We start from the raw sequence: 72,089 nt of genomic DNA, 5'->3' as shown, positions 1-72,089 counted from the left end.
ACCAATGCACGGTCAGTCAGTTCTAATAGACAGTACTTCCCAGTGCTATAAATGTACCCGCGTTCACGCACCCACATTTATTCTCAAACATGCCGAGCCGTACGGGGCTCGCACCGCACGCTCTCTCGTTCAGCTGAGAGAGCTGAGAGCGCGCGCGGGCTGCCCGCTCGATTAAGCGCGCCCCCGCATCACGCTGCAATGGCGCCCATGTTACAGCACACGACTGCTCTCGTGTCGCCGCCATTTCGCGACCAGAGCCCGGTTTTTCAACCCGTGCAAGCACAGCCCTGAACAACACAGGGTCTGCACACATAAAATCGGCTCATGCCGATTGTGTTTTACATGTAGTGAGCGTGACCCACTGCCAAGTGCCCACAACCACTACACACTGCACGTTCCGCGGTTTTCTGTAAAAACGAAACTAACGAACGGTCAGTCAGTACACAAACACAGTGTCCCCGGTGTTATAAATGTGCCCGCCACCAAGCGCCCACGTTTATTCACAAGCATAACGAGCCCTACGGGACTCGTCCCGCGCGCTCTCTCTCGACACAGAGAGCCGAGCGCGCGCGGGATGCATACTGTGTTAAACATGCCCCCCGCCTCACACGCCACGGCGTCCATGTCACAGCACACGGTTGCTCTCGTGTCGCCGCCATTTCGCGACCAGGGCCCAGATTACATTCAACCCCTAGTCACACGTGCAGATGCATGGGAAAGACTTCCCGGGGTCTCAGAATGGGTGCTAGAGACTATAAAAAGAGGCTATTCGCTACAGTTTCATCGACGCCCTCCCCGTTTCACGGAGAAAGTCGAAACCACGGTGAAAACAGAAGTAGCACATCTACTTCGAGCCGAAATAGCGAAGCTATTGAGCAAAGGGGCCATAGAGCCTTTATCTCAGAGCGAAGGGGGTCTGTACAGCAGATATTTCCTGGTACCGAAAAAAGACGGGGGTCTCAGACCCATTTTAGATCTAAGGCGTCTGAACAAAACGCTAACAAAGCGGAAGTTCAGAATGCTCACGACCAGAAGTTTCCTCGCGCAAATCCGCCGAGGAGACTGGTTTATGGTGATAGATCTGAAAGACGCGTATTTTCACATACAAATTGCGTCACGTCACAGGCGATTTTGAGATTCGCCTTCGAGGGCCGGGCATATCAGTACACAGTCCTGCCATTCGGCCTGTCTCTAGCACCTCGTACATTTACAGTGTGCATGGACGCGGCGCTGGCACCCCTGAGACTCCGAGGCGTTCGAATTCTGAACTAATTGGACGATTGGCTGATTCTAGCTCAGTCGCCGTCAGAACTCGCTCACCACAAGACACTAATACTCGATCACCTCGAGTGCTTAGGTCTGAGAGTCAATTGGGAGAAAAGTTCACGGTTTCCCAGTCAAAGGATCTCCTTTTTAGGACTGGATCTGAACTCACTGTCTATGACAGCACGCCTGTCATCACAGCGCAGGCGAAATACCCTGCAAATGGCGAAATCCTTCCGCAGCGGCCACATAGTGCCGCTCAGGAGATTTCAGAAAATGCTGGGCCTCATGGCCTCAGCCTCTACAGTGCTGCAGTTGGGCCTGCTGCGCATGCGCCCACTACAGTTCTGGTTGAGAACGCGCGTACCGCGCCGAGCATGGTTACACGGTCGTTATCGCCTCAAGGTCACTCAGGAATGCATTTCAGCCCTGACACCATGGAGAGCGTCAGACTGGTACCGGTCAGGTGTAAGCCTGGGGACTTCCTCGAGCCTGAAGGTGGTGTCCACGGACGCGTCCACCTCAGGTTGGGGAGCACTGCTCGACGGCAGACCGCTCTTTAGCCAATGGGCAGAGCGAGCCAAACTACCGCACATGAACTGCCTGGAAATGATGGCGGTGGACTTTGCGCTGAGGCGCTTCTGTCCCCGGATAAAAGGACACCACGTCCTGGTCCGCTCGGACAACGTGTCGGTAGTAGCCTACATAAACCACCAGGGTGGCCTGAGGTCCCGAAACCTATTCAGGTTAGCGGAACGCATACTGGTGTGGGCCCAGCACAACCTGCGCTCGTTAAGAGCAATACACGTGCCAGGCCACTTGAACGTAGGCCCGGACAGACTCTCACGGAACAATGTTCCTACGGGAGAGTGGTCCCTACACACACAGACAGTGCGTCTGCTGTGGAAAACGTTCGGCAGAGCGGAAATAGACCTGCTTGCAAACCAGGAAAACGCTCACTGCCCAGAATTCTTTTCGAAGAGCACGAACGCGCTGGCCAGAGTCTGGCCCCGCCGTCCGCTCTATGCTTTTCCTCCTGTCTCACTCCTGCCTCAAGTGCTGGAGCGTATCAAGGAGAGCGGATGCTCAGTACTACTGGTTGCTCCATACTGGACGAATCAGACCTGGTTCCCAGCTTTGATGCGACTGAAAAGTACTGCCCCGTGGCCGATTCCAGTGAGGAGAGACCTCCTCTCACAGGCCAAGGGCTCGATTCTGCATCCTCACCCCGAGCTTTGGTCCCTACACGTATGGGCCATAAACGGGTACCCGCTAACCTCCCAAGAGGAGTGTTAGACACGATCGAGCAAGCTAGGGCTCCGTCTACTAGACGGCTCTACGCTTCCAAATGGTCGGTGTTCTCTGGATGGTGTTCAGATCAAGGTCTGTCACCACTTCAGTGTGGAGAACCGGAGATTCTCTCCTTCTTGCAAGAGCTATTGGATAAGGGAAGAACCCCATCCACGCTCAAAGTATTATTAGGTTCTATAACCTAGAGGTTCCTGCGTTGCAGGCTAAACTGCTCTCGGTCTAGAAGACTATGTATTAGTGTCCTGCCCCGCGCTGCGGCCCAGGTCACTTCAATGTTAATATGTATAAGTGTTCCTGCCCCGCGATGCGGCCCAGGTCACTTCAATGTTTAATGTGTATAAGTGTTCCTGCCCCGCGCTGCGGCCCAGGTCACTTCAATGTTTAAGCATCACTCACTGACAATGTGTCCCTTGAGCATGCTATTACCCCTCATATATATCTATATTTACATATATATGCTGTTATGCCTTAAGAGGCACTACTATAAGGGATGATGCTAATTTAGCCGCTCTCCCTATACTTCTTGGGGTAGGCACTTGTATACCAGGGCGCGCGCGCCCTTAGGTGTCTGTGTCGGTCCAAGAGCACGCACGGCGTTTTACATGGGGTTCCCGTAGCGTTCTTCGACGCAGTACGAGAGAACTCTACGTAAGAGAACGTACTCGGTTACTAACGTAACCTCGGTTCTCTCTAGAAGAGGGAACGAGTACTGCGTCTCATGGCCGTGCGTGTCCGCGCTGCGTCGCTTCATTGACGAAAATCGGCGTGTTAGACAGCTATGCTCGTATTTATAGGCCTAGGCCACGCCTGTTTGGGCGGGAGGTGACGCAGAAGGGCGCGAAGCGCCCTCATTGGTCAGCGTCCTGGCCTCGCATAGGCTGTGCTTTTCTGGCAGAGCAGCCAATGGGTGAGCTGTATTGCTCCGCCTAGGTTGTATGCTTCAGAAAAGCGTTTTACATTATTACAAAATTAAGGATTAATTTTAGGCTTCAATCTCGACAAAGAAATATCTTTCCCGTAGCGTTCTTCGACGCAGTACTCGTTCCCTCTTCTAGAGAGAACCGAGGTTACGTTAGTAACCGAGTACGTTTTCAATTGTGACAAGTCTGATGGAAATTATAGATAAAGAGCTGATGGGAAATGTGTTTTCAAGAGTCAGCTGAGACCATCGAGCTGATTGTCATTATTTGTTGGGGAGACAGTAACAAAACTTATTAATTTATATCAGGAACATGATGGTTGCCTTATGGGCAAGGAAAATTAAAGAAGTTGATTTTGAACTTATATGTCTATAAGATGGTTTTAACTCCTGAAGGTTAGACATGGTGCTGACTATAGATTAAGACAGTTTTTGTAGAGTATTCAAACTAAAGATAATCTTAGGAATGCTCATAGCATAATGTATTTTAGATTATTGTAATGGTTCTAATTTGAGTTAAACATTTGTATATTAACATTTGTGAACTATTAAGGGTTCTAGACTATGATTAATTAAGTTTCAGTCTTAGGAGGCTGTGTGAAAAGATTATTTGTGTAAGAGAGACTGCTGAGTGGAGGAAGGGATTTGGTACTCTGTCTGTCTTTCTGTTATCAGGCCTGGTAAGGCAAGCTTAAACAAAATAATGATAATAAACCAAAACAACCCAGTTGACTTTTCTAAAGAAAAATGAATAATGAACAGATAGAACATTTGAAACGGTTTTAGAGGCCAAATTTCAAAGATGTAAAATTATATAAAAGCTACAGAAAAATGTGAAGTTTAAATCTTATTTAAACCTTAAATATTATACTTTTAGAGTTAATATAAAAAGGCGAACATTGGAAATGAGCAGTTAACATGCTGTATGTGTGTCTAGCATGAGTGTGTGTGATGGTGACAGCACTTTATGTCTTGTAGGTGTTAAGTGTAGGGCAGCTATTCCGCCTGAATAGTGTGTATATTGTGTCTTTAACTTCTGGATCAGTTTAGGTATTTATGTAAATTGGAATTGTGGAGTTGTACAGTATATCGTCGTCTATCGTGGGTTATAGATTTGACGGCAACAACAAAGTGAGACATTGGCTAAGTCAATATCAAATTATGCAGAGTAGGGCTGGGCGATAAAACGATAACGATAATTATCGCGATATAATTTTTCTCGATAAAACGATATCAAGAGCTCGATAAATGTGCGATAATGTTTTTGCGCCAAAAGCGGAACGAATCTCATTTGAACCGCGCGCCACACGGACCGTTTATCCGCTCGGCTCAAAGTCCAAACGGCAGCGCGAGCTCACTCGAGCAGACGCGTTAACTCTGATCGGCCTCGGTCACGAGATCCAGTGAGAAGCGCTTGTATTCAGCGAGGAACACAAATGTCTCAGTGATTTACACCAGTTTAAAGGCAGATGAGACCGCGCTGACGAACAGGAGAAGCACTGCGCGCAACGATACAGTCAGAAGCTTCTCCGTCTACACGTTCCCATCATTTACCACGGATTTAACGTTACTGTAACGTTAGCCTAGTAATATTAACTGCACAATGAAATGTGGGATATATATATATTGAATTGTAAAATATTATTAATGTAGACAATGTATTAAAGGACTAATGGAATATAATTACAGTTTTTAATAATGTATTTAGGCTACTGGTTTTCATAAATACCATATAAACCATAAAGTTACATTTTATCTGTGGTTATCATGATCTAAATGCATGATGCTGGATGACCAATAGTTAATTTTAATAAAACTAAAGAATATTACATTTTACCAAATAAAAATAATGTTGTTACTTTTTTTAACAGATGTTACTGTTTTTGTTAATGAACATAAATTGTATAAAGTAAATCTGCATCCTAACTCAAGCTAATACTACTGAAATAAAGATATTTATTTTGTTAAGGAAAAATGTCAAATGTTTGAATGTTCTACCTCGGATTTGTGAAATTTTCACCTGTTTGGCAAGTGTTTGTCATGATATGTTCTGACAATAAAGAGTAGTTTAAAAACACAACGCTCTGGTTTCTACAGCTTTCACTTAGGAGTACAAATCTGTCTTTAAACTTGAAATAAATAAAGATTTGACATTTATCGATAATTATCGATATCGACTGATATAAAAAAAAATATCGTGATTTTTTTTTTGGGCCATATCGCCCAGCCCTAATGCAGAGCCATTTATGATTATTGTAAACAGGAGGAGAATGTTTTTTTTGACTGACATTGTCCAAGTCTGTACAGCACGACCTGACGAGATGAAACTACTGATGACTTTTAAAAATGGTTGCAAGACAAAACAACAGGCCTGAAAAGCAGGATACGCGGTTAGACTGAGGGCCGTTGCCCTTCAAATACTTCGATAAGGAAATGAAATTGTGGCTTTAAGTGAAGAATGTAATATTTTTTTTTGTTTCAGAGGGTGATGTTTTCAGAGAAAGATGTCTGGAGGAAAATTTGTCTGAAGGACAATGGTTGAGTTAGTGTTGAGGGTAAACTTTATCGAAAACACTGGCCGTTTCTCAATACCAAGTACGCAAACTTCGGACTTGCGTCCTTGGTAGTTCAGACTTGCCAAGTTCGACTTAGGAGAACGAACTTCCGAGGACGAGAGGACGCAAGTCCGGTTATTCTGCAAATGGGACAGCGGCGTTCTTGATCGCGTCACTCAGCACGCTCTGGCTACTCCGGTAATCTCTTTATGTATATTTTAGCCAACAATAAAACGAAATATGGTATAAAACAACACTCTGCCTTTTTTCATTTAAAAAAAATCTTAAACACATTATGGCCACACAAATGTGGTTCAGGCAACGTGTGATTATCTTCACTGCATAACAGCACGAAATAAAACACAACCCTGCTTTTTTTTGCTTTCATTTTAAAAATATTAAACATTATTGAACATTAAAACTGACATTTAATAAACAGACGGGGTTGTCATTTTATTTTATTATACATGTACAGTGAAGAGAATGTATAATAAAATAAATATAAAAAATATTATATATATTTTAAAATATATAGCCTAAAATAAAATTACACAACCCTGACTCTTTTTGTTAGATGTCAGTTTTAATGATCTGATATCCAGTATAAAAGTATAAGTAAATAAAAATAAATAAAGCAAACAATTCAGTCAAACATAAGTCAGCTTAAAATAGCCTATAGCTCAAGTTAAATAGCCTAAATATATAAAATTATGAAACTTCACTTTGCCCTCAGCCAAAACGATTTGCCATGGAACAAATGATAGATTAATGAGACCAAAGATCGCCCGTTAGATATACACAAGACAAGAATTATATCTCATGTTTAACCACTAGACTAGAGACACCAGAGCCAGCGGCAGACATCAGCACTAGCCGAGGAAAAGCTGGTCCAGTCGGGGTAATTGAGCGCTGAGCGCCCGGTTATCGCCTGGATCTCACAACTCCGAAAACGTCAGATACATTTTTTAAATAGGCGCTATCTTTATAAATAAACCACAGATTTCAGCTTTAAACAACTACATTCTCGACTGAAACACTCTTAGAATTACATTTCGTGACACGATAACAGTAGTATTTTGATATTACGCGGGTTTTCTCCTCTGCCATTGACGCTTGCTGGTGGGACGAGATGCATTCTGGGATACCTGTCTGTCTCAAGTTTGCACAAGTCACCTCTACATGCATCCTCGGTAAAAGGGCGGATCAAGAACACATCCGGGGATTTGAACTGGACTTGGCTAGATGTGAACTTTTGAATTGGGACAGTACTTGGGCAGCAACTGATGACGTTTCACAAGTCCACAAGAACACAAGTACAGACAAGAACACATATTGAGAAACGGCCACTATGTTAAATGTTATGTTAAATTGATGATCGAGTTGTGTCGACCATCAAAAGGGGGATGCTTTATGTTTTATTAGGAATAAATGTTGGAAGAACACTAAGGGTAATTGGGTAAAAGCCCTGAAAGAAGCCATTCTTCTGCCTAACAAAATTGCTGTCTGGATTGTTTCAACAGGAAACGCCAGGGCATCGAAGGACACAGCAGCACAGTAGACAAAAGAAACTACGTACTTTACTATCTGACAATAACCTCGAAATTTGTTTTTCTTTACAGAGAACATGCAGGTTTGGGAGACAGGGCAAAATGAATTTTGCTAACTGTCCTGGTCTGGGTTATTATTGTGGCAGAAAGCTACACCTTGTACAGCATAACTTTAAAATGTTCCTTTTGCAGAATGTCAGGATGGATTGCATCAAGCTGAACTGATTCTGTTTTCCAAATGTATGAATATTGACTTGTGAACGATATGTGTTTTTCAGGGGAAAGGGACTCTGACTCTAATAAGCAAGAAATGTCTAATGATAATATGTTTGAGTTTGTAAACAGATGGTGAAAATTCCACAGGTCACACCAAAAGGGACGAGGGAAAGACAAGCGGTCACTAACAAAATACTTAAGGTCTCCATTCACAGGTGACAGCAAGCAGGAAATGGTTCATTCCGGTGGGGGTGCGGTTGTGATCTCAGGAGATCAGTGTGACACCTGGGTCCAAGCCGCTCACCTACACCAACAGGCCGAGGAGGATGTGGACCAACTAATGGTTTAAGAATGTGGTTTTGTGATGATTTTGAGGATTTTATCTGATTATATTGAAATAGGCCTTAGTATTGATATTGGTAAATGACAAATGATTTGATTGGTTACTGATTCATTAGAAAATATTTAAGGCAAATGTTTTCAGGAAGAGAAGATCCATTAATTAATTTAAATTATAGGCATTATTGTTGAAGCTTATTACGTAGAACCACTGCCTGAGTAAATTAAAAGTAAAATAACAAAATATGGTTAGGGAAATGGATATGGGGAAAATGTTGAATGTGTAGGAGTTATGATTGTATGTGTTATTCTGATAATTGTGTTATTCAGGGGTGAAAATGAGAAAACTGGAATGTCTGTTCAATTGAAAATGACAGTCTATCCGAATGATGATGGGGATGAACAAAATTATGCAGATGATTCAAGTAGAGATTACAGTTAAATGTGTTGATGTTTTCTTTTTCTTTCTGAGAACGATTGATATGTAAAGAGGGTTAAAAGCAGCAGTCATCCGTGTTACGAGATGGCGTACAAGGACAGGGTTTTGAAACTGAGGGATTTTTATTACACTTTTATGATTTGAATCTTATATGTTTGTTTTTCCTACTGTTTATAACTATTTTTTTACTTACTAGTGTGACTGTGGTCGAGCCCGGCATTAGTAAACATGTTTACTTGCTTGCTAAATAAGTATGGGTCTTACCCCAACAAAAACAGCCTTATGCTTTCTTCATCCTAAACTCTTTTTCTTCACAGGTTCAAGGAGACTGATTTTTATGATGTGTGATGTAATGACTTGAACTTGCATTTATTATTATTGTTATTATTATTATTATGTTTGATTAATAATGATAAAAAGTGAGGAGTTGTAGTGGCGATTTTATGATATTCATTCATCTTTAGTAAAATATAGATGATTCAAAGAATGTCACATGTGTGACTCTCACTTGTAGTGACAGAAGATTCTTTTTATGTACCTGGGAAGGCAGAAGGGAGAGACACTCCAGAGAACAGACGAACAAGGACCTCTGACCTAGATGTCAGAAGGCCATTTGGTGAAGGAGGGCTTAGTCTATGGAAAACTACTGGTAGGAAGGCTCTGGCAGAAGAAGGCCTTGGGAACGGAGATAAAAGCTGGTTCAGTCTGTCTGGGGGGTGTGTCACTCTTCTGCACAGGGTAACAACTGTGTGTTAGACTGCTCCTATTCTTGCAAGAATAAATACTTCTAATTTTTATAATTTGACTCTGAGTCTCCCTTACGCAGTGATGTTTGTTTGATGAATTTTTGCCACAACAGGTTACAGATACATTTTTTTGTGTGTGTGTGATCAACAACTCACATATGTGTTCTCTTAGTATCATGTGTTATTCGGTACAAATATAGAATGATTTAAGTAAAAATTTACTTTGATCGGTAGTTGTGCTTTGTTTCAATCATCCCGCCTGAGCGGGACGGTTGCAACACAGGGGTGGGACGGATGAAACAACAGTTTAAACGGAAACTATTTATCTAATGCTTGTTTTTATGAACAATACCTGACAAGTAACATATGTACATATTGTTACTAACATATTTTGTAATTTATTTAAGTTTAAAGGCTCATTTTAACCATTTTGTTCTATCACCCATTAAACATAGGCGATAAGCCTATGCGCATTTTGTGTAATCTTTCTAATAGGCTATTTTGACGAAGACAGACAAATCCGTTTACAATTAATTATCTTACACTTCTTCCTTGAGTCATATCGAGTGTTTACTAGTTGAATAGCCTTAAGAACGGTTTTCCTATGACCAGATTTAACTGGCAGGAGGCGTTGTTTCAACCGTCCCGACAGCGCATCCCGTCAGTTAAACCACTAAAAAACTTTGATATTGCACACTTAAGGGTGTGTTACAGTACTAATACACCTGCCGTATTATCATTACAATGGCACATGAAACAATAAATACAACTTGTCAGTCAAAAAAAAGTACCGCACGAAAGAATTAACTTATTGCACTCAAAAACAGCTTTCCGGCTTTAAATCCAAAACGGCATGACGTAAAGAAGAAATGTTTTCGCGGGTCTGGTAGGCATTGTGTGTTATACGTGCTGAGGAAATTTGACGTACATGACGTGAGTGGTTTTCAAGGAAATCTCAATGATTCATCCGTCCCGCGTTTCAATCGTCCCGGCTCTCCCCTACTCCTGCCCTGAGAGCAGCGCGTAATACACTCAAATAACAGCGATCTGAATCTATTGAGTACTCCTGCCCTGAGAACAGCGCGTAATACACTAAAATAACAGCGATCTGAATCTATTGAGTACTCCTGCCCTGAGAGCAGCGCGTAATACACTAAAATAACAGCGATCTGAATCTTTTGAGTACTCCTGCCCTGAGAGCAGCGCGTAATGCACTAAAATAACAGCGATCTGAATCTATTGAGTTACTCCTGCCCTGAGAGCAGCGCGTAATGCACTAAAATAACAGCATTCTGAATCTATTGAGTATTCCTGCCCTGAGAGCAGTGCGTAATGCACTAAAATAACAACAATCTGAATCTATTGAGTACTCCTGCCCTGAGAGCAGCGCATAATACACTAAAATAACAGCGATCTGAATCTATTGAGTTACTCCTGCCCTGAGAGCAGTGCATAATACACTAAAATAACAGCGATCTGAATATATTGAGTACTCCTGCCCTGAGAGCAGCGCATAATACACTAAAATAACAGCAATCTGAATCTATTGAGTTACTCCTGCCCTGAGAGCAGCGCGTAATGCACTAAAATAACAACAATCTGAATCTATTGAGTACTCCTGCCCTGAGAGCAGCGCATAATACACTAAAATAACAGCGATCTGAATCTATTGAGTTACTCCTGCCCTGAGAGCAGTGCATAATACACTAAAATAACAGCGATCTGAATCTATTGAGTACTCCTGCCCTGAGAGCAGCGCATAATACACTAAAATAACAGCAATCTGAATCTATTGAGTTACTCCTGCCCTGAGAGCAGCGCGTAATGCACTAAAATAACAACAATCTGAATCTATTGAGTACTCCTGCCCTGAGAGCAGCGCATAATACACTAAAATAACAGCGATCTGCGATCTGAATCTATTGAGTTACTCCTGGCCTGAGAGCAGCGCGTAATGCACTCAAATAACAGCGATCTGAATCTATTGAGTACTCCTGCCCTGAGAGCAGCGCGTAATGCACTCAAATAACAGCAATCTGAATCTATTGAGTACTCCTGTCCTGAGAGCAGCGCGTAATACACTCAAATAACATCGATCTGAATCTATTGAGTACTCCTGCCCTGAGAGCAGCGCATAATGCACTCAAATAACAGCGATCTGAATCTATTGAGTACTCCTGCCCTGAGAGCAGCGCGTAATACACTCAAATAACAGCGGTCTGAATCTATTGAGTACTCCTGCCCTGAAAGCAGCACGTAATGCACTAAAATAACAGCGATCTGAATCTATTAAGTACTCCTGCCCTGAGAGCAGCGCGTAATGCACTAAAATAACAACAATCTGAATCTATTGAGTACTCCTGCCCTGAGAGCAGCGCGTAATACACTCAAATACCAGCGATCTGAATCTATTGAGTACTCCTGCCCTGAGAGCAGCGCGTAATGCACTGAAATAACAGCGATCTGAATCTATTGAGTACTCCTGCCCTGAGAGCAGCGCATAATACACTAAAATAACAGCGATCTGAATCTATTGAGTACTCCTGCCCTGAGAGCAACGCGTAATGCACTCAAATAACAGCGATCTGAATCTATTGAGTACTCCTGCCCTGAGAGCACCGCGTAATACACTCAAATACCAGCGATCTGAATCTATTGAGTACTCCTGCCCTGAGAGCAGCGCGTAATGCACTAAAATACCAGCGATCTGAATCTATTGAGTACTCCTGCCCTGAGAGCAGCGCATAATACACTAAAATAACAGCGATCTGAATCTATTGAGTACTCCTGCCCTGAGAGCAGCGCGTAATGCACTCAAATAACAGCGATCTGAATCTATTGAGTACTCCTGCCCTGAGAGCACCGCGTAATACACTCAAATACCAGCGATCTGAATCTATTGAGTACTCCTGCCCTGAGAGCAGCGCGTAATGCACTAAAATAACAGCGATCTGAATCTATTGAGTACTCCTGCCCTGAGAGCAGCGCATAATACACTAAAATAACAGCGATCTGCGATCTGAATCTATTGAGTTACTCCTGGCCTGAGAGCAGCGCGTAATGCACTCAAATAACAGCGATCTGAATCTATTGAGTACTCCTGCCCTGAGAGCAGCGCGTAATACACTTAAATAACAGCGATCTGAATCTATTGAGTACTCCTGCCCTGAGAGCAGCGTGTAATGCACTCAAATAACAGCAAACTGAATCTATTGAGTACTCCTGCCCTGAGAGCAGCGCGTAATACACTCAAATAACAGCGATCTGAATCTATTGAGTACTCCTGCCCTGAGAACAGCGCGTAATGCACTCAAATAACAGCGATCTGAATCTATTTAGTATTCATGGCCTGAGAGCAGCGCGTAATACACTAAAATAACAGTGATCTGAATCTATTGAGTACTCCTGCCCTGAGAGCAGCGCGTAATGCACTAAAATAACAGCGATCTGAATCTATTAAGTATTCCTGCCCTGAGAGCAGCGCGTAATGCACTAAAATAACAACAATCTGAATCTATTGAGTACTCCTGCCCTGAGAGCAGCGCGTAATGCACTAAAATAACAACAATCTGAATCTATTGAGTAGGGGAGAGGCAGGACAGTTGAAACACTTTTCAGATAAACGTCATTTTCTACGATAAGGTTACAGATAGATTTTTTTGTGTGTGTGTGATCAACAACTCACATATGTGTTCTCTTAGTATCATGTGTTATTCGGTACAAATATAGAATGATTTAAGTAAAAATTTACTTTGATCGGTAGTTGTGCTTTGTTTCAATCATCCCGCCTGAGCGGGACGGTTGCAACACAGGGTGGGACGGATGAAACATAACAGTTTAAACGGAAACTATTTATCTAATGCTTGTTTTTATGAACAATACCTGACAAGTAACATATGTACATATTGTTACTAACATATTTTGTAATTTATTTTAATTTAAAGGCTCATTTTAACCATTTTGTTCTATCACCCATTAAACATAGGCGATAAGCCTATGTGCATTTTGTGTAATCTTTCTAATAGGCTATTTTGACGAAGACAGACAAATCCGTTTACAATTAATTATCTTACACTTCTTCCTTGAGTCATATCGAGTGTTTACTAGTTGAATAGCCTTAAGAACGGTTTTCCTATGACCAGATTTAACTGGCAGGAGGCGTTGTTTCAACCGTCCCGACAGCGCATCCCGACAGTTAAACCTGTTTTTCCCTTAAACTAAACAACGTTGATATTGCACACTTAAGGGTGTGTTACAGTACTAATACACCTGCCGTATTATCATTACAATGGCACATGAAACAATAAATACAACTTGTCAGTCAAAAAAAAGTACCGCCCGAAAGAATTCACTTATTGCACTCAAAAACAGCTTTCTGGCTTTAAATCCAAAACGGCATGACGTAAAGAAGAAATGTTTTCGCGGGTCTGGTAGGCATTGCGTGTTATAAGTGCTGAGGAAATTTGACGTACATGACGTGAGTGGTTTTCAAGGAAATCTCAATGATTCATCCGTCCCGCGTTTCAATCGTCCCGGCTCTCCCCTACTCCTGCCCTGAGAGCAGCGCGTAATACACTAAAATAACAGCGATCTGAATCTATTGAGTACTCCTGCCCTGAGAGCAGCGCGTAATGCACTAAAATAACAGCGATCTGAATCTATTGAGTTACTCCTGCCCTGAGAGCAGCGCGTAATGCACTAAAATAACAGCGATCTGAATCTATTGAGTATTCCTGCCCTGAGAGCAGCGCATAATACACTAAAATAACAGCGATCTGAATCTATTAAGTATTCCTGCCCTGAGAGCAGCGCGTAATGCACTAAAATAACAACAATCTGAATCTATTGAGTACTCCTGCCCTGAGAGCAGCGCGTAATGCACTAAAATAACAACAATCTGAATCTATTGAGTACTCCTGCCCTGAGAGCAGCGCATAATACACTAAAATAACAGCGATCTGAATCTATTGAGTACTCCTGCCCTGAGAGCAGCGCGTAATACACTAAAATAACAGCGATCTGAATCTATTGAGTTATTCCTGCCCTGAAAGCATATCTGAATCTATTGAGTACTCCTGCCCTGAGAGCAGCGCGTAATGCACTCAAATAACAGCGATCTGAATCTATTGAGTAATCCTGCCCTGAGAGCAGCGCATAATACACTAAAATAACAGCGATCTGAATCTATTGAGTACTCCTGCCCTGAGAGCAGCGCGTAATGCACTCAAATAACAGCGATCTGCGATCTGAATCTATTGAGTTACTCCTGGCCTGAGAGCAGCGCGTAATGCACTCAAATAACAGCGATCTGAATCTATTGAGTACTCCTGCCCTGAGAGCAGCGCGTAATACACTTAAATAACAGCGATCTGAATCTATTGAGTACTCCTGCCCTGAGAGCAGCGCGTAATGCACTCAAATAACAGCGATCTGAATCTATTGAGTTACTCCTGCCCTGAGAGCAGCGCATAATACACTAAAATAACAGCGATCTGAATCTATTGAGTACTCCTGCCCTGAGAGCAGCGCATAATACACTAAAATAACAGCGATCTGCGATCTGAATCTATTGAGTTACTCCTGGCCTGAGAGCAGCGCGTAATGCATTCAAATAACAGCGATCTGAATCTATTGAGTACTCCTGCCCTGAGAGCACCGCGTAATACACTCAAATACCAGTGATCTGAATCTATTGAGTTACTCCTGGCCTGAGAGCAGCGCGTAATGCACTCAAATAACAGCGATCTGAATCTATTGAGTACTCCTGCCCTGAGAGCAGCGCGTAATACACTTAAATAACAGCGATCTGAATCTATTGAGTACTCCTGCCCTGAGAGCAGCGCGTAATGCACTCAAATAACAGCGATCTGAATCTATTGAGTTACTCCTGCCCTGAGAGCAGCGCATAATACACTAAAATAACAGCGATCTGAATCTATTGAGTACTCCTGCCCTGAGAGCAGCGCATAATACACTAAAATAACAACAATCTGAATCTATTGAGTACTCCTGCCCTGAGAGCAGCGCATAATACACTAAAATAACAGCGATCTGAATCTAGTGAGTACTCCTGCCCTGAGAGCAGCGCGTAATACACTAAAATAACAGCGATCTGAATCTATTGAGTACTCCTGCCCTGAGAGCAGCGCATAATACACTAAAATAACAGCAATCTGAATCTATTGAGTTACTCCTGCCCTGAGAGCAGCGCGTAATGCACTAAAATAACAACAATCTGAATCTATTGAGTACTCCTGCCCTGAGAGCAGCGCATAATACACTAAAATAACAGCGATCTGAATCTATTGAGTACTCCTGCCCTGAGAGCAGCGCGTAATACACTAAAATAACAGCGATCTGAATCTATTGAGTTACTCCTGCCCTGAGAGCAGCGCAAAATACACTAAAATAACAGCGATCTGAATCTATTGAGTACTCCTGCCCTGAGAGCAGCGCGTAATGCACTAAAATAACAGCGATCTGAATCTATTGAGTAATCCTGCCCTGAGAGCAGCGCGTAATACACTAAAATGAAAGCAATCTGAATCTATTGAGTACTCCTGCCCTGAGAGCAGCGCGTAATGCACTAAAATAACAGCGATCTGAATCTATTGAGTTACTCCTGCCCTGAGAGCAGTGCGTAATGCACTAAAATAACAGCGATCTGAATCTATTGAGTATTCCTGCCCTGAAAGCAGCGCATAATACACTAAAATAACAGCGATCTGAATCTATTAAGTATTCCTGCCCTGAGAGCAGAGCGTAATGCACTAAAATAACAACAATCTGAATCTATTGAGTACTCCTGCCCTGAGAGCAGCGCGTAATGCACTAAAATAACAACAATCTGAATCTATTGAGTACTCCTGCCCTGAGAGCAGCGCATAATACACTAAAATAACAGCGATCTGAATCTATTGAGTTACTCCTGCCCTGAGAGCAGCGCGTAATGCACTAAAATAACAACAATCTGAATCTATTGAGTACTCCTGCCCTGAGAGCAGCGCATAATACACTAAAATAACAGCGATCTGAATCTATTGAGTACTCCTGCCCTGAGAGCAGCGCATAATACACTAAAATAACAGCGATCTGAATCTATTGAGTACTCCTGCCCTGAGAGCAGCGCGTAATGCACTAAAATAACAACAATCTGAATATATTGAGTACTCCTGCCCTGAGAGCAGCGCATAATACACTAAAATAACAGCGATCTGAATCTATTGAGTACTCCTGCCCTGAGAGCAGCGCGTAATGCACTCAAATAACAGCGATCTGAATCTATTGAGTACTCCTGCCCTGAGAGCACCGCGTAATACACTCAAATACCAGCGATCTGAATCTATTGAGTACTCCTGCCCTGAGAGCAGCGCGTAATGCACTAAAATAACAGCGATCTGAATCTATTGAGTACTCCTGCCCTGAAAGCAGCGCATAATACACTAAAATAACAGCGATCTGCGATCTGAATCTATTGAGTTACTCCTGGCCTGAGAGCAGCGCGTAATGCACTCAAATAACAGCGATCTGAATCTATTGAGTACTCCTGCCCTGAGAGCACCGCGTAATACACTCAAATACCAGCGATCTGAATCTATTGAGTACTCCTGCCCTGAGAGCAGCGCGTAATGCACTAAAATAACAGCGATCTGAATCTATTGAGTACTCCTGCCCTGAGAGCAGCGCATAATACACTAAAATAACAGCGATCTGCGATCTGAATCTATTGAGTTACTCCTGGCCTGAGAGCAGCGCATAATACACTAAAATAACAGCGATCTGCGATCTGAATCTATTGAGTTACTCCTGGCCTGAGAGCAGCGCGTAATGCACTCAAATAACAGCGATCTGAATCTATTGAGTACTCCTGCCCTGAGAGCAGCGCGTAATACACTTAAATAACAGCGATCTGAATCTATTGAGTACTCCTGCCCTGAGAGCAGCGCGTAATGCACTCAAATAACAGCGATCTGAATCTATTGAGTACTCCTGCCCTGAGAGCAGCGCATAATACACTAAAATAACAGCGATCTGAATCTATTGAGTACTCCTGCCCTGAGAGCAGCGCATAATACACTAAAATAACAGCGATCTGAATCTATTGAGTACTCCTGCCCTGAGAGCAGCGCGTAATGCACTAAAATAACAACAATCTGAATATATTGAGTACTCCTGCCCTGAGAGCAGCGCATAATACACTAAAATAACAGCGATCTGAATCTATTGAGTACTCCTGCCCTGAGAGCAGCGCGTAATGCACTCAAATAACAGCGATCTGAATCTATTGAGTACTCCTGCCCTGAGAGCACCGCGTAATACACTCAAATACCAGCGATCTGAATCTATTGAGTACTCCTGCCCTGAGAGCAGCGCGTAATGCACTAAAATAACAGCGATCTGAATCTATTGAGTACTCCTGCCCTGAAAGCAGCGCATAATACACTAAAATAACAGCAATCTGCGATCTGAATCTATTGAGTTACTCCTGGCCTGAGAGCAGCGCGTAATGCACTCAAATAACAGCGATCTGAATCTATTGAGTACTCCTGCCCTGAGAGCACCGCGTAATACACTCAAATACCAGCGATCTGAATCTATTGAGTACTCCTGCCCTGAGAGCAGCGCGTAATGCACTAAAATAACAGCGATCTGAATCTATTGAGTACTCCTGCCCTGAGAGCAGCGCATAATACACTAAAATAACAGCGATCTGCGATCTGAATCTATTGAGTTACTCCTGGCCTGAGAGCAGCGCGTAATGCACTCAAATAACAGCGATCTGAATCTATTGAGTACTCCTGCCCTGAGAGCAGCGCGTAATACACTTAAATAACAGCGATCTGAATCTATTGAGTACTCCTGCCCTGAGAGCAGCGCGTAATGCACTCAAATAACAGCGATCTGAATCTATTGAGTTACTCCTGCCCTGAGAGCAGCGCATAATACACTAAAATAACAACAATCTGAATCTATTGAGTACTCCTGCCCTGAGAGCAGCGCATAATACACTAAAATAACAGCGATCTGAATCTATTGAGTTACTCCTGCCCTGAGAGCAGCGCATAATACACTAAAATAACAGCGATCTGAATCTATTGAGTACTCCTGCCCTGAGAGCAGCGCATAATACACTAAAATAACAGCAATCTGAATCTATTGAGTACTCCTGCCCTGAGAGCAGCGCATAATACACTAAAATAACAGCGATCTGAATCTATTGAGTACTCCTGCCCTGAGAGCAGCGCGTAATGCACTCAAATAACAGCGATCTGAATCTATTGAGTACTCCTGCCCTGAGAGCACCGCGTAATACACTCAAATACCAGCGATCTGAATCTATTGAGTACTCCTGCCCTGAGAGCAGCGCGTAATGCACTAAAATAACAGCGATCTGAATCTATTGAGTACTCCTGCCCTGAGAGCAGCGCATAATACACTAAAATAACAGCGATCTGCGATCTGAATCTATTGAGTTACTCCTGGCCTGAGAGCAGCGCGTAATGCACTCAAATAACAGCGATCTGAATCTATTGAGTACTCCTGCCCTGAGAGCACCGCGTAATACACTCAAATACCAGCGATCTGAATCTATTGAGTACTCCTGCCCTGAGAGCAGCGCATAATACACTAAAATAACAGCAATCTGAATCTATTGAGTTACTCCTGCCCTGAGAGCAGCGCGTAATTTACTAAAATAACAGCGATCTGAATCTATTGAGTACTCCTGCCCTGAGAGCAGCGCATAATACACTAAAATAACAGCGATCTGAATCTATTGAGTACTCCTGCCCTGAGAGCAGCGCGTAATACACTAAAATAACAGCGATCTGAATCTATTGAGTTACTCCTGCCCTGAGAGCAGCGCATAATACACTAAAATAACAGCGATCTGAATCTATTGAGTACTCCTGCCCTGAGAGCAGCGCGTAATTTACTAAAATAACAGCGATCTGAATCTATTGAGTAATCCTGCCCTGAGAGCAGCGCGTAATACACTAAAATAACAGCGATCTGAATCTATTGAGTACTCCTGCCCTGAGAGCAGCGCGTAATTTACTAAAATAACAGCGATCTGAATCTATTGAGTTACTCCTGCCCTGAGAGCAGCGCATAATACACTAAAATAACAGCGATCTGAATCTATTGAGTACTCCTGCCCTGAGAGCAGCGCGTAATGCACTAAAATAACAGCAATCTGAATCTATTGAGTACTCCTGACCTGAGAGCAGCGCGTAATGCACTAAAATAACAACAATCTGAATCTATTGAGTACTCCTGCCCTGAGAGCAGCGCATAATACACTAAAATAACAGCGAGCTGAATCTATTGAGTTACTCCTGCCCTGAGAGCAGCGCATAATACACTAAAATAACAGCGATCTGAATCTATTGAGTACTCCTGCCCTGAGAGCAGCGCATAATACACTAAAATAACAGCAATCTGAATCTATTGAGTTACTCCTGCCCTGAGAGCAGCGCGTAATGCACTAAAATAACAACAATCTGAATCTATTGAGTACTCCTGCCCTGAGAGCAGCGCATAATACACTAAAATAACAGCGATCTGAATCTATTGAGTACTCCTGCCCTGAGAGCAGCGCATAATACACTAAAATAACAGCGATCTGAATCTATTGAGTACTCATGCCCTGAGAGCAGCGCATAATACACTAAAATAACAGCAATCTGAATCTATTGAGTTACTCCTGCCCTGAGAGCAGCGCGTAATGCACTAAAATAACAACAATCTGAATCTATTGAGTACTCCTGCCCTGAGAGCAGCGCATAATACACTAAAATAACAGCGATCTGAATCTATTGAGTACTCCTGCCCTGAGAGCAGCGCGTAATACACTAAAATAACAGCGATCTGAATCTATTGAGTTACTCCTGCCCTGAGAGCAGCGCATAATACACTAAAATAACAGCGATCTGAATCTATTGAGTACTCCTGCCCTGAGAGCAGCGCGTAATGCACTAAAATAACAGCGATCTGAATCTATTGAGTAATCCTGCCCTGAGAGCAGCGCGCAATGCACTAAAATAACAGCGATCTGAATCTATTGAGTAATCCTGCCCTGAGAGCAGCGCGTAATACACTAAAATAACAGCGATCTGAATCTATTGAGTACTCCTGCCCTGAGAGCAGCGCGTGATGCACTAAAATAACAGCGATCTGAATCTATTGAGTTACTCCTGCCCTGAGAGCAGTGCATAATACACTAAAATAACAACAATCTGAATCTATTGAGTACTCCTGCCCTGAGAGCAGCGCGTAATACACTAAAATAACAGCGATCTGAATCTATTGAGTACTCCTGCCCTGAGAGCAGCGCGTAATACACTAAAATAACAGCGATCTGAATCTATTGAGTACTCCTGCCCTGAGAGCAGCACGTAATACACTAAAATAACAGCGATCTGAATCTATTGAGTACTCCTGCCCTGAGAGCAGCGCGTAATACACTCAAATTCCAGCGATCTGAATCTATTGAGTACTCCTGCCCTGAGAGCAGCGCATAATGCACTCAAATAACAGCGATCTGAATCTATTGAGTACTCCTGCCCTGAGAGCAGCGCATAATACACTAAAATAACAGCGATCTGAATCTATTGAGTACTCCTGCCCTGAGAGCAGCGCGTAATGCACTCAAATAACAGCGATCTGAATCTATTGAGTACTCCTGCCCTGAGAGCACCGTGTAATACACTCAAATACCAGCGATCTGAATCTATTGAGTACTCCTGCCCTGAGAGCAGCGCATAATACACTAAAATAACAGCGATCTGCGATCTGAATCTATTGAGTTACTCCTGGCCTGAGAGCAGCGCGTAATGCACTCAAATAACAGCGATCTGAATCTATTGAGTACTCCTGCCCTGAGAGCAGCGCGTAATACACTTAAATAACAGCGATCTGAATCTATTGAGTACTCCTGCCCTGAGAGCAGCGCGTAATGCACTCAAATAACAGCGATCTGAATCTATTTAGTATTCCTGCCCTGAGAGCAGCGCGTCATACACTCAAATAACAGCGATATGAATCTATTGAGTACTCCTGCCCTGAGAGCAGCGCATAATACACTAAAATAACAGCGATCTGAATCTATTTAGTATTCCTGCCCTGAGAGCAGCGCGTAATACACTAAAATAACAGCGATCTGAATCTATTGAGTACTCCTGACCTGAGAGCAGCGCGTAATGCACTAAAATAACAACAATCTGAATCTATTGAGTACTCCTGCCCTGAGAGCAGCGCATAATACACTAAAATAACAGCGAGCTGAATCTATTGAGTTACTCCTGCCCTGAGAGCAGCGCATAATACACTAAAATAACAGCGATCTGAATCTATTGAGTACTCCTGCCCTGAGAGCAGCGCATAATACACTAAAATAACAGCAATCTGAATCTATTGAGTTACTCCTGCCCTGAGAGCAGCGCGTAATGCACTAAAATAACAACAATCTGAATCTATTGAGTACTCCTGCCCTGAGAGCAGCGCATAATACACTAAAATAACAGCGATCTGAATCTATTGAGTACTCCTGCCCTGAGAGCAGCGCATAATACACTAAAATAACAGCGATCTGAATCTATTGAGTACTCCTGCCCTGAGAGCAGCGCATAATACACTAAAATAACAGCAATCTGAATCTATTGAGTTACTCCTGCCCTGAGAGCAGCGCGTAATGCACTAAAATAACAACAATCTGAATCTATTGAGTACTCCTGCCCTGAGAGCAGCGCATAATACACTAAAATAACAGCGATCTGAATCTATTGAGTACTCCTGCCCTGAGAGCAGCTCGTAATACACTAAAATAACAGCGATCTGAATCTATTGAGTACTCCTGCCCTGAGAGCAGCGCATAATACACTAAAATAACAGCAATCTGAATCTATTGAGTTACTCCTGCCCTGAGAGCAGCGCGTAATGCACTAAAATAACAACAATCTGAATCTATTGAGTACTCCTGCCCTGAGAGCAGCGCACAATACACTAAAATAACAGCGATCTGAATCTATTGAGTACTCCTGCCCTGAGAGCAGCGCATAATACACTAAAATAACAGCGATCTGAATCTATTGAGTTACTCCTGCCCTGAGAGCAGCGCATAATACACTAAAATAACAGCGATCTGAATCTATTGAGTACTCCTGCCCTGAGAGCAGCGCGTAATGCACTAAAATAACAGCGATCTGAATCTATTGAGTAATCCTGCCCTGAGAGCAGCGCGCAATGCACTAAAATAACAGCGATCTGAATCTATTGAGTAATCCTGCCCTGAGAGCAGCGCGTAATACACTAAAATAACAGCGATCTGAATCTATTGAGTACTCCTGCCCTGAGAGCAGCGCGTAATGCACTAAAATAACAGCGATCTGAATCTATTGAGTTACTCCTGCCCTGAGAGCAGTGCATAATACACTAAAATAACAACAATCTGAATCTATTGAGTACTCCTGCCCTGAGAGCAGCGCGTAATACACTAAAATAACAGCGATCTGAATCTATTGAGTACTCCTGCCCTGAGAGCAGCGCGTAATACACTAAAATAACAGCGATCTGAATCTATTGAGTACTCCTGCCCTGAGAGCAGCGCGTAATACACTAAAATAACAGCGATCTGAATCTATTGAGTACTCCTGCCCTGAGAGCAGCGCGTAATACACTCAAATTCCAGCGATCAGAATCTATTGAGTACTCCTGCCCTGAGAGCAGCGCGTAATGCACTCAAATAACAGCGATCTGAATCTATTGAGTACTCCTGCCCTGAGAGCACCGCGTAATACACTCAAATACCAGCGATCTGAATCTATTGAGTACTCCTGCCCTGAGAGCAGCGCATAATACACTAAAATAACAGCGATCTGCGATCTGAATCTATTGAGTTACTCCTGGCCTGAGAGCAGCGCGTAATGCACTCAAATAACAGCGATCTGAATCTATTGAGTACTCCTGCCCTGAGAGCAGCGCGTAATACACTTAAATAACAGCGATCTGAATCTATTGAGTACTCCTGCCCTGAGAGCAGCGCGTAATGCACTCAAATAACAGCGATCTGAATCTATTTAGTATTCCTGCCCTAATAGCAGCGCGTCATACACTCAAATAACAGCGATCTGAATCTATTGAGTACTCCTGCCCTGAGAGCAGCGCATAATACACTAAAATAACAGCGATCTGAATCTATTTAGTATTCCTGCCCTGGGAGCAGCGCGTAATACACTAAAATAACAGCGATCTGAATCTATTGAGTACTCCTGCCCTGAGAGCAGCGCGTAATGCACTAAAATAACAGCGATCTGAATCTATTGAGTTACTCCTGCCCTGAGAGCAGTGCATAATACACTAAAATAACAGCGATCTGAATCTATTGAGTACTCCTGCCCTGAGAGCAGCGCATAATACACTAAAATAACAGCAATCTGAATCTATTGAGTTACTCCTGCCCTGAGAGCAGCGCGTAATGCACTAAAATAACAACAATCTGAATCTATTGAGTACTCCTGCCCTGAGAGCAGCGCGTAATACACTAAAATAACAGCGATCTGAATCTATTGAGTACTCCTGCCCTGAGAGCAGCGCGTAATGCACTCAAATAACAGCAATCTGAATCTATTGAGTACTCCTGCCCTGAGAGCAGCGCGTAATACACTCAAATAACAGCGATCTGAATCTATTGAGTACTCCTGCCCTGAGAGCAGCACGTAATGCACTAAAATAACAGCGATCTGAATCTATTAAGTACTCCTGCCCTGAGAGCAGCGCGTAATGCACTAAAATAACAACAATCTGAATCTATTGAGTACTCCTGCCCTGAGAGCAGCGCGTAATACACTCAAATACCAGCGATCTGAATCTATTGAGTACTCCTGCCCTGAGAGCAGCGCGTAATGCACTGAAATAACAGCGATCTGAATCTATTGAGTACTCCTGCCCTGAGAGCAGCGCATAATACACTAAAATAACAGCGATCTGAATCTATTGAGTACTCCTGCCCTGAGAGCAGCGCGTAATACACTAAAATAACAGCGATCTGAATCTATTGAGTACTCCTGCCCTGAGAGCAGCGCGTAATACACTAAAATAACAGCGATCTGAATCTATTGAGTACTCCTGCCCTGAGAGCAGCGCGTAATACACTCAAATTCCAGCGATCAGAATCTATTGAGTACTCCTGCCCTGAGAGCAGCGCGTAATGCACTCAAATAACAGCGATCTGAATCTATTGAGTACTCCTGCCCTGAGAGCACCGCGTAATACACTCAAATACCAGCGATCTGAATCTATTGAGTACTCCTGCCCTGAGAGCAGCGCATAATACACTAAAATAACAGCGATCTGCGATCTGAATCTATTGAGTTACTCCTGGCCTGAGAGCAGCGCGTAATGCACTCAAATAACAGCGATCTGAATCTATTGAGTACTCCTGCCCTGAGAGCAGCGCGTAATACACTTAAATAACAGCGATCTGAATCTATTGAGTACTCCTGCCCTGAGAGCAGCGCGTAATGCACTCAAATAACAGCGATCTGAATCTATTTAGTATTCCTGCCCTAATAGCAGCGCGTCATACACTCAAATAACAGCGATCTGAATCTATTGAGTACTCCTGCCCTGAGAGCAGCGCATAATACACTAAAATAACAGCGATCTGAATCTATTTAGTATTCCTGCCCTGGGAGCAGCGCGTAATACACTAAAATAACAGCGATCTGAATCTATTGAGTACTCCTGCCCTGAGAGCAGCGCGTAATGCACTAAAATAACAGCGATCTGAATCTATTGAGTTACTCCTGCCCTGAGAGCAGTGCATAATACACTAAAATAACAGCGATCTGAATCTATTGAGTACTCCTGCCCTGAGAGCAGCGCATAATACACTAAAATAACAGCAATCTGAATCTATTGAGTTACTCCTGCCCTGAGAGCAGCGCGTAATGCACTAAAATAACAACAATCTGAATCTATTGAGTACTCCTGCCCTGAGAGCAGCGCGTAATACACTAAAATAACAGCGATCTGAATCTATTGAGTACTCCTGCCCTGAGAGCAGCGCGTAATGCACTCAAATAACAGCAATCTGAATCTATTGAGTACTCCTGTCCTGAGAGCAGCGCGTAATACACTCAAATAACATCGATCTGAATCTATTGAGTACTCCTGCCCTGAGAGCAGCGCATAATGCACTCAAATAACAGCGATCTGAATCTATTGAGTACTCCTGCCCTGAGAGCAGCGCGTAATGCACTAAAATAACAGCGATCTGAATCTATTGAGTACTCCTGCCCTGAGAGCAGCGCGTAATACACTCAAATAACAGCGATCTGAATCTATTGAGTACTCCTGCCCTGAGAGCAGCACGTAATGCACTAAAATAACAGCGATCTGAATCTATTAAGTACTCCTGCCCTGAGAGCAGCGCGTAATGCACTAAAATAACAACAATCTGAATCTATTGAGTACTCCTGCCCTGAGAGCAGCGCGTAATACACTCAAATACCAGCGATCTGAATCTATTGAGTACTCCTGCCCTGAGAGCAGCGCGTAATGCACTGAAATAACAGCGATCTGAATCTATTGAGTACTCCTGCCCTGAGAGCAGCGCATAATACACTAAAATAACAGCGATCTGAATCTATTGAGTACTCCTGCCCTGAGAGCAACGCGTAATGCACTCAAATAACAGCGATCTGAATCTATTGAGTACTCCTGCCCTGAGAGCACCGCGTAATACACTCAAATACCAGCGATCTGAATCTATTGAGTACTCCTGCCCTGAGAGCAGCGCGTAATGCACTAAAATACCAGCGATCTGAATCTATTGAGTACTCCTGCCCTGAGAGCAGCGCGTAATGCACTCAAATAACAGCAAACTGAATCTATTGAGTACTCCTGCCCTGAGAGCAGCGCGTAATACACTCAAATAACAGCGATCTGAATCTATTGAGTACTCCTGCCCTGAGAACAGCGCGTAATGCACTCAAATAACAGCGATCTGAATCTATTTAGTATTCATGGCCTGAGAGCAGCGCGTAATACACTAAAATAACAGTGATCTGAATCTATTGAGTACTCCTGCCCTGAGAGCAGCGCGTAATGCACTAAAATAACAGCGATCTGAATCTATTAAGTATTCCTGCCCTGAGAGCAGCGCGTAATGCACTAAAATAACAACAATCTGAATCTATTGAGTACTCCTGCCCTGAGAGCAGCGCGTAATGCACTAAAATAACAACAATCTGAATCTATTGAGTAGGGGAGAGGCAGGACAGTTGAAACACTTTTCAGATAAACGTCATTTTCTACGATAAGGTTACAGATAGATTTTTTTTGTGTGTGTGTGATCAACAACTCACATATGTGTTCTCTTAGTATCATGTGTTATTCGGTACAAATATAGAATGATTTAAGTAAAAATTTACTTTGATCGGTAGTTGTGCTTTGTTTCAATCATCCCGCCTGAGCGGGACGGTTGCAACACAGGGGTGGGACGGATGAAACATAACAGTTTAAACGGAAACTATTTATCTAATGCTTGTTTTTATGAACGATACCTGACAAGTAACATATGTACATATTGTTACTAACATATTTTGTAATTTATTTTAATTTAAAGGCTCATTTTAACCATTTTGTTCTATCACCCATTAAACATAGGCGATAAGCCTATGTGCATTTTGTGTAATCTTTCTAATAGGCTATTTTGACGAAGACAGACAAATCCGTTTACAATTAATTATCTTACACTTCTTCCTTGAGTCATATCAAGTGTTTACTAGTTGAATAGCCTTAAGAACGGTTTTCCTATGACCAGATTTAACTGGCAGGAGGCGTTGTTTCAACCGTCCCGACAGCGCATCCCGACAGTTAAACCTGTTTTTCCCTTAAACTAAAAAACTTTGATATTGCACACTTAAGGGTGTGTTACAGTACTAATACACCTGCCGTATTATCATTACAATGGCACATGAAACAATAAATACAACTTGTCAGTCAAAAAAAAGTACCGCCCGAAAGAATTCACTTATTGCACTCAAAAACAGCTTTCTGGCTTTAAATCCAAAACGGCATGACGTAAAGAAGAAATGTTTTCGCGGGTCTGGTAGGCATTGCGTGTTATAAGTGCTGAGGAAATTTGACGTACATGACGTGAGTGGTTTTCAAGGAAATCTCAATGATTCATCCGTCCCGCGTTTCAATCGTCCCGGCTCTCCCCTACTCCTGCCCTGAGAGCAGCGCGTAATACACTAAAATAACAGCGATCTGAATCTATTGAGTACTCCTGCCCTGAGAGCAGCGCGTAATGCACTAAAATAACAGCGATCTGAATCTATTGAGTTACTCCTGCCCTGAGAGCAGCGCGTAATGCACTAAAATAACAGCGATCTGAATCTATTGAGTATTCCTGCCCTGAGAGCAGCGCATAATACACTAAAATAACAGCGATCTGAATCTATTAAGTATTCCTGCCCTGAGAGCAGCGCGTAATGCACTAAAATAACAACAATCTGAATCTATTGAGTACTCCTGCCCTGAGAGCAGCGCGTAATGCACTAAAATAACAACAATCTGAATCTATTGAGTTATTCCTGCCCTGAAAGCATATCTGAATCTATTGAGTACTCCTGCCCTGAGAGCAGCGCGTAATGCACTCAAATAACAGCGATCTGAATCTATTGAGTAATCCTGCCCTGAGAGCAGCGCATAATACACTAAAATAACAGCGATCTGAATCTATTGAGTACTCCTGCCCTGAGAGCAGCGCGTAATGCACTCAAATAACAGCGATCTGCGATCTGAATCTATTGAGTTACTCCTGGCCTGAGAGCAGCGCGTAATGCACTCAAATAACAGCGATCTGAATCTATTGAGTACTCCTGCCCTGAGAGCAGCGCATAATACACTAAAATAACAGCGAGCTGAATCTATTGAGTTACTCCTGCCCTGAGAGCAGCGCATAATACACTAAAATAACAGCGATCTGAATCTATTGAGTACTCCTGCCCTGAGAGCAGCGCGTAATGCACTCAAATAACAGCGATCTGCGATCTGAATCTATTGAGTTACTCCTGGCCTGAGAGCAGCGCGTAATGCACTCAAATAACAGCGATCTGAATCTATTGAGTACTCCTGCCCTGAGAGCAGCGCGTAATACACTTAAATAACAGCGATCTGAATCTATTGAGTACTCCTGCCCTGAGAGCAGCGCGTAATGCACTCAAATAACAGCGATCTGAATCTATTGAGTTACTCCTGCCCTGAGAGCAGCGCATAATACACTAAAATAACAGCGATCTGAATCTATTGAGTACTCCTGCCCTGAGAGCAGCGCATAATACACTAAAATAACAGCGATCTGCGATCTAAATCTATTGAGTTACTCCTGGCCTGAGAGCAGCGCGTAATGCATTCAAATAACAGCGATCTGAATCTATTGAGTACTCCTGCCCTGAGAGCACCGCGTAATACACTCAAATACCAGTGATCTGAATCTATTGAGTTACTCCTGGCCTGAGAGCAGCGCGTAATGCACTCAAATAACAGCGATCTGAATCTATTGAGTACTCCTGCCCTGAGAGCAGCGCGTAATACACTTAAATAACAGCGATCTGAATCTATTGAGTACTCCTGCCCTGAGAGCAGCGCGTAATGCACTCAAATAACAGCGATCTGAATCTATTGAGTTACTCCTGCCCTGAGAGCAGCGCATAATACACTAAAATAACAGCGATCTGAATCTATTGAGTACTCCTGCCCCTAGAGCAGCGCATAATACACTAAAATAACAACAATCTGAATCTATTGAGTACTCCTGCCCTGAGAGCAGCGCATAATACACTAAAATAACAGCGATCTGAATCTAGTGAGTACTCCTGCCCTGAGAGCAGCGCGTAATACACTAAAATAACAGCGATCTGAATCTATTGAGTACTCCTGCCCTGAGAGCAGCGCATAATACACTAAAATAACAGCAATCTGAATCTATTGAGTTACTCCTGCCCTGAGAGCAGCGCGTAATGCACTAAAATAACAACAATCTGAATCTATTGAGTACTCCTGCCCTGAGAGCAGCGCATAATACACTAAAATAACAGCGATCTGAATCGATTGAGTACTCCTGCCCTGAGAGCAGCGCGTAATACACTAAAATAACAGCGATCTGAATCTATTGAGTTACTCCTGCCCTGAGAGCAGCGCATAATACACTAAAATAACAGCGATCTGAATCTATTAAGTATTCCTGCCCTGAGAGCAGCGCGTAATGCACTAAAATAACAACAATCTGAATCTATTGAGTACTCCTGCCCTGAGAGCAGCGCGTAATGCACTAAAATAACAACAATCTGAATCTATTGAGTACTCCTGCCCTGAGAGCAGCGCATAATACACTAAAATAACAGCGATCTGAATCTATTGAGTTACTCCTGCCCTGAGAGCAGCGCGTAATGCACTAAAATAACAACAATCTGAATCTATTGAGTACTCCTGCCCTGAGAGCAGCGCATAATACACTAAAATAACAGCGATCTGAATCTATTGAGTACTCCTGCCCTGAGAGCAGCGCATAATACACTAAAATAACAGCGATCTGAATCTATTGAGTACTCCTGCCCTGAGAGCAGCGCGTAATGCACTAAAATAACAACAATCTGAATATATTGAGTACTCCTGCCCTGAGAGCAGCGCATAATACACTAAAATAACAGCGATCTGAATCTATTGAGTACTCCTGCCCTGAGAGCAGCGCGTAATGCACTCAAATAACAGCGATCTGAATCTATTGAGTACTCCTGCCCTGAGAGCACCGCATAATACACTCAAATACCAGCGATCTGAATCTATTGAGTACTCCTGCCCTGAGAGCAGCGCGTAATGCACTAAAATAACAGCGATCTGAATCTATTGAGTACTCCTGCCCTGAGAGCAGCGCATAATACACTAAAATAACAGCGATCTGCGATCTGAATCTATTGAGTTACTCCTGGCCTGAGAGCAGCGCGTAATGCACTCAAATAACAGCGATCTGAATCTATTGAGTACTCCTGCCCCGAGAGCACCGCGTAATACACTCAAATACCAGCGATCTGAATCTATTGAGTACTCCTGCCCTGAGAGCAGCGCATAATACACTAAAATAACAGCAATCTGAATCTATTGAGTTACTCCTGCCCTGAGAGCAGCGCGTAATTTACTAAAATAACAGCGATCTGAATCTATTGAGTACTCCTGTCCTGAGAGCAGCGCATAATACACTAAAATAACAGCGATCTGAATCTATTGAGTACTCCTGCCCTGAGAGCAGCGCGTAATACACTAAAATAACAGCGATCTGAATCTATTGAGTTACTCCTGCCCTGAGAGCAGCGCATAATACACTAAAATAACAGCGATCTGAATCTATTGAGTACTCCTGCCCTGAGAGCAGCGCGTAATTTACTAAAATAACAGCGATCTGAATCTATTGAGTAATCCTGCCCTGAGAGCAGCGCGTAATACACTAAAATAACAGCGATCTGAATCTATTGAGTACTCCTGCCCTGAGAGCAGCGCGTAATGCACTAAAATAACAGCGATCTGAATCTATTGAGTTACTCCTGCCCTGAGAGCAGCGCATAATACACTAAAATAACAGCGATCTGAATCTATTGAGTACTCCTGCCCTGAGAGCAGCGCGTAATGCACTAAACTAACAGCAATCTGAATCTATTGAGTACTCCTGACCTGAGAGCAGCGCGTAATGCACTAAAATAACAACAATCTGAATCTATTGAGTACTCCTGCCCTGAGAGCAGCGCATAATACACTAAAATAACAGCGAGCTGAATCTATTGAGTTACTCCTGCCCTGAGAGCAGCGCATAATACACTAAAATAACAGCGATCTGAATCTATTGAGTACTCCTGCCCTGAGAGCAGCGCATAATACACTAAAATAACAGCAATCTGAATCTATTGAGTTACTCCTGCCCTAAGAGCAGCGCGTAATGCACTAAAATAACAACAATCTGAATCTATTGAGTACTCCTGCCCTGAGAGCAGCGCACAATACACTAAAATAACAACAATCTGAATCTATTGAGTACTCCTGCCCTGAGAGCAGCGCGTAATGCACTAAAATAACAACAATCTGAATCTATTGAGTTATTCCTGCCCTGAAAGCATATCTGAATCTATTGAGTACTCCTGCCCTGAGAGCAGCGCGTAATGCACTCAAATAACAGCGATCTGAATCTATTGAGTAATCCTGCCCTGAGAGCAGCGCATAATACACTAAAATAACAGCGATCTGAATCTATTGAGTACTCCTGCCCTGAGAGCAGCGCGTAATGCACTCAAATAACAGCGATCTGCGATCTGAATCTATTGAGTTACTCCTGGCCTGAGAGCAGCGCGTAATGCACTCAAATAACAGCGATCTGAATCTATTGAGTACTCCTGCCCTGAGAGCAGCGCATAATACACTAAAATAACAGCGAGCTGAATCTATTGAGTTACTCCTGCCCTGAGAGCAGCGCATAATACACTAAAATAACAGCGATCTGAATCTATTGAGTACTCCTGCCCTGAGAGCAGCGCGTAATGCACTCAAATAACAGCGATCTGCGATCTGAATCTATTGAGTTACTCCTGGCCTGAGAGCAGCGCGTAATGCACTCAAATAACAGCGATCTGAATCTATTGAGTACTCCTGCCCTGAGAGCAGCGCGTAATACACTTAAATAACAGCGATCTGAATCTATTGAGTACTCCTGCCCTGAGAGCAGCGCGTAATGCACTCAAATAACAGCGATCTGAATCTATTGAGTTACTCCTGCCCTGAGAGCAGCGCATAATACACTAAAATAACAGCGATCTGAATCTATTGAGTACTCCTGCCCTGAGAGCAGCGCATAATACACTAAAATAACAGCGATCTGCGATCTAAATCTATTGAGTTACTCCTGGCCTGAGAGCAGCGCGTAATGCATTCAAATAACAGCGATCTGAATCTATTGAGTACTCCTGCCCTGAGAGCACCGCGTAATACACTCAAATACCAGTGATCTGAATCTATTGAGTTACTCCTGGCCTGAGAGCAGCGCGTAATGCACTCAAATAACAGCGATCTGAATCTATTGAGTACTCCTGCCCTGAGAGCAGCGCGTAATACACTTAAATAACAGCGATCTGAATCTATTGAGTACTCCTGCCCTGAGAGCAGCGCGTAATGCACTCAAATAACAGCGATCTGAATCTATTGAGTTACTCCTGCCCTGAGAGCAGCGCATAATACACTAAAATAACAGCGATCTGAATCTATTGAGTACTCCTGCCCTGAGAGCAGCGCATAATACACTAAAATAACAACAATCTGAATCTATTGAGTACTCCTGCCCTGAGAGCAGCGCATAATACACTAAAATAACAGCGATCTGAATCTAGTGAGTACTCCTGCCCTGAGAGCAGCGCGTAATACACTAAAATAACAGCGATCTGAATCTATTGAGTACTCCTGCCCTGAGAGCAGCGCATAATACACTAAAATAACAGCAATCTGAATCTATTGAGTTACTCCTGCCCTGAGAGCAGCGCGTAATGCACTAAAATAACAACAATCTGAATCTATTGAGTACTCCTGCCCTGAGAGCAGCGCATAATACACTAAAATAACAGCGATCTGAATCGATTGAGTACTCCTGCCCTGAGAGCAGCGCGTAATACACTAAAATAACAGCGATCTGAATCTATTGAGTTACTCCTGCCCTGAGAGCAGCGCATAATACACTAAAATAACAGCGATCTGAATCTATTAAGTATTCCTGCCCTGAGAGCAGCGCGTAATGCACTAAAATAACAACAATCTGAATCTATTGAGTACTCCTGCCCTGAGAGCAGCGCGTAATGCACTAAAATAACAACAATCTGAATCTATTGAGTACTCCTGCCCTGAGAGCAGCGCATAATACACTAAAATAACAGCGATCTGAATCTATTGAGTTACTCCTGCCCTGAGAGCAGCGCGTAATGCACTAAAATAACAACAATCTGAATCTATTGAGTACTCCTGCCCTGAGAGCAGCGCATAATACACTAAAATAACAGCGATCTGAATCTATTGAGTACTCCTGCCCTGAGAGCAGCGCATAATACACTAAAATAACAGCGATCTGAATCTATTGAGTACTCCTGCCCTGAGAGCAGCGCGTAATGCACTAAAATAACAACAATCTGAATATATTGAGTACTCCTGCCCTGAGAGCAGCGCATAATACACTAAAATAACAGCGATCTGAATCTATTGAGTACTCCTGCCCTGAGAGCAGCGCGTAATGCACTCAAATAACAGCGATCTGAATCTATTGAGTACTCCTGCCCTGAGAGCACCGCATAATACACTCAAATACCAGCGATCTGAATCTATTGAGTACTCCTGCCCTGAGAGCAGCGCGTAATGCACTAAAATAACAGCGATCTGAATCTATTGAGTACTCCTGCCCTGAGAGCAGCGCATAATACACTAAAATAACAGCGATCTGCGATCTGAATCTATTGAGTTACTCCTGGCCTGAGAGCAGCGCGTAATGCACTCAAATAACAGCGATCTGAATCTATTGAGTACTCCTGCCCCGAGAGCACCGCGTAATACACTCAAATACCAGCGATCTGAATCTATTGAGTACTCCTGCCCTGAGAGCAGCGCATAATACACTAAAATAACAGCAATCTGAATCTATTGAGTTACTCCTGCCCTGAGAGCAGCGCGTAATTTACTAAAATAACAGCGATCTGAATCTATTGAGTACTCCTGTCCTGAGAGCAGCGCATAATACACTAAAATAACAGCGATCTGAATCTATTGAGTACTCCTGCCCTGAGAGCAGCGCGTAATACACTAAAATAACAGCGATCTGAATCTATTGAGTTACTCCTGCCCTGAGAGCAGCGCATAATACACTAAAATAACAGCGATCTGAATCTATTGAGTACTCCTGCCCTGAGAGCAGCGCGTAATTTACTAAAATAACAGCGATCTGAATCTATTGAGTAATCCTGCCCTGAGAGCAGCGCGTAATACACTAAAATAACAGCGATCTGAATCTATTGAGTACTCCTGCCCTGAGAGCAGCGCGTAATGCACTAAAATAACAGCGATCTGAATCTATTGAGTTACTCCTGCCCTGAGAGCAGCGCATAATACACTAAAATAACAGCGATCTGAATCTATTGAGTACTCCTGCCCTGAGAGCAGCGCGTAATGCACTAAACTAACAGCAATCTGAATCTATTGAGTACTCCTGACCTGAGAGCAGCGCGTAATGCACTAAAATAACAACAATCTGAATCTATTGAGTACTCCTGCCCTGAGAGCAGCGCATAATACACTAAAATAACAGCGAGCTGAATCTATTGAGTTACTCCTGCCCTGAGAGCAGCGCATAATACACTAAAATAACAGCGATCTGAATCTATTGAGTACTCCTGCCCTGAGAGCAGCGCATAATACACTAAAATAACAGCAATCTGAATCTATTGAGTTACTCCTGCCCTAAGAGCAGCGCGTAATGCACTAAAATAACAACAATCTGAATCTATTGAGTACTCCTGCCCTGAGAGCAGCGCACAATACACTAAAATAACAGCGATCTGAATCTATTGAGTACTCCTGCCCTGAGAGCAGCGCGTAATACACTAAAATAACAGCGATCTGAATCTATTGAGTTACTCCTGCCCTGAGAGCAGCGCATAATACACTAAAATAACAGCGATCTGAATCTATTGAGTACTCCTGCCCTGAGAGCAGCGCATAATACACTAAAATAACAACAATCTGAATCTATTGAGTACTCCTGCCCTGAGAGCAGCGCATAATACACTAAAATAACAGCGATCTGAATCTAGTGAGTACTCCTGCCCTGAGAGCAGCGCGTAATACACTAAAATAACAGCGATCTGAATCTATTGAGTACTCCTGCCCTGAGAGCAGCGCATAATACACTAAAATAACAGCAATCTGAATCTATTGAGTTACTCCTGCCCTGAGAGCAGCGCGTAATGCACTAAAATAACAACAATCTTAATCTATTGAGTACTCCTGCCCTGAGAGCAGCGCATAATACACTAAAATAACAGCGATCTGAATCTATTGAGTACTCCTGCCCTGAGAGCAGCGCGTAATACACTAAAATAACAGCGATCTGAATCTATTGAGTTACTCCTGCCCTGAGAGCAGCGCATAATACACTAAAATAACAGCGATCTGAATCTATTGAGTACTCCTGCCCTGAGAGCAGCGCGTAATGCACTAAAATAACAGCGATCTGAATCTATTGAGTAATCCTGCCCTGAGAGCAGCGCGTAATACACTAAAATAAAAGCAATCTGAATCTATTGAGTACTCCTGCCCTGAGAGCAGCGCGTAATGCACTAAAATAACAGCGATCTGAATCTATTGAGTTACTCCTGCCCTGAGAGCAGCGCGTAATGCACTAAAATAACAGCGATCTGAATCTATTGAGTATTTTTGCCCTGAGAGCAGCGCATAATACACTAAAATAACAGCGATCTGAATCTATTAAGTATTCCTGCCCTGAGAGCAGCGCGTAATGCACTAAAATAACAACAATCTGAATCTATTGAGTACTCCTGCCCTGAGAGCAGCGCGTAATGCACTAAAATAACAACAATCTGAATCTATTGAGTACTCCTGCCCTGAGAGCAGCGCATAATACACTAAAATAACAGCGATCTGAATCTATTGAGTTACTCCTGCCCTGAGAGCAGCGCGTAATGCACTAAAATAACAACAATCTGAATCTATTGAGTACTCCTGCCCTGAGAGCAGCGCATAATACACTAAAATAACAGCGATCTGAATCTATTGAGTACTCCTGCCCTGAGAGCAGCGCATAATACACTAAAATAACAGCGATCTGAATCTATTGAGTACTCCTGCCCTGAGAGCAGCGCGTAATGCACTAAAATAACAACAATCTGAATATATTGAGTACTCCTGCCCTGAGAGCAGCGCATAATACACTAAAATAACAGCGATCTGAATCTATTGAGTACTCCTGCCCTGAGAGCAGCGCGTAATGCACTCAAATAACAGCGATCTGAATCTATTGAGTACTCCTGCCCTGAGAGCACCGCATAATACACTCAAATACCAGCGATCTGAATCTATTGAGTACTCCTGCCCTGAGAGCAGCGCGTAATGCACTAAAATAACAGCGATCTGAATCTATTGAGTACTCCTGCCCTGAGAGCAGCGCATAATACACTAAAATAACAGCGATCTGCGATCTGAATCTATTGAGTTACTCCTGGCCTGAGAGCAGCGCGTAATGCACTCAAATAACAGCGATCTGAATCTATTGAGTACTCCTGCCCTGAGAGCACCGCGTAATACACTCAAATACCAGCGATCTGAATCTATTGAGTACTCCTGCCCTGAGAGCAGCGCATAATACACTAAAATAACAGCAATCTGAATCTATTGAGTTACTCCTGCCCTGAGAGCAGCGCGTAATTTACTAAAATAACAGCGATCTGAATCTATTGAGTACTCCTGCCCTGAGAGCAGCGCATAATACACTAAAATAACAGCGATCTGAATCTATTGAGTACTCCTGCCCTGAGAGCAGCGCGTAATACACTAAAATAACAGCGATCTGAATCTATTGAGTTACTCCTGCCCTGAGAGCAGCGCATAATACACTAAAATAACAGCGATCTGAATCTATTGAGTACTCCTGCCCTGAGAGCAGCGCGTAATTTACTAAAATAACAGCGATCTGAATCTATTGAGTAATCCTGCCCTGAGAGCAGCGCGTAATACACTAAAATAACAGCGATCTGAATCTATTGAGTACTCCTGCCCTGAGAGCAGCGCGTAATGCACTAAAATAACAGCGATCTGAATCTATTGAGTTACTCCTGCCCTGAGAGCAGCGCATAATACACTAAAATAACAGCGATCTGAATCTATTGAGTACTCCTGCCCTGAGAGCAGCGCGTAATGCACTAAACTAACAGCAATCTGAATCTATTGAGTACTCCTGACCTGAGAGCAGCGCGTAATGCACTAAAATAACAACAATCTGAATCTATTGAGTACTCCTGCCCTGAGAGCAGCGCATAATACACTAAAATAACAGCGAGCTGAATCTATTGAGTTACTCCTGCCCTGAGAGCAGCGCATAATACACTAAAATAACAGCGATCTGAATCTATTGAGTACTCCTGCCCTGAGAGCAGCGCATAATACACTAAAATAACAGCAATCTGAATCTATTGAGTTACTCCTGCCCTAAGAGCAGCGCGTAATGCACTAAAATAACAACAATCTGAATCTATTGAGTACTCCTGCCCTGAGAGCAGCGCATAATACACTAAAATAACAGCGATCTGCGATCTGAATCTATTGAGTTACTCCTGGCCTGAGAGCAGCGCGTAATGCACTCAAATAACAGCGATCTGAATCTATTGAGTACTCCTGCCCTGAGAGCACCGCGTAATACACTCAAATACCAGCGATCTGAATCTATTGAGTACTCCTGCCCTGAGAGCAGCGCATAATACACTAAAATAACAGCAATCTGAATCTATTGAGTTACTCCTGCCCTGAGAGCAGCGCGTAATTTACTAAAATAACAGCGATCTGAATCTATTGAGTACTCCTGCCCTGAGAGCAGCGCATAATACACTAAAATAACAGCGATCTGAATCTATTGAGTACTCCTGCCCTGAGAGCAGCGCGTAATACACTAAAATAACAGCGATCTGAATCTATTGAGTTACTCCTGCCCTGAGAGCAGCGCATAATACACTAAAATAACAGCGATCTGAATCTATTGAGTACTCCTGCCCTGAGAGCAGCGCGTAATTTACTAAAATAACAGCGATCTGAATCTATTGAGTAATCCTGCCCTGAGAGCAGCGCGTAATACACTAAAATAACAGCGATCTGAATCTATTGAGTACTCCTACCCTGAGAGCAGCGCGTAATGCACTAAAATAACAGCGATCTGAATCTATTGAGTTACTCCTGCCCTGAGAGCAGCGCATAATACACTAAAATAACAGCGATCTGAATCTATTGAGTACTCCTGCCCTGAGAGCAGCGCGTAATGCACTAAACTAACAGCAATCTGAATCTATTGAGTACTCCTGACCTGAGAGCAGCGCGTAATGCACTAAAATAACAACAATCTGAATCTATTGAGTACTCCTGCCCTGAGAGCAGCGCATAATACACTAAAATAACAGCGAGCTGAATCTATTGAGTTACTCCTGCCCTGAGAGCAGCGCATAATACACTAAAATAACAGCGATCTGAATCTATTGAGTACTCCTGCCCTGAGAGCAGCGCATAGTACACTAAAATAACAGCAATCTGAATCTATTGAGTTACTCCTGCCCTAAGAGCAGCGCGTAATGCACTAAAATAACAACAATCTGAATCTATTGAGTACTCCTGCCCTGAGAGCAGCGCATAATACACTAAAATAACAGCGATCTGAATCTATTGAGTACTCCTGCCCTGAGAGCAGCGCATAATACACTAAAATAACAGCAATCTGAATCTATTGAGTACTCCTGCCCTGAGAGCAGCGCATAATACACTAAAATAACAGCAATCTGAATCTATTGAGTTACTCCTGCCCTGAGAGCAGGGCGTAATGCACTAAAATAACAACAATCTGAATCTATTGAGTACTCCTGCCCTGAGAGCAGCGCATAATACACTAAAATAACAGCGATCTGAATCTATTGAGTACTCCTGCCCTGAGAGCAGCTCGTAATACACTAAAATAACAGCGATCTGAATCTATTGAGTACTCCTGCCCTGAGAGCAGCGCATAATACACTAAAATAACAGCAATCTGAATCTATTGAGTTACTCCTGCCCTGAGAGCAGCGCGTAATGCACTAAAATAACAACAATCTGAATCTATTGAGTACTCCTGCCCTGAGAGCAGCGCACAATACACTAAAATAACAGCGATCTGAATCTATTGAGTACTCCTGCCCTGAGAGCAGCGCGTAATACACTAAAATAACAGCGATCTGAATCTATTGAGTTACTCCTGCCCTGAGAGCAGCGCATAATACACTAAAATAACAGCGATCTGAATCTATTGAGTACTCCTGCCCTGAGAGCAGCGCGTAATGCACTAAAATAACAGCGATCTGAATCTATTGAGTAATCCTGCCCTGAGAGCAGCGCGCAATGCACTAAAATAACAGCGATCTGAATCTATTGAGTAATCCTGCCCTGAGAGCAGCGCGTAATACACTAAAATAACAGCGATCTGAATCTATTGAGTACTCCTGCCCTGAGAGCAGCGCGTAATGCACTAAAATAACAGCGATCTGAATCTATTGAGTTACTCCTGCCCTGAGAGCAGTGCATAATACACTAAAATAACAACAATCTGAATCTATTGAGTACTCCTGCCCTGAGAGCAGCGCGTAATACACTAAAATAACAGCGATCTGAATCTATTGAGTACTCCTGCCCTGAGAGCAGCGCGTAATACACTAAAATAACAGCGATCTGAATCTATTGAGTACTCCTGCCCTGAGAGCAGCGCGTAATACACTAAAATAACAGCGATCTGAATCTATTGAGTACTCCTGCCCTGAGAGCAGCGCGTAATACACTCAAATTCCAGCGATCTGAATCTATTGAGTACTCCTGCCCTGAGAGCAGCGCGTAATGCACTCAAATAACAGCGATCTGAATCTATTGAGTACTCCTGCTCTGAGAGCAGCGCATAATACACTAAAATAACAGCGATCTGAATCTATTGAGTACTCCTGCCCTGAGAGCAGCGCGTAATGCACTCAAATAACAGCGATCTGAATCTATTGAGTACTCCTGCCCTGAGAGCACCGCGTAATACACTCAAATACCAGCGATCTGAATCTATTGAGTACTCCTGCCCTGAGAGCAGCGCATAATACACTAAAATAACAGCGATCTGCGATCTGAATCTATTGAGTTACTCCTGGCCTGAGAGCAGCGCGTAATGCACTCAAATAACAGCGATCTGAATCTATTGAGTACTCCTGCCCTGAGAGCAGCGCGTAATACACTTAAATAACAGCGATCTGAATCTATTGAGTACTCCTGCCCTGAGAGCAGCGCGTAATGCACTCAAATAACAGCGATCTGAATCTATTTAGTATTCCTGCCCTGAGAGCAGCGCGTCATACACTCAAATAACAGCGATCTGAATCTATTGAGTACTCCTGCCCTGAGAGCAGCGCATAATACACTAAAATAACAGCGATCTGAATCTATTTAGTATTCCTGCCCTGAGAGCAGCGCGTAATACACTAAAATAACAGCGATCTGAATCTATTGAGTACTCCTGCCCTGAGAGCAGCGTGTAATGCACTAAAATAACAGCGATCTGAATCTATTGACTACTCCTGCCCTGAGAGCAGCGCGTAATGCACTAAAATAACAGCGATCTGAATCTATTAAGTATTCCTGCCCTGAGAGCAGCGCGTAATGCACTAAAATAACAGCGATCTGAATCTATTGACTACTCCTGCCCTGAGAGCATCGCGTAATGCACTAAAATAACAGCGATCTGAATCTATTGAGTAATCCTGCCCTGAGAGCAGCGCGTAATACACTAAAATAACAGCGATCTGAATCTATTGAGTTATTCCTGCCCTGAGAGCAGCGCATAATACACTAAAATAACAGCGATCTGAATCTATTGAGTACTCCTGCCCTGAGAGCAGCGCGTAATGCACTAAAATAACAGCGATCTGAATCTATTGAGTACTCCTGCCCTGAGAGCAGCGCATAATACACTAAAATAACAGCGATCTGAATCTATTGAGTACTCCTGCCCTGAGAGCAGCGCGTAATGCACTAAAATAACAGCGATCTGAATCTATTGAGTACTCCTGCCCTGAGAGCAGCGCATAATACACTAAAATAACAGCGATCTGAATCTATTGAGTACTCCTGCCCTGAGAGCAGCGCGTAATGCACTAAAATAACAGCGATCTGAATCTCTTGAGTAATCCTGCCCTGAGAGCAGCGCGTAATGCACTAAAATAACAGCGATCTGAATCTATTGAGTAATCCTGCCCTGAGAGCAGCGCGTAATACACTAAAATAACAGCGATCTGAATCTATTGAGTACTCCTGCCCTGAGAGCAGCGCGTAATGCACTAAAATAACAGCGATCTGAATCTATTGAGTTACTCCTGCCCTGAGAGCAGTGCATAATACACTAAAATAACAACAATCTGAATCTATTGAGTACTCCTGCCCTGAGAGCAGCGCGTAATACACTAAAATAACAGCGATCTGAATCTATTGAGTACTCCTGCCCTGAGAGCAGCGCGTAATACACTAAAATAACAGCGATCTGAATCTATTGAGTGCTCCTGCCCTGAGAGCAGCGCGTAATACACTAAAATAACAGCGATCTGAATCTATTGAGTACTCCTGCCCTGAGATCAGCGCGTAATACACTCAAATTCCAGCGATCTGAATCTATTGAGTACTCCTGCCCTGAGAGCAGCGCGTAATGCACTCAAATAACAGCGATCTGAATCTATTGAGTACTCCTGCCCTGAGAGCAGCGCATAATACACTAAAATAACAGCGATCTGAATCTATTGAGTACTCCTGCCCTGAGAGCAGCTCGTAATGCACTCAAATAACAGCGATCTGAATCTATTGAGTACTCCTGCCCTGAGAGCAGCGCATAATACACTAAAATAACAGCGATCTGAATCTATTGAGTACTCCTGCCCTGAGAGCAGCGCGTAATGCACTCAAATAACAGCGATCTGAATCTATTGAGTACTCCTGCCCTGAGAGCACCGCGTAATACACTCAAATACCAGCGATCTGAATCTATTGAGTACTCCTGCCCTGAGAGCAGCGCATAATACACTAAAATAACAGCGATCTGAATCTATTGAGTTACTCCTGGCCTGAGAGCAGCGCGTAATGCACTTAAATAACAGCGATCTGAATCTATTGAGTACTCCTGCCCTGAGAGCAGCGCGTAATACACTTAAATAACAGCGATCTGAATCTATTGAGTACTCCTGCCCTGAGAGCAGCGCGTAATGCACTCAAATAACAGCAATCTGAATCTATTGAGTACTCCTGCCCTGAGAGCAGCGCGTAATACACTCAAATAACAGCGATCTGAATCTATTGAGTACTCCTGCCCTGAGAGCAGCGCGTAATGCACTCAAATAACAGCGATCTGAATCTATTTAGTATTCCTGCCCTGAGAGCAGCGCGTCATACACTAAAATAACAGCGATCTGAATCTATTGAGTACTCCTGCCTTGAGAGCAGCGCATAATACACTAAAATAACAGCGATCTGAATCTATTTAGTATTCCTGCCCTGAGAGCAGCGCGTAATACACTAAAATAACAGCGATCTGAATCTATTGAGTACTCCTGCCCTGAGAGCAGCGCGTAATGCACTAAAATAACAGCGATCTGAATCTATTGACTACTCCTGACCTGAGAGCAGCGCGTAATGCACTAAAATAACAGCGATCTGAATCTATTAAGTATTCCTGCCCTGAGAGCAGCGCGTAATGCACTAAAATAACAGCGATCTGAATCTATTGACTACTCCTGCCCTGAGAGCATCGCGTAATTCACTAAAATAACAGCGATCTGAATCTATTGAGTAATCCTGCCCTGAGAGCAGCGCGTAATACACTAAAATAACAGCGATCTGAATCTATTGAGTTATTCCTGCCCTGAGAGCAGCGCGTAATACACTAAAATAACAACGATCTGAATCTATTGAGTTATTCCTGCCCTGAGAGCAGCGCGTAATGCACTAAAATAACAGCGATCTGAATCTATTGAGTACTCCTGCCCTGAGAGCAGCGCATAATACACTAAAATAACAGCGATCTGAAATCTATTTAGTATTCCTGCCCTGAGAGCAGCGCGTAATACACTAAAATAACAGCGATCTGAATCTATTGAGTACTCCTGCCCTGAGAGCAGCGCATAATATACTAAAATAACAGCCATCTGAATCTATTGAGTTACTCCTGCCCTGAGAGCAGCGCGTAATGCACTAAAATAACAGCGATCTGAATCTCTTGAGTAATCCTGCCCTGAGAGCAGCGCGTAATGCACTAAAATAACAGCGATCTGAATCTATTGAGTAATCCTGCCCTGAGAGCAGCGCGTAATACACTAAAATAACAGCGATCTGAATCTATTGAGTACTCCTGCCCTGAGAGCAGCGCGTAATGCACTAAAATAACAGCGATCTGAATCTATTGAGTTACTCCTGCCCTGAGAGCAGTGCATAATACACTAAAATAACAACAATCTGAATCTATTGAGTACTCCTGCCCTGAGAGCAGCGCGTAATACACTAAAATAAAAGCGATCTGAATCTATTGAGTACTCCTGCCCTGAGAGCAGCGCGTAATACACTAAAATAACAGCGATCTGAATCTATTGAGTACTCCTGCCCTGAGAGCAGCGCGTAATACACTAAAATAACAGCGATCTGAATCTATTGAGTACTCCGCCCTGAGATCAGCGCGTAATACACTCAAATTCCAGCGATCTGAATCTATTGAGTACTCCTGCCCTGAGAGCAGCGCGTAATGCACTCAAATAACAGCAATCTGAATCTATTGAGTACTCCTGCCCTGAGAGCAGCGCATAATACACTAAAATAACAGCGATCTGAATCTATTGAGTACTCCTGCCCTGAGAGCAGCGCGTAATGCACTCAAATAACAGCGATCTGAATCTATTGAGTACTCCTGCCCTGAGAGCAGCGCATAATACACTAAAATAACAGCGATCTGAATCTATTGAGTACTCCTGCCCTGAGAGCAGCGCGTAATGCACTCAAATAACAGCGATCTGAATCTATTGAGTACTCCTGCCCTGAGAGCACCGCGTAATACACTCAAATACCAGCGATCTGAATCTATTGAGTACTCCTGCCCTGAGAGCAGCGCATAATACACTAAAATAACAGCGATCTGCGATCTGAATCTATTGAGTTACTCCTGGCCTGAGAGCAGCGCGTAATGCACTTAAATAACAGCGATCTGAATCTATTGAGTACTCCTGCCCTGAGAGCAGCGCGTAATACACTTAAATAACAGCGATCTGAATCTATTGAGTACTCCTGCCCTGAGAGCAGCGCGTAATGCACTCAAATAACAGCAATCTGAATCTATTGAGTACTCCTGCCCTGAGAGCAGCGCGTAATACACTCAAATACAGTGCTATGCATAAGTTTAGACACCCATGCTAAAGTTGACTAAAAAGAGGAATAAAAAATCATCTTTTGGAAATTGAACTTAATGCCTTAATTTAAAAAAATAGGAAAAATCCAACCTTTAAGGACACCAATTTTCTTTGTGAATGAATAATGTATCGTAAATAAATAAATGTTCTTCCTTAAAATACAGGGTGCATAAGTTTGGACACCCCTATGTTAAACTCCCATAGAGGCAGGCAGATTTTTATTTTTAAAGGCCAGTTACTATATGGATCCAGGATACTCTGCATCCTGATAAAGTTCCCTTGGCCTCTGGAATTAAAATAGCCCCACATCATCACACACTCTTCACTATACCTGGAGATTGGCATGGAGTACTTTCCATAAGATCATCTCTCAATGCAAATCAAACCAGCTGTTAGGCTAACTGAAATAAAACCATGCCAATCTCTAGGTATGGTGAAGGGTATGTGATGATGTGGGGCTATTTTAATTCCAAAGGCCAGGGGAACTTTATCAGGATGCAGAGTATCCTGGATCCATGAAGTAACTGGCCTTTAAAAATAAAAATCTGCCTGCCTCTATGGGAGTTTAACATAGGGGTGTCCAAACTTATGCACCCTGTATTTTAAGGAAGAACATTTATTTATTTACGATACATTATTCATTCACAACGAAAATTGGTGTCCTTAAAGGTTGGATTTTTCCTATTTTTTTAAATTAAGGCATTAAGTTCAATTTCCAAAAGATGATTTTTTATTCCTCTTTTTAGTCAACTTTAGCATGGGTGTCTAAACTTATGCATAGCACTGTAACAGCGATCTGAATCTATTGAGTACTCCTGCCCTGAGAGCAGCGCGTAATGCACTCAAATAACAGCGATCTGAATCTATTTAGTATTCCTGCCCTGAGAGCAGCGCGTCATACACTAAAATAACAGCGATCTGAATCTATTGAGTACTCCTGCCTTGAGAGCAGCGCATAATACACTAAAATAACAGCGATCTGAATCTATTTAGTATTCCTGCCCTGAGAGCAGCGCGTAATACACTAAAATAACAGCGATCTGAATCTATTGAGTACTCCTGCCCTGAGAGCAGCGCGTAATGCACTAAAATAACAGCGATCTGAATCTATTGACTACTCCTGCCCTGAGAGCAGCGCGTAATGCACTAAAATAACAGCGATCTGAATCTATTAAGTATTCCTGCCCTGAGAGCAGCGCGTAATGCACTAAAATAACAGCGATCTGAATCTATTGACTACTCCTGCCCTGAGAGCATCGCGTAATGCACTAAAATAACAGCGATCTGAATCTATTGAGTAATCCTGCCCTGAGAGCAGCGCGTAATACACTAAAATAACAGCGATCTGAATCTATTGAGTTATTCCTGCCCTGAGAGCAGCGCGTAATACACTAAAATAACAACGATCTGAATCTATTGAGTTATTCCTGCCCTGAGAGCAGCGCGTAATGCACTAAAATAACAGCGATCTGAATCTATTGAGTACTCCTGCCCTGAGAGCAGCGCATAATACACTAAAATAACAGCGATCTGAAATCTATTTAGTATTCCTGCCCTGAGAGCAGCGCGTAATACACTAAAATAACAGCGATCTGAATCTATTGAGTACTCCTGCCCTGAGAGCAGCGCATAATATACTAAAATAACAGCCATCTGAATCTATTGAGTTACTCCTGCCCTGAGAGCAGCGCGTAATGCACTAAAATAACAGCGATCTGAATCTATTGAGTTACTCCTGCCCTGAGAGCAGCGCGAGGACGGGAGATGTATCAGTTTGACCGTTGAAATTTCTCGGAGATTTGAACGAGTTCTGTTGTCGCATATCAATTTCACACACAGCGAGATAGCATTGGAAAAGCAGGTTTTACACATAGGTTTTACACCAGTTACGTCCTAAGTAGCTATGTTGTGGTCGACTGAGTAAACAGTCGAATCAAAATGCATACAATACCATATTTAGACGATGATTAGTTCTGTGCATTTCAATGTTCGCTGATTATCTTAAGAAACGTTAGAGGATGCTGAATTTTAACAAAATATATGGTAAAATCACTTACCTTGCAATAAATGCGTTTTCCCCACGAAGCGTTTTTCTTGTGTGTTGCGAGTCCAACTAATAATATCCCTCTGCACGTTCAAACGTCTTGACCCCGCCTTTGCTTCAGTTTCATTGGTTGAAGCTGTAAACCAATCATTTTCCTTTCTGCCCTCAGAACATGTTTCAGTAACTAAAACTCCCATCTGCTACTTATTTCCATTCGGGACAAATGAAATGATTGGCTGGGCGACTGTCACTCTCCCTCGATACCATGGCTACCACCCCTGCCGCTACAGGAACTGCTCACATGCGCGCACCCGTTTGACTCGAGGAGGGGAAGAGGCACGGTCACGGAAGCTAGGAATAATCACAATTATGGCAGAGAAAGAGCACTCAAAACTCCCAGTACCTGCATATACAGTCAGCGAAGGCAAACATGGCAAAAACAAGGCAAGGACCTGTCCTTGAGCCGACGATGTGGTAGGTTACTTGTCTCTGGAGTGTAGTCTATTGCGATCTCAAAATTCCGGCCAGTTAATAATACCTAGAATATCAAAATCGACTGCTGGCGGTAGATCCTTTTCCTATTTAGCACCAAAATTTTGGAACAGTCTTCCTACCATTGTCCGGGAAGCAGACACACTCTGTCAGTTCAAAGCTAGATTAAAGACACATCTCTTTGACACTTCTATAACTCAATGTTAGGCTGCATAGATTATGTCAGCCGGAACTGGGAACACTTCCCTTAAATCCTGATGTACTTGTTACATCATAAGAAGAATGGCATCTACACTAATTTTAGTGTCTTTGTTTATCCCAAGGTTTTCCCGCAGCCTGCCGGATCCAGGCCGTATCCAGATCTGACGAAGGACCTTCGCCTGGACCCGATGACAACGCAGTGCTGAAGTGCCAACTAGTCTCTCCCTATGGATGATCCCTTTATCATTCTACAGATAAAGCATTGTTGAAAATTTGCGTATCTACCCCATAGTGATAAAATAAAATTCTGTATCAGATTTATAGGCAGGACAAGTAGTTTGTATAGGCTTGGTTTGTAGAGAATTACAAACATGCGCACATATATTCAAACACACATAACTATAGAATTAAGTCTTGATGCGCACGTGAGCGCCATCAGTGTTTCTCACAGGTTCGCTTTTAAAGTCTGTGTAGAGAGAATGGTGTCGTCTTAGCGTCCCCTAATTTAATAACAAATTATCCTTTCGACGGAAGTGAATCAATCAAAACTAACTTTAGCTGGAAAATAACATTATTCAAGAACCGCTAAAGCCAAAACAATCTGTTACCTTAAATTATACGTTTGTCTCTGTAAAGCAGCTTTGAAACAATCTACATTGTTAAAAGCGCTATATAAATGAAGATGACTTGACTTGACTGACTAGTCCTCATCAGTCAACAGTGCTTTCATCGTGGAAGCTCTTAGATGCAAAACACCGTATATGTTATGAATCTTACACAAAATTCACCTTCATCACAGTGTAACTGATGGTAATGGGAAAACGTGTATCAATGCAACCTGTTTTTATCTTTTCCTTATGTTACTAGCTCGTTACCGAATCAAACTCAATATATTTTAAACTTTACCAGTATAGATATGCTAGCTTGATAGTGAGTACTAACAGCCATGTTAGTTGTTTATTTTCACAATGATAAAGTTAGGTATTTTATTACATGTGATTCTGACATGATCACTACATGCACTGCGCTCCTCTCCGCTCGGCGCTGGTAAACGCGTCGTCCTCCAACTGAGCGGTCGCCATCGCGCGTTCATGTGTTTTGGGGCCGTGGCTTTGGAAGGAGCCCAGAAAGGAAGGGAGGGAGTGAATGGAATAAGTAGCTGTGTTTATTGCAGCCCTGAGAGGACTAAAGACACTCGATTTGTATACTCTCTTTTTCAGAGTACTTACATTTTAATTATGTATTGGTATATAAAGACAGTTTAAACAAATTTGGGGAAAGGTTTTTTAGAAAAATCCTGCCTACCCTGCCTTTAAGGGTTGTATCAGGTATCAGCTCTTTAATGTAACAACTTTAAGGTTACCAATTGTTACAGTAACAGTAGAAGACACTGTAAGATTTTGTGTACAGAAGGTGAGCACATTAAAAGTCATTTGGTGCTGTGGTAAAACAAACGAGAGCCCAACAGCAGCAGAATAGAAAGCAAACAAACAAATAGACAAATAAGAATTCAAGTCGGGTTGTGCATCACAAACTCAATAAAGTGCTAAAGAGGTGTGAATACACAAAATAGTGTGAATAAAATTAAATGAAGTGAAAGAAAATCAGAATGTGAGAAAAGAGGGGAGAAAATGTTATTAGAGAAAAAAAAAACAGATGGCCAAATTTAGCATACCCTGGGGATTACAGGGTATTCGCTGCACCTACGGTTATGAGTGCCAGGGAGGTTTTTATTAAGAGCTTGCGTGTGTATGTGTAGGTCGGAATACATTATGTCTAAGACAAAGACATTCCAGAAAGTGACCTCACGCTGCATGATGAAAGATACACCAATGAATGCTTACTGTCTTACCAAGGTATACACTTTGCACACACAAAGCACTCTCCGATGACAGGCAGTGAGTGGAAATTAAGGATTTGGGGTTCCATCCTGTTACATTATGCAGCAGATGGTGTGTAGGCCAAGCCAGGCCGGGACAGTCCCAGGGGTAACTCACACACACATAGGCACACTCACAGGATAGGGAAGAGGAGGGGCATAAAGCAACACTGCCCCTGTCCAATGTTGTTCCTCACTCTTTCTCTTACAGAGCTTTCCCCAGTCCTGTGTATGGGACAAAGCATCAGGCTCTAAAACCCTTTTTTCACTTCTTGAATCTTTTTGAATATTGAGTTGTCAAGCATTCTGAAGGTCCCCACTTGTGCTGATAGGGTGATGGAAAGCAGGGAAAAGGGTATTGTATAACTATGCACACTACTGATATTTTGCTTTATAAAACAAAGAGTAATTCTAAAACAATTATTTTACTGTTTCTACACTAAATATATTGGGTTAAAAACAGCCATTTCTGGGTTATTTGGCAACCCAGCGTTGGGTAAATATTGGACAGAACATGCTGGGTTATTTAAAACCCAGCTTGTTGAGTTTTATACATTAAAGGGGTGATAGAATGCTAAACTTAGTTAACCACCATGGCATAGTTAAATAACAGCAGCTCAGTGGGTAAAATGGCCATACACAGAATCTCAAAATCCTATGTCATCTCCTTAATATCACCCAGCCGCTGCTGTAGACTGTGCTAATAAATACAGGGAACAAAGTATAACTATTGCAATGCGATGAAAGGGTAGTTTGATTTCTAACATTATTCTCTCAACAGACATTTACATCGATAGTCTGTCGTTATAATTTATTTGCTTTTAGTGTACTGTGGAGTGGGTAAAACGTAACCTCTAGAAGACGAACGAATACTGCGTCGAAGACGCTGCGGGAAAGATTCTTTCTCGAGATATTGAAGCCAAAAAATGAATCCTTAATTTTGTAATAATGTAAAACGCTTTGCAGCAGCCTTAGGCGGAACAGCTTGTGCGCCTATTGGCTGCTCTGCGGCAAAAGCAGCAGCCTATGCAAGACTTCCATGACGCTTAACCCAAGCTTCGCGCCCTCTACGTCACGTCCCGCCAGAATGGCCGTTGCCTAGGCTTATAAATAACCGAGCACAGCTGCCATACTCCGATTTTCATAGCCGAAGCGAATCATCAGAAAAACTCACACAGAGTTTCAGGAAAGAGAGGCTAGAATAGCATCGTTCCTTTATAATTAGTGCCCCGAAGGGCATTTACAGCATATATATATGTATATAAATATATATGGTGGGTCATTACTGTCAGTGAGTGATACTTAAAACATTTTGGCAATCTGGGCCGTAATAGAATGGGTTAGAAAAGCCATATTGTGTCTTTCAGACCGAGAGCAGTCTGGCCTGCAAGGCGGGAACCTCTAGGTTATAAAACCTTATAAATGTAAACGGGGAGGCCCAGCCTGCCGCCATACAGATATCTTGCAATGAGATTCCACTAGACCAGGCCCACGAGGAGGCCATGCCCCTCGTGGAATGTGCTCTGATGCCCAACAGGCATTTTAGTCCTTTTGATGCGCAGGCTAGCGCTATGGCATCCACTACCCATTTGGACAGGCTCTGTTTCGACGCAGCTCGTCCCTTGGAACGTCCGCTGAACGAAACGAAGAGCTGCTCCGTCTGCCTAAAAGCAGCGGAGCGGGACACGTAAGCTCTTAACGCCCTAACCGGGCAAAGAAAGGTAGCGTCGTCCTTTTCCTCGGAGGCCGGCAGAGCCGACAGGGAGATAACCTGAGCCCTGAACGGTGTGTTGAGGGACTTATAGTCCTGCTGACTTCAACATGAGCATGAGGAGGTAAAGTGAAAAATCAAACATCTGGGAAATTACAGGTATGTACTATGTTTCAGGAATGGCACAAAGGTGTGTGACTGGTTAAGTCTCTGTCTTTAGTTCAGTGTGTTAAATAATGTGCTTTTTTGCCATTTGTTGTGTATCTTTGGATTATGTTGTGTTGTAAATAAATCCAAACAATCAAAAAGCCGTTCTTTTTAAAATCTCCTCATTCTTTGTTAAAAGTTCCTCATAGGCCCTGAGAGCTCCTAATAGGGCCTTTATGGGAGGCTCTTTGTCTCTCTCAAGTGTGAAACACTCAATATTCATGGTGGTTAACGCCTACTCGCATAAAGCTTTCTTACACAAGTCATGTCATACAAATTTTAAATCAATATATTGTCTGTTCTGAATGAGTAGTCAAGGTGATTTTCACATAGTTTTGGAGCAAATATTCTAGGCTACGTGATACAATTTTCAAAAGTCTTGTGAATAAATAATCAGTTTGAGTTTCATAACCTCATTTCAGTGACTTTTTTTTTTGTCATTTTCACAAACCACGCATAAATGTTATTATATCAAAACTACAAACTTATACATACATGCTGCTGACATATTATTGTAGCAGAGTTTGTGCTGAATGCAGTGTAATACGATTTTAGCCATGAAAATGTCACAAGTAACAGAAATAAGCACAATTATCAGAGCATGTCAGAACACCTCCAGGACCCAGAAAACCCCTCAGACCCCAGAGGGTTAAGCATGCTGGATTAGTGAAATATCTAATGTTTGCCATGAAACTTCCAAAGAAATTAGCAGTGATACAAAGTGAAAAGCACATCTTACAACTAACACTGTGGAAGCTAAAGGTAATAATCTTGCAGATGTAGCAGCTAAACAGGCTTGTTCCTATGAGACCGTGCAAGTGTGTTCAGGTAGTGCAGCACAGAAGACAATTCTGCCTCCTGAATCAATCATTGATCTGTACAAAGACGCTCCTTTATATGAAGCATGGACATGGTTAGACAAAGGAGCCACAGTGGATTCATCCGGTTGCTGGACCAGAGGGGGAAAGTATGTCGCTCCCGAATCACTGTTGCCATATTTGGCTCAACAAATACACAATTTGGGTCACAGTGGTCCAGCAACGATGAATCACATGTTCTCAAATCAATGGTGGAATCCAAAATTGAGAAATGTAGCCACCGAAACAGCCAAGAGGTGTGTTACATGTCAGAAAAATAATGATGTACCAGCAGCCACTACACCAGAAGCACATACCCCAGCTCCACATATCGTTGCCTCGTGGTAAGGGAAAAACTGACGTTTTGGTAGTAATAGACAAGTTCTCAAGATGGGGTAGAAGCTTATCCAATAGGGCGTGCTACCCATACCCATACTGCTAAATGTCTTGTCACTGATTTCATTCCCAGATGGGTATTACCAGATTGGATTGACTCAGATCAAGGTACACAAAGGACAGGTAGTCAAGGAAGTGTCTAGAATGTTGAATATTAAGTGGAATCTACATTGCCCATATAGGCCACAAGCATCAGGACAGGTTGAACGGGCAAACAAAACAATCAAAACCAGGCTAAGCAAAATGCGTCAGGAAGGAGTATCATGGGTTGAAGCGCTGCCAGCTGTACTGTGTAGTATGAGAGCATCACCTAACAGATCAGTAGGACTGAGCCCTCATGAGATTATTACAGGATGCCCAATGCAGATACCAGGTGTGATTGATCTTAGAAATGCTGATGTTCACATTGCCTCATATGCCCTGATCTCTTACTGTGAACACCTTACAAAGGCAGTACAGAGTGCCAGATTTGAGTTGTGTTGGCTGACTCCACCAGAGGGTGGACACACAATCATCCCAGGTCAGTGGGTCATGATAAAATCATTCAGACACAAGCCGTTAGAACCTAAGTGGCATGGACCACATCAAGTAATGTTGATTACAGCAGCTGCAGTATTGTGTCAGGGAAAGAAAACGTGGACTCATGTGTCCCACTGTAAAGTTGTTCCTCAACCTGCAGGGATAGAATAGGGTGGACACATGGACCAGTGAAGAGCCCAGGGAAGAACCGAAAGCAACAGGCTTCGGGGGCCAAACCCTTGCGGTGAAGATTTCCCTTATAGGCCCTTCCCCTCCATTAGTCCATCCTCACCTCACTGTTCTTTAGGTGTCTCATGAATTAAGAATTAGGGAAAGAAGGAAAAACAAATAGCAGACTCAGATTGAACAGAGGATACAACCCTAATGTTTGCAGTCTTTACAACGAATACTGCTCTGTTGCCGTTGTTCTCTTTTGTTTTCTTTCTTCCTCTGTGCAGATACCACTTGATGGCTGTTCCGAGACCCATATGCACCGACCACCTCACCTGCGTTTGAAGCCACAAACTTCCAGGAAATGACTAGACCCACTGCTGAGCCAACTATCACAAAGAAAAAAAGAAAAAAATGCACAATACAGAGACTCACATACGGAACCTTCAGTCATCCATCAACACGATCAAGATTGCCTTACTTGTAACCAACATGGACATTGCGCAAAGTGTAGACTCCAGAAATAACATATTCTTAGAGCTGATGAATATGTCAAAGAATGCCTTGTTTGCTGGAAATAATAATAATTATAATAATAATACATTTAATTTATAACACACTTTACATCAATTCAATGACCTCAAAGTGCAACAATGTAAAACAGAGTAAAAACAGAGACATTAAAATAAAAAAAAATTAGCCATAAAAAGATTTTCTAAAAAGATGGGTTTTAAGTCCTTTTTTGAAAGAGTCCACAGTCTGAGGTGCCCTTAGATGGACAGAAAGAGCATTCCACAGACTGGTTGCAACTGAACAAAAGGCGCGGTCACCCATAGTTCGAAGCCTTGTCCTCAGAGGCTGGAGGAGGTTGGCCTGTCCAGAGCGGAGATGACGTGATGAGGAATGGGGGGTGATGAGTTGTTTGAGATATAAGGGGGCAGTGCCATGAAGGCACTGGTGAGACAGAAGGGAAATTCAATCCTGTACTGGACAGGAAGCCAATGGAGCGATTTGAGGATAGGTGTGATGTGGTGGTACTTCCGTACGCCCATCAGGATCCTAGCAGCACAGTTCTGAATGTACTGCAACTGCTGGATGTTCTTGCTTGGGATCCCGATGAGGAGTGCATTACAATAGTCCAGCCTGGAGGAGACAAAGGCGTGGACAAGTTTTTCTGCATCGAGGAAAGTGAGTATGCAGCGAAGTTTAGCTATGTTCCTGAGGTGAAAGAAGGAGGTTTTACAAAGATGTTTAATGTGGGCCTCAAAGGTCAAGTGAGGGTCCATTCTGACACCGAGGTTTGTCACTGAAGATGAGAGATGGATATCTTGGCCGGAGAAGGTGATGCTGGTGATGGTGGATGACCTAATCTGGTGAGGAATGCCAACAAGAATGGCTTCCGTTTTTGAACTGTTTAGTTGCAGAAAGTTAGCCGCCATCCATGTCTCTATCTCCTCCAGGCAGGTGGAAAGTGTGGAAAGGGCTTCAGATGGGGTTGGGTTTGTTTTAATGTAAAGTTGGGTGTCATCAGCGTAGCAATGGAAAGATATACCATGCCGGCTGATGACATAACCAAGGGGAAAGAACGGAAAGAACGTTGCATGCCACACGCAACCACAAACAAAGAAGATGGCTGCATTCCAGGACTCATGTGTGCACAAACATGGTGTTCAAGAACTTTGAGCATTAATCCCATCTCACAGGTTTAATGGATCCAACAGAGAACTTGAACAAAATCCAACAAGACAGTCTTGATCTTTCAGCAAAATTACACCAGATGACTGAAGATAGTTCTATCAGAAAGACTCAGGAGAGTAAATACGGTGACAATTATCCATTTATTAACAACCCAGCAAGCAATAAAGTTATTTGGCGTAGGCCCCGTCCGTAGCTCGCAATCTGAGGGTCTGGACTCTGCATATCCTGCCTGAAGATCAAGGCAGGGGCGCAGCCGACCCCCTGTGAGGTATGGAAGGGACCATCCTGGTGGTGGTGGGGAGGATGGAGGGGAGGATTCGACTTGGAGGTGGTGGGGAGGATGGTGGTGAATTGGAGCGTCAGCATCTGCGAACTCAGACATGAGTAAGTGACCGATCTCTTATACCACGAGTATTGTAATGTGATTGGACAATTAAGTCTTCCCGGCAGAACTTTATGCTAAAGCATTCATTTCACGAACCTTAATTGCATGTTTGTTTGTGTGTCCGCATGCAATTACAGAAGAATCAACACAGATCATTATGATATGTGCCTGTAACGATCACAAGTTACACTAATGAACTTTTAAGTGTCTAAAATTGTATTTTGTGAGTTTTTAAAAACTCTCAAACGGGGGACTGAAGAATAACAAATTTTAAGAATCTATTTAATTTTAGGTATAAATGATGATTATTGAGTTTCCAGCAGTAGATTCCTGCAAGACTTGTAAATGAGTCAGATCATTGAGCCTCTCTCTGCAGCACCAACAAGTGACATCTCATCCAACAACTGATGGACTATATGTGTATGCAAAAACGACAAATGAAGACACCACCCCAAAGTTAAAAGCATACACAGACGTCTCAAGAACTGAAGCCAAAGATGATGTCCTAGTAGATGGTGCTGCTATACAAGCCGCAAAGGAGAGAGGTGCACATACAGCGGCATTAAGACAACTTCAGCAAGTTTTGCCATGTAAACTGATTCAAGATGAAGCATCCAGAAAACAAATGCCATCAGTGGTGAAAGCTAAAACAAAACTGCATCATGACAAGCAATGCAGTAAGGATGTCACCGGCCGGCCCATGTCCAATGAAAACCTAACATCTGACAGCCTTGCCCAAACTGATGAAAGACTCAGCCTGGTAGGACACAATGCCAAGAATCAATTTTCACCATTAGAATCCAGGAGGGAAAGCCTTCAGGATCTCATGGTAACTGATGAAGCAGTTAAGATGCAGAGAAGAGATGAGTGGACCGACGTGAGCCATTGGGATTTTAAACATCTGCCTAGAGACGAGGGATAGACAGCAGTAGTGTTTATCAGAGTCCAGATATGGCGGGACTAGGGTTTTTAGGCCCTAGCTTGTCGCCTGAGGATGAAGACATAAACATACAGCCACTGACAAACACAGTAGTGTCCTGCTATTATAAATAGGGACAGTTTTTCAGGCAGTTAGGAATTATGGGTTTAAAATAATTTGGGTGTTGAAATAGATAATAAACTGAATTTTAATGAATGTGCACAAAATAAGTTCAAAAGGTTGCAGAAGAGGATGTTTTTTCTGAGGAAACTTAATCATTTTAGAATAGACAGCTGTATTCTTCAGATGTTTTACAAAGCTCTCTTGCAGAGTGTCTTATATTTTGGTCTTATTTGTGCATTTGGTAACATGTATATTAAGGATCAGAATAAACTGCAACGAATAGTCAAAACAGCCAGTAAGATCATTAGAGTTGATCAGGTATCTGTAGCTCAATTGTACAATGACCTCAGTCTTAAAAAGACAGAACAAATTCTAAATGATTCAACCCACCCTCTTCATCAGATTTTTAAAAAAGGTAACAGGTCAAGTGGCAGACTACTGCAAAGAAAAATTAGGACTACAAGGTACAGCAATTCTTTTGTGCCTACAGCAATTAGACTGTAGAACAAGCAGATAGCACTCAGCTAGTTTTATTTATACATGCTTGTCATGTTTCTTGTATCCATTAATGTTTTTCTTTTTTCTTTTTGTCCTTGTTATTTTATGTTTTAATGCCTAAATATTGAAATGCTTTTTGTATTTAATGCTTTTTGTATTTATGTTTTTATTGGTATGCAGCAGGCTAATTAACAATGGAGCGTGAAATGGTGACCACATGAATTTCCCTTGTGGATAATAAAGTTTACCTTGACCTTACCTCGACCTTGACCTAGATGAAAACTTCTGAACATCCACAGAACACAACACTATCCTTATTCCAGAGGATTCAAGCATTTAAGAGGATGCAAAGTTTCACCATGAACTCTTATACTGTAATTTTAAGAAGGAACCTGTATACAGCATGTGTACATGATATCTATTTGTTTTATGTTCTTTATTATGTGATCAAATATGATCAAAGGAGTGATTGAAAGATTTTGTATTTTCAGTCATCAGATTTATTTACATTGTGACTGTGTATCAGATGTAATCCACTCTATTTGTGTCTGCAAAGGTGTGTGCCAAAAGGCCCATACAGATGAAAGGCCCATTCAGATGTATGGCCCACAGAAACTGATTGGTGTGAATGAATAAAAAGAATCAGCATTGCTCAGAGTGGATTAACAAGTTAGATCGTTCTCCTGTGGGAGGTCCTAACAGGTTTCTATTGTTTGTAGCCCATAGGCTATGTCTTCATGTATAAAGTTCTGTCTCACACTTAGAACTTTGGGTTAAGATTGTTGAAGGGCGACATGATAACATCGCTGCTGAAGGACTGCTACACTACAAACCTTCAATAAATTCTTCTCCCCACAAGAAGTCTGGTCAAGCTTACTTATTTTATGTATTGGAGAAATCTAATACATTGGCGAGCCACCCATACCACTGGTCGGCCAAATACAGCAAAATCTAACAGCGGGTACCCGAGATCTTAAACGGTGACGAGCGCGTCGGAGCTGTCGTGTTGCACGCAGGAGTGAACGACGTCAGGCTGCGGCAGACGGAGGTTTTGATAAAGGATTACAGGAGCCTGATCGAGACGGTACGCACCGCCTGAAATAACGATCATTGTGTCTGGGCCGCTTCCCACGTATCGACAAGGGCATGAAAAGTTCAGTAGATTATTCGCGCTAAATGAATGGTTAATGTCATGGTGCAATGAGCAGAAACTGCTCTTTATAAATAATTGGAATCTGTTTTGGGAGCGTCCTAGGCTCTTCCGCGCTGATGGCCTACACCCAAGTAGAAATGGAGCGGATCTTCTGTCGGATAACATCTCCAAGATGTTAAAGACCGTTTGACTAGTTACCAAAAATCCAAATCACAGTCTCTGCTGCACCAAATTAATTGATATAAATACTAGTGTAGAACATTTAATAGAAACTGTGTCTATTCCTCGCTTAGTGAGATCAAATAATAAATCTACTGCAGGATCTAGGAAAAATCGAATTGTTATTAAAACAGAAAATCTCGCTATTAGTGAACAAAAACAATTTCTAAAGCTAGGTCTTCTGAATATTAGATCACTCACACCTAAAGCATCTATTGTAAATGAAATAGTCACAGATAATAGCATCGATGTACTTTGCCTTACTGAAACCTGGCTTAAACCAAATGACTATTTCGGTCTAAATGAGTCTACTCCACCAGGATACTGTTATAAGCATGAGCCCCGTCTGATTGGTCGTGGCGGCGGTGTTGCAACAATTACAGAGATATTCTTAATGTTATTCAGAAAACAGGTGACAAATTTAATTTGTTTGAAGTACTTGTATTAAATGTTACGCTCTTAGATGTAAGAAAAAAATCCCTACTATCTCTAGCCCGGGCTACCGTATATAGACCGCCAGGGCCTTACGCTGATTTCTTAAAAGAGTTTGCAGATTTTCTCTCAGATCTATTGTCAACGTCGATAAAGCATTAATTGTTGGAGATTTTAACATACACGTAGATAATTCAAATGATGCGTTAGGGGCTGCGTTTACAGATTTATTAAACTACTTTGGGGTCAAGCAAAACGTCACCGGACCAACTCATCGTCTTAATCATACACTCGATTTAATTATATCATATGGAACCGATCCAACCGATATAGATATAATTCTGCGCCGCGTTACCGACCAGGCAGAACAATCTTTCCATCCACCATAGATAATTTCTCAAATTGCTTATCTGATTTGTCTCAGTTACTGCCTGAACCCAAACAAACAGATGAATTAGAGGAAGTAACTAGCACTATGAGCACCATTCTCTCTAGAACATTGGATATTGTTGCACCCATTAGATTAAAAAAGGTCAGAGAGAAAAGTAAAGCACCATGGTACAACAATACTACGCATGTTCTAATGAGAGAAACCCGTAAATTAGAGCGTAAATGGAAACAAACTAATTTAGAGGTCTTTAAAATCGCGTGGACAGACAGTATGTCACGTTATAAAAAGGCCCTAAAAGCGGCAAGGGCTGAGCATCTCCGCAAACTAATAGAAAACAACCAAAATAATCCAAGGTTTTTATTTAACACCGTGGCTTGACTAATAAATAAACAGACGTCACCTGAACAAAATATCCCGTTACAGTTTAGCAGTAATGATTTCATGAACTTCTTCACTGAGAAAATAGAAAGCATCAGAACCACAATTGTAAACGTTCAATCGCGCCTTATAAATCAGCCTCAATTATCACCCCGCAAGAACAATTACAGTGCTTTACAACTATAGAACAAAAAGAGTTAAATAAACTTATCACTTCATCTAAAACAACAACATGCTTATTAGATCCTATACCAACTAAACTACTGAAAGAAGTGTTACCTATAGTGGAAGAGCCTCTCCTCAATATCATTAACTCATCTTTATCTTTAGGTCATGTTCCAAAAACATTTAAACTGGCAGTTATAAAACCACTCATTAAGAAACCACAATTAGACCCACATACTCTAGCAAATTATAGACCCATTTCAAATCTTCCATTTATGTCTAAAATATTAGAAAAAGTTGTGTCCGCTCAACTGGGCTCTTTTTTTGCAAGAAAATGACATCTATGAAAAGTTTCAGTCTGGATTCAGGCCGCACCATAGCACTGAAACTGTGCTCGTTAAAATCACTAATGATTTACTTTTAGCTTCGGACCAAGGCTGTATCTCAATACTAGTTTTACTTGATCTTAGTGCTGCGTTCAATACTATAGATCACACAATACTCTTAGATCGACTACAAAATTATACTGGCGTTCAAGGACAAGCATTAAGCTGGTTCAGATCATACTTATCTGACCGCTACCATTTTGTCTTTTTAAATGGAGAAAAATCTATCATAACTTCAGTAAACTATGGAGTGCCGCAGGGATCTGTGTTAGGCCCTCTATTATTCTCAATATGTATGATGCCACTTGGAAATATTATAAGGAAACATGGAATTAGTTTCCATTGTTATGCTGATGACACTCAAATATGTGAACCGTCACGGAAAGTAGGGACACAAGTCGGCAGCAGAACTTTCGAGCAAAATGAGAAAGAAGCGTTTTTTTTTCAAAACTGGTGATTTTCGCTTTTTTGCAGAATCTGTTAGTTGAGATCATGAAGAAGCATCTCCATGTTTTAGATATCAGTATTGGTATATTTAAAATTGTACATTTTGAAGTTGAAATCGGCCAAGGGAACAGCGTGGAAGGGCTGATCGATATACAAAATATATTGATATATTTTTAAATGGGATATGGAATTAGACCATATCGCATCGATATAGTTCAAAGTTGCGCTGTGATCCTTGCTGCAAGCAAGCTGCTGTGTGTTTTAGTAGCAGTCTGCGTCTCAACAGCCCAGTGTACAACGTGACAAATACTCACATTAAATGTTTACGCAGAGGAACAGGACACTGCAGTTCTCAAAAGTTCATTATTTGCATGTGCTTTAAAGCCTTGCCGGTTAAACATGTCATTCGCTGCTGAAGCGCTGTTCTAACATGCGCTTATCTGAGTGCAAACAGCCGACGCGCGCATGCACTAAAACTAAAAGCCTGTCTAACAGCGCCTGGATACTGGACTAAGTTATCTTTCGAGTCTTTTTTAGCTAATACTGTCAAATACACTCAAGGTTTACATAAAGAAAGTTGGTTATGTCTAAACTGAAAGCAAACCGAGAAAATTGAGAGAAATCTGCGTGTATGCGTACATATTAGACGCGTTGCTTTCAGGTCTTAAAGAGACAGTAGCCCTAATAGTAAACATGATGCCGCTTGTCCTTAAAGGGATTGTTCACCCAAAAATAAACATTTTGTCATTCTTTACTCACTCTAATGTTGTTCCAAACCTGTATTAATTTATTTCTTGTGCTGAACACAAAAGAAGATATTTGGAAGAATGTGGGTAACCAGACAGTTGCTGGTCCCCATTGACTACCATAGGAAATAAATATAGAAGTCACTGGGGAACATCTACTGTTTGGTTACGCACATTCTTCCAAATAACTTCAAAAGAAGAAATAAACTTATTCAGGTTTAAAACAACTTGAGAGAGTAAATGATGACAATTAAACATTTGGGGAGAACTATCCATTTAATGTTAATAAAACAACAAAACACAGAGGAAATCACATACTGCTATTGACTGAGAACTTTAATAGTAACTTTAATAAGAATCAATGTATAATTTATACAGTGAAGTTTATATTTGACTTTGACTGAATATTTGCTCTCACTTTGCGGAAAAAATATCGGGATATATATCATATATCAATATTCAGCATAAATATACCGGGATATGACTTTTGGTCCATATCGCCCAGCCCTACAGCGTGGCTACTTATTATGCAGTGCTTTAGTCGGCTCTATCTGATATCAATAGAGTTGCCTATACAGTTTTATCAGTAGATGCTAAGAGACATTTATTTATATATTACCTGTTTGCAAACTTTTTTTTTTTCTTTGATGGCACATTTTCCTGACCTTTTTGCTCCCCCCTGTGCTTTACAGCTTTATAGGGGGTGTGGCTTATCTAAATGAGATGTAAATGAGCCCTATTGTCACTCCCAGCAGCAGAGAGAGGTGAGAACTGCATAATCTTCAGAGGCAGATTTCTCCACTTTGATTTTTTTTGAGTGCCTACCTTCAAATGGCCACAACTTCTCCAAATATTATCAGATTTTCATGTGTTACACATCGGTGGAAAGGTTGGAGACTACACTTTCAGAATCTGTGAATAAATCAAAATACCCCAGAACCGACTTGTGTCCCTACTTTCCGTGACCGGTCACATATATATTTCATCACGGCCGGATGAAAACGCTAAATTATCAAAATTGACAGTGTGTTAAAGATATAAAAGATTGGATGACGAGTAATTTTCTTTTATTAAATCCAGACAAGACAGAGGTACTACTTATCGGTTCAAAAAAACGCTCACAAAACCTCTCACAATACAACTTTAACATAGTAGGATATCCTGCTACTTTATCCTCTACAGTAAAAGACCTGGGTGTCATACTAGACTGCAACCTGTCTTTTAAAAATCATATTTCATATGTTACAAAAACTGCCTTTTTCCACCTTAGAAACATTGCTAAGCTACGTAATATGCTATCAGATATGCATTCATGACCTCGAGACTAGATTACTGTAATGCTATATTAGCTGGTTGTCCAGAGGAGACCGCCAGAGGAGAACTGGCCCCCGACTGAGCCTGGGTTCTCCCAAGGTTTTTTTTCTCCATTAGGTCACCTGATGGAGTTTTTCGTTTCCTTGCCACTGTTGCCTTTGGCTTGCTCAGTTGGGGATATTCAATTTAATTAATCAATTAATAATACTATTGATTAGCATTACCAAACATGGACGTTTTATTATTATTTTTATTTAATACTGTGAAGCTGCTTTGATACAATCTGTATTGTGAAAACCGCTATACAAATATTCTTGACTTGACTTGACTTATTGTGAGTTTACACAAATACAAGTAGTTGCGAATGATGTATTATTATTTTCTGTATGACCAGAAATTATAGAGTATTTTAAGTTGTTTCCACAGTTGATAGGAAAATACAAGTGTTCGCACCCACGCCTCTGTGCCATGCAGTGCGCGCTCACACTCCGCACAAACCCTTGGATATGCGTCAAAATATTGTGTTTATTTGTGATAATCAAATAAAACCCTGTATTATTATTGTCTAAGCTGTATTATGACTGACATTTGACTAATTGCATGTGTTCCTTTTTTGTAAGTTGTTTTAGATAGCATCTTCTAAATATGTAGCCTAAATTGAATAATAATAATTATTATTATTATTATTTGAGTTTATTTTTAATTTTTAAATAACCCAACCTTTTACAGTTTTGGAAATGTGTTTGTATTATATTTATTTTTTATATGTGAAGTCTTTTTTGATTATTCTATTATAGCTACTGAGGTTATTCCCCCCAAAATTGCTTGTTACTTTATACTCTCGAAACGCTGACACAGTCGCATCACCCAACTAACTCTCTGTCGTTTATTAGAAAATTCAGGAAATTATCCATTTGTGAAAATAAAGTTTATAAACACAATGCAATGCGTAGGCTACGTATCCCGCACCGCAACGGCCTGGTTGAATCTTCCGGCACAGACTGGGGAAGGAGCCACAAATCCGTGCGTACAGTTTACAAACCCGTGGGAACGGATTGCGAAAGCGTGGGCACGGTTTATGAATTTGTGGGTACAGATTGCAAAAACTGAACGCACGGTTTACAAATCTGAGAGCGCGGATTAGGAACTCGTGGGTACGGTTTATTAATCCATGGGCATGATTTGTTAAACCGAGGGAACAGTTTGAGAATTCGTGTGTACGGTTTATAAACTGAGCGGACGGATTGCAAAACCGTCGCCACGGATTGTTGTTTTTTCTCCCACAGGTGACTTCCCGGGCTCCGTACAAATCTCTCGTTCCTGAATGTGACAAGTATTCGCTGAGTTACAGTTCATTTTCGGACGCGTTACAGAATGGACTTCACTGACAGAGAGAAGGCAGAACTCGCATCATGTTTATTGGGGCAGGGTGGAGGGTTGCACTCTAACCCGATGCTCGGGGCCGCCCGGGAAAGCATGGCTGTCAGCTCGGGATCTGGATCGGGCAATGCTGGCGCGCCCGGAGGCGGCAGCACAGCCGAACCTTCATCTCCCGAGGACTCCTGCCCACCTTGTGATGCTGTGGCCGACATAGCATCTTCCTCAGGAGCGCCAAACAACACCCTCGGCCCGCCCGCGACCTCTGGCCGGGACTGGTCAAGGGCATCATTTGGTCGGGTTGCGACACTTGAGAGGGGGATGTGGCCCGAGGAAGAATCGTTGGTTGTTGTTGCCACACCGTCACCCTCAGGTCACCCTGGCCACCAGCCAAAGTACCAGCTCTCGTGGAGCTCGTAGATCAGGGTGTGGATGAGGGGACTCTCACTCTTTCGAGATCACTGAGTCTCGACCGTAGTGTCACGATGGCCATGTTTCCGCAATGAAAACATGAGTCATCCACAAGCGCTGCTTTGGCGTGCTCTAAGCCCAAACATGCAAAGCAGCAATTGTGCCCATCTAAGTCAGATAACAGTCGATCACAACCAGAAGGGCACGGGCGATGCATCTTTAAAAAGATGTGTCACGCACTGCTCTTTTAGAGAGAAGGAAATCCCTGCAGATGCTGAAGCGACCAGGGAGAGAACACACACACACTGGCAGATCACTGCTCAGATCGCAGGGAATGTGCACTCGCTGGAACTCGCCATCACACCAACACCTGGAGGGAAGCTCGTCTCGAAGAGGAAGTAGATATTAACTCAGGATGGCTTGAGGAGTGAAGAATAAACTTGGCTCCGAAAACAAAAACATATCTGCATGTTGCCGGCGCACTTCCTTTATACCCACGAGGTGGGGCGGAGTTACGCTATGCAAATTCAGCAGACCCATGGCATTTGCTTGCCATTGGCTCATTTTACTACTGTTCGAAGAGGATAGGCTTCTAAGCGAACCCCATTTCGTCGTCTCGAAGTGACAACGAAAGGGAACTTGATTGCATACAGAGAGGCTTTAAAAGCTGCTAGATCTGCTTATTTTTCAACCCTATTAGAAGAAAATAAACATAATCCTAGGTATTTATTTGAAACAGTGGCTAAACTAACGAAAAAGAAAGCTTCAAACCCAGAAGTTTCCAAGCAACACAGCAGTAATGACTTTATGAACTTCTTCACTTGAAAGATTGATAATATCAGGGACAAAATTATAACTATGCAACCGTCTACTACAGTATCGCATCAGGGAGTGCATTGTAGTCTCCCTGAGGAAAATTTTTATTAATTTATTGCTATAGGAGAGGAAGAATTTTGCAAACTCGTTAATTCATCTAAATCGACATGTAACGGTGGCAGGCCCCAAACGAAATGTAAATCAACAAATGAAAGATGTATGAATATATATTTTAAAAAAAAATTGTTCGGGCGCCAGACAAGCTTAATCTTGTCAAATGTTTTTCCTCAGAATAGCTCTTTAAGCCACCGGTTATGAATAAACATGAATCAGAAATCGCACAAATGAAGTTCAGTTTCACAGTTATATTTTCATAGTTTTCAAAGAAATCAAGACCAAAATCTCAGTTTCACCATAAGCAAAGAATCAAAACAAATTAAACACACACCAAATAACTTTGGTTCAAGTTCAAAATCCTACAGTCTTTACATCACTGTTTTTGAATTTGTAAAATAAATAAAAAATACATTAAATCAAACTAACAATGAAATCAACCATTTAAACATAACGAAACACTTCACTGTATTATACAGATACGAAATACGTGGTGAAAGTGGTTGCGTGAATGTTTGGTTGGCTTGAAGACGGCGCATGCGTGTGGGCGTGTGTGTGTGTGTGTGTGTGTGAAAGGTGAAAGAGCATTGGGTGATAATGGCAGGAAGGGAAGTTTTCGAAGTGAGGGTAAAACAGGGAATAACCTGGAGAACGTGCTCACTCGTCAGCCTCAAAGACGACAAGCTTTGCTGTGCAGCCGGTGTCCAGAGGTGCAGCGCACCCTCAGTGCCAATCACTAGGCAACTGACGCTCACTCTAGATCCACGTGTTCCAGCCCAAACACAGCGTCTCCATCTCGCGTCTCTCTGACTGTGGATTCGTCTCAGGTAACCCGTTCCTTTTTTTCTCTTCTCCTCCCTCCCTTCTTCTTCTTCTTTCCAATTTTACGGCGGTTGGCATCCAGCTTTTTGGTGCATTAACGCCCCCTCTGCTCCGGAGTGTGGATCAGATACTTTAATTACAAATCTTCTCCTCCCTTTCTTACAACTCTACCTTATATACTCATTTCCTCACTTCCGGATAATTGATGTCCCTCCTCCATCCAGTCACAAACTTACGTTTTTCCCGCACCGCCACAGACAACATGTATATTAGACCCTATACCGACTAAGCTACTGAAAGAGATGCTTCCAGATGTCATAGATCCTCTTCTTAATTTCATTCATTTGTCTTTGTCTCTATGTTATGTTACCAAATGAACACGTAGATAAACCACTGAAGAAGACCAGGACCACAAGGGATGTTTTTGCATTTTAATTTCTCCTCTAGATGGTGAAAACTGAAAGCATACACAACATGCTCTTAGAAAAACTGAGCTCTATACAGACGAAACTAAAGTCATAGATCGGCGCTTTAAAGTGCATTTCCCAACCAGACAATACAAAAATACATTACTTAAGATCCTTATAAACACATATATAAACTTACGGCATTGCCTTGTCAGAGCTTTAGAGAGAATGGCGACAGATCGCTGACCGTGTCATGCTGGATTCCGCCTGCTTTGTTTACCATGAAACCGAAACCGGAAGTTAGCACGGCAAAAGGGGAAATGAAATTGTCCGCTAATATTTTTAAATAAACTTACAAATAAACATGAAATACTATCAGAAACTTTTAGAAATGCTTTTTTAAACATTTTAACCCACTTAACTTATTTATTAAATTATAGACTGCCATAAGGCAGCACATTCCCCGCCTGACCTCAGGGAGGTCACCATCAACAACAAAAACTTAGAGGGAATCAGTCCTTTGGCAAAAGAAGAATGACTTCAGTAACTGGTCGCAAAAAAAGTCTTTCTAGTACCTTGGTCATTTACTGTGACCTCAACTTTCCTTACTCGATTGTCCTTTCCACACTGTAAAATGTAATTAGTTGACCTTACTTAAAAAAAGTATGCAAACTCGTTGCCTCAAAAAAATTAAGCAAAGTAATCTTAAGATTAGTGAGTTAGAAAAGCTTGTTTATTTTAAGTGTGTAGTACTAAATCAAATAGTACCAATAACACGTTTTTTTATGTTCATGTAACTTAATAACCATGCTTAGTGTTAACTTAATTTTTTAATTTTGTATGGATTGCTTGATATAAATTTAACCCCACTTAGAATTACTAAATACCTACAACTTAACACTTTTAGTTCCCTTTCGTAGGGAACTCGCACTGCGTCGTTGAAAACGACTCTTTGGGGACGCTCCCTAAGCGTACGCCTCTGAAGTATGAATGAAACTAATCCAATCCTGATTGGTGTTGCGTCGTGACGTAACATGTGACGGCATAACCGGATGCATAAAAGTGTCGCCGGCGCACACACACATTAGCTTTCGCTCTTCAGCAAGCGCTCTCTGTTTTTGTCTGTCTTATTTGGTGTTGTCTGTCTGATCCAGTCACTTTATTATGGCGAGTGAGCAATTCATTAGATGTGTGCACCCCTGCCCAAAATATATTACGAGTGGGGACACGCATCAGTTGTGTGTGAATTGTTTTGGAGTGTAACACGCACGGGCAGCTCTCGAGGGGGCTGTCTGTGATCTCTGTGAAACACTCCCTATCAGTACTGCGCTCGCGTTCCCCGTGGTTCAGTCCCGCGTCCGTTGAGGCGGCGCGGTGACTCAGATCGCGGGGTTCGCAAAGGGATCTTGCAGATGAGGATGAGACTGCTGCGGCACTTTCTCATTCTTCATCTGAAGGTTCTAAGGCTCTCGTTCATGGTGCAGAAGCCCGCGCTGCGGCTTCTTCTGCCCGTGACGAGACCTCGATGTTTGAACTATCTGCTTCCGAGGGAGTGGATGTGTTCAGCATCGAGGCGGCCGGAGGAGCGTGAGTTAAATTCACCAGCTCGCGTTCCCCGCGGTTCGGGTCCCGCGTCCGTTGAGGCGGCGCGTCGACTCAGATCGCGGGGTTCACGGGGATCTTGCAAATGAGATTGAGACTGCTGCGGCACATTCTCATTCCCTATTTGAAGGTTCTGTGGCTCCCTTTCATGGTGCAGAAGCCCGCGCTGCGGCTTCTTCTGCCCGTGATGAGAACATGATGTTTGAACTATACACTTCTGAGGGAGTGGATGTGTTCAGCATTAAGGCGGGTGAGCGTGAGTTAAATTCACACAGCTCGCGCGCGGCGAATCAGATCGCGGGGTTCGCGATAGGATCTTGCAGATGAGAATGAGACTGCTGCGGCACTTTCTCATTCCCTATTTAAAGGTTCTGGGGCTCCCGTTCATGGTGCAGAAGCCTGCGCTGCGGCTTCTTCTGCCCGTGATGAGAACCTGATGTTTGAACTATCTGCTTCTGAGGGAGTGGGTGTGTTCAGCATCGAGGCGGATGAACGTGAATTAGACTCGCCAGCTCACGTTCTCCGTTGTTCAGGTCCGCGACTCAGGTCGTGGGGTTCGTAAATAAAATAAATAATAAAATATGAATTTTGCTGATGAGAGTGAGACTGCTGCGGCACTTTCTCATTCGAATGGTTCTAAGCCCGCGATGCGGCTTCTTCTGCCCATGACAAGCACCCGATGTTAAAATAAAAAATCTTCAACATCGAGGCTTAATAGCGTGTTGTGATCCGTGCTGTGGCCAGATGAAAATTAACTGGCCACATGTTAGACAGGAAGCGCTTTATAAATAACTAAGAAAGGAAATAAGTGAACACTTCCTGCAGCAACAATCACAACATCAGCGCCGGAGCTTACCATTTTAATTGATTTATTTATTTTTCCTGACTTGTATAATTATCTAAGTCATGGGATAAACCCCACTCCTTCCTCTAGAGCCCCTCCCTCTGGAGTTTGGCAACAGATAAATTTATCTCGCTCTTTTGATCAGAAGGATGACCTGAGGGCCGTCCTTCAGGCAAGAGGGCTTCAGGAAAGAGGTTCTACCTGAAATAAAAATTAGACCCTTTCCCTCCCCCCCGTTGTAGAGCAACTGGTTGTTCTCACAGCGGAGCCCTCAGGAAAACTATGTGGTTGCCCGCCGTCCAAGACGCTTCGGGCCACATCAGTTTCCAGCGAACGCATACTGTTGTGTTCGCTCCAAAAAGCTTGAAAAAGGGCATTGACTATGGTTACAAAATCGGTCTCGACTAATCCCTGCCGGTCATCTGCTTCAGGGGGTCGAGAACAATGCTCAAAGAATACCCGAAACCAGCCTCAAGGGGCTGGTTCCTGTAATAGATTTTGTTGAAGCGTGTCAAACGCTTACCCAACATATCTGCATGGGTCCTGCGTATAAGCAGGATTGGGTGATGGAACAAAAAGTATACTCTTTACTGGTCAGAGAGGCCATATGATGGGTTCCTCCTCCAGACAGGGAGTCCGGATTTCTCAGCCGGTACTTTATAGTTCCAAAGAAGGATGGAGGGTTCCTGCCGATTTTAGATCTGAGTCACTTAAATCGTTCTCTGAGGAGCTTCAGGTTCAAGATGCTCATCGTGAATCAAATCAGGTCCGAGGACTGGTTTATCACGATAGGTCTAAAAGACGCATACTTCCGTGCTCCATCCTTCCAATATACAGGAGGTTCCTGAGGTTCGCTTTCGGGGGCGAAGCGTACCAAATTCGGGTTCTTCCGTTTGGCCTAGCACTCTCCCCTCACAAAAGCTCCAAGTGTATGGATGCAGCTCTGGTCCTACTGAGGCTTCAGGACATCCTCACACTTAATTGAATCGACGACTGGCCCATTCTGGCTCAGTCTCGAGCAATGGCAGTTCGGCATCGAGATGTCGTCCTTGGCCGTATTCCCGAGCTTGAGGGTGAGACTCAACACGAAGAAAAGCGTGTTGGTACCAGCTCAGAAAACTACGTTTCTGGGCGTGGTATGGAACTCAGATACAATGTGGGCACATATGTCTTCCGCGTGTATCGAGTCCATCTGGGCCATGGCATCCGGGATAAAGCTAGGCCAGGCCATCACTGTAAAGCAATTTCTAAGACTGCTGGGCCTCATGGCAGCTGTGTCCAACATAATACCTTTTGGACCTTCTACACATGAGGCTCCTTCAGTGGTGGCTGATAGCCAAGGGGATTTCCCCAAGGGGGAATCCGTTCCGAACAATCAGGGTTACGCGCCGATGCCTTCGTTTCCCTAATTAATATGGAAGAAACCTTGGTTCCTGTCCCAAGGGCCAGTGTTAGCAGCGTCATGTCGCCGGAAAACCGTTTCGACAGGCGCCTCCTTCACTGGCGTGTGCGGGGTCATGGATGGCCGCTTTGCCAGGGGTCTGTGGCAGAACCATCAACATGTTTGGCATATATTTTGCCTAGAGATGTTGGCTGTGTTCAGGGCTCCGAGGAGCTTCCTCCCAGACATCAATTTATCTGAACCGACAAGGGGGACTCAGATCGCGCCCTCTATCCAGACTGGCGCATCAGATTAATCTATGGTCCCAGGGGAAATTATTATCTATTAGAGCAATATATGTCCCGAGGGTTCAGAATCAGGGAGCAGACATCCTGTCGAGGCAGGGGCTGAGGCCCGGGGAATGGAGACTTCACCCAGAGGTGGTGAAGTTGATATGGCAGAGGTTGGACCAATGGAAGTGGATCTGTTTGCGTCTCGAGAGACGTCCCACTGTCCACTTTGGTTCTCCCTCACTCATCCAGCCCCACTGGGGTTGGATGCCATGGTACAGGCTTGGCTGAGGCTTCGCCTGTATGCTTTTCCCCCGATCGCTCTGCTCCCGGGAGTCCTGGAGAGGGTCCGTCAGGAGGGCATCAGTCTTCTTCTGATAGCCCCGTTGTGGCCGGCCCAAGTATGGTTTTCAGACATATTTTCACTTCTGATAGCTCCGCCGTGGCAGATTCCTCTGAGGAGGGATCTGTTGTCTCAGGCGGAGGGCACAATATTCCACCCTCGCCCGGAGCTGTGGAAATTGTGGGTCTGGCCCCTGAGGGGGTCCAGTACCTAGATGCCGGTCTATCAGCTGGGATGGTCAAAACCATACTTAGCTCTAGGGCTCCGTCTACTATGAGATTATATGGCCTCAAGTGGTAGGTTTTTCCACTTGGAGTAGAGAACATGAGTTAGATCCAGTTAACTGCCCAGTGGCTTCAGTTCTGGAGTTTCTTCAAGATCGTTTCTCTGCGGGTCTCTCCCCGTCCACACTCAAGGTGTACGTGGCTGCCAGTTCGGCGGTCCATGCACCACTGAGTGATGGGCCTTTGGGGAGGCACCAACGGGTCATACTATTTCTCCATGGTACATGGAGGTCAGGTCCTTCCTGGGACCTGGTGGTGGTTCTCGAAGGGCTATCCCTGGCTCCCTTCGAATCCCTCCAGTCTGCTTCGCCTAGGACCTCACGTTCAAGATAGCCTTTCTCTTAGCTGTTTCTTAAAATTATTAAGAGAGTGGGAGATCTCCAAGCCCTGGCACTAACGCCAGCTTGCTTGGGGTTTTGCCCCCGGCAGAGTTAAGGCCATCCTGCACCCGAGACCCGGCTATGTGCCTTAAGTGCATTCTAACATGGCTAGGTCCATGGTCCTGCGAGCATTTCATCCTCCACCTCATGTGTCGGCAGAAGAAGAGAGGTTCCTTTGCTCTGCCAGTCAGGGTTCCAAGTATTTACCTTGAGGGGTCCTCTTCTTCGAGGAGGTCGGACCTACTGTTAGTGTGTTTTGGGTCACCTAATAAGGGGCTCCCGGCATCCAAACAAACCATAAGTAGGCCTACAAGGTGCGCAATTAGCCTTCACCTTTGGCCGTAAGGGCTCATTTTAACAGAGGCATGGCGTCCTCTAGGGCCCTCCGTTCGGGAGTGCCCCTCCAGGAGATCTGTGAGGCAGCCGGTTGGGCTACCCTGCACATTTTCATCAGGTTTTATTGTCTTCACCTCCTTAGTGCGTCTGGCGCACGAGTGCTCTCGTCCTAGCTTAAGTGCCTGAGATCAACTTCACTCTAGGACAGGCTTTTTCGGTGCGTGGCCTAGTGGGTATTCGTTCCCCAAAGAGTCGTTTTCAACGACGCAGTGCGAGTTCCCTACGAAAGGGAACGTCTCGGGTTACGACTGTAACCCTTGTTCCCTGA

The sequence above is a fragment of the Phoxinus phoxinus genome (assembly GCF_949152265.1).
Source record: "Phoxinus phoxinus genome assembly, chromosome: 6".
In the NCBI taxonomy this organism is placed as follows: Eukaryota; Metazoa; Chordata; class Actinopteri; order Cypriniformes; family Leuciscidae; genus Phoxinus; species Phoxinus phoxinus.
The sequence above is the reverse complement of the archived record's forward strand: the minus strand, read 5'-3'. Positions refer to the sequence as shown.